Genomic DNA, 72,089 nt, shown 5'->3' with positions numbered 1-72,089 from the left:
ACCCAAGGCCATGGAAAAAGTTTTAGAGCTCTTCCTCCCTTCCCTCAATGGATGCATGCAAAAATATGTAAGTGGTGTTACAGGCAGGCTAACAGACCAAGATTTTTTAAAAAAGGAAATAAAAAAGGGGGGGGAAAGAAAAGAAAAGGATGAGAACTCATTTATCTGCATTAATATATAGTAACAGAAAAATCAAGCCACCAAAAAGTCAAAGAACACAATATATAATGTCAAAGTCAATCACTTCCCAACTGCTCTTTACTTCATTACCCAGATCTCAGCAGTTCACACAACACCCTGAACTTACCACTTAAAAGGGATAAAATAAAAAGATATATCACATGATCTCTTTACAAAACAGTTCTGATCCATGACAGGTTGGCTGATGGGACAGAGGATGTAATTCCTCAGAGGATATGTGCTGTTGACAGTGGTGCTACCACCTCATGCTTACCCCTTGTGAAATGTATGGAGTGATGTGTGTTTGTTCCAGCTGCTGAATCCCTTGCACAGCTGGCCCTGACTGGATCAGCAGAGCATGTGGAACAGCACAGCTGGGAGAAATGGATCTTTTGCCACCACACATGCCAGGCAAGAGCCTTGGCAGTGTGGCAAAGCTCCAGCTGTTTCCCCCCATGCTACTCCTGCTCCAGGTATCAGCGTAAGACCAGACCTTCACAACCCATCCGTCTGCTGTGGCACTTGAGTGCTGAAAGCTAAACACATTAAAATCCAAAAGCTAAAAGAAATCCTACATGTGAGCCTTGGATATATTCAGGAGTATCAATACTTTATCTGCTGAGCTGGGAAATACTGACAAGCAAAGCCAGATTAAACATTTCCCCACTTCAAGTCTTCAGCCAGCTGAGGAAGCAGGAAATAAAGGGAGCTGAGACACACTCTCCTGGTAGCAGCTCAGCCTCAGTTCCTCTGGATTTCATGGCAGTTTCCTCTCTCTAGATATTTAACAGGCATGCTTGATAAAATCCAGTCATTTCAGGTACACTGCACACACCACTGCCTGCTCTATAACCCTGCCACCACACTGAACCCGCTGCAGCAGCAGCAAACACAGGAGTTTAGAAAGAGCTGTATAAAAAGAAGAGCACGTACCAGATACCAAAGCCTTGAAGCTGCGAGTCCATCCTGTTGCTTTTGTAGGACAGCACATTTCTCTGAGCTCCCTTTTATGTTCCTGTGGCTCACCACGATGCTGATAAATGTGTCCTTGTTACCTGTCTGCGTAATGCATTGCAAAAATTTATGGCTTCTTGCCATCTGTTTCAATTAAGAAACATATATGGATCTAGGTGCCTTGCCCAGTAAAATACTTCTGGAAAGAGAATTTTATAGTCTGATAATGGGCCAGATCTCCAGCTGGCATTCATCCATGTGCTTCCAGTAGCACCACTTGATTTACAGCAGCCAAGCAGTCAGGTAGGTAACACCACAACAATAAATTCAAAATGTTGTTCATCTCAGCAAACCCTTTTAATTGTGACACTACTGACTGATGCTTGCAGCAGATTACAAAATAATCTTCAACTCCTGTTCATGTTGAAACTAATTATTTTAGTGAGACATTTTTGCAGCTCAAGCATATATGTTTGGCTCTACTCACTCAACACAGACTGCAGATGATGGCTCAAATATATCAAATATACCTTTGCATTTTGCATGGATATAAGAGATGTGTCAATCACAGCTTTCTGAGAAGGGCTTTTTGAGGTCATTCCAGTGGCAATAGAGTATTTGTGAAGTTAAAACAAATAAAACTAGAACTATTTAACACGTGGCAGCCCTACAGATAATTGCAAACTCTTCTACCTCAATCAAAAACTACCACTTCAGCCAAAAGGGGATAAATACTGCATAATTTAACATCAGCTACTCCACTAGTGCCACCTACAGCATCCAGCTCAGAGAAACCACCCAGATTATCAACTGGCTCAGGTATGCATACATTTCTAGACCACTTTTATTTAGTGTTCAAGCAGTCAAGAAGATATTTTCATAGTGAAAATAGGCATTTGTGCAGCACAAGCACTAAACTACTTATTTGCAACATGCAATTCAGACACATAGCTCAAAAAAAAAAAAAAAAAATAGATGCTTCTGGCAAACACCAATGGCACATTAGGAAACCGTGTACATCCAGTCCTGACAGATGAATATCATAAAAAAGATGACCCCAAGTCAAGGAAGAAATTATGTCTGGCTCCAGGTCAGAAGGATAGCTTCATTAAAACTATACTATATTACATTAATATACTATTTAAGGAAATACTATCCTATTCTACATACATACTTCTTACTTACCTATCAACTACTTTTAACTAATAAACTCCTGACTCTCTGCTGAGCACCCGAGCCATATCTGGATCCAATTGGTCACTGAACCCAAACAACCTTCACCAGAATCCAATCCAGCAATCACTTCAGGTAAACAATCCGCACACCACATTCCACACGGAGAAAACAAAGGAGCAGAGATAAAGATTGTTTTCTCTTCTCTTCTCTCTGTGTTTCTCCTGAGAGATAGAATTATGTCTCTCTGTCCAGCAAATGTGAATGCCACAGATGAACATGTACATCCAGTCCTGACAGATGGACAGCTTTTATTTGTTGCATCTATTTTGTTTTGTTTGTGATGGAAGTGCTGGTCACCATGGGACAAGCATTTTTAAATGGTGTAATTTTTCCTTCTCCTGCTTCTTGAGCTATGGAGCAGCTCTTCCATCGGTTATCTACAGCTCCATGAGGTGCTTTCAGCTTCAGCACAGCTCAGGACACTGCATACCTGTAATTCAGAAGTGCCACACTGATAGTGAGCCTTTGGCACATAAGCTCATGGAAAACACTTTTATTCCAGGCTGGTTAATAATGTGCCACCGGGACCAGTTCCCACAGCTCTGTGAGCACTAACCTTCAATGAGGCTTGTCATTTCCAAGATTATTCCCTGGCTTGGCTGATACATTTTCTGCAGGGCTCACAATGCAATCTGCAAACATTGCTGTCTTTTCCATGTCATTTTTACAAGGATCCCAGGGGAAATATCCTGTCACCTCCTCTGGGTTTTGTGCTGCATCGTTTCCTGGTCACTGCACACCTGCTGAAGGCTTTGATGTCTGTTCCCCTAAAAGGCTGACTGCAGTTATCAATCCTGGTGAGGTGAAGAGAACCTGACTCGTCTGTACAGCTCTGAGTCTTGGCAAACAATGATTATCAAAACCAGAAACTCTTCTCACCTTAAAACACACATTGAATGAGAGCTTGTAGACAAGATCATATTAGGTGATCAATAAATTAATTCATTTCTTTTAATAAAGAATACTTCTGTGCCTTACATGTAACTACTTTCTTTTATAAATAACCACCTGTTGTTTACCTTTCCCTGACTGTTTCTCTTATTTTTTAACACATCACAGGAAGAGCCTCAAAATACATGAAAAAACAACTTGTTTCCACCCATACTCTTTAAATAGACAACACTGCTGAGGCTCGGGCTCAGGAAACCAATATGTCTATCCTTGTATGATTGGAAGCAGAGAAGCAAAGAAAACCTTTGGCAGGACTGTGTCCTCAAGAGCTGTGTCCCTGCTTTTCCACCCTTGCTTGAGGAGCATCTAAGCCCTGAGGTGCTCTGACTGCAGCCAGGGCCATCCTCCAAACCTGGCTCTCCCTGAGAGAGGATTATTGATGCAGACAAAGCCTGGAGGTCTGCATGTCCTGCACCAGAGCAGCACAGGAGACTGGCAATTCATTTGAATGCAGAAGTACAGGTGGCTGAGCACAGGATGTTCATCCCCTGACAGGTCTGTTCTCCTGCCTGGCTCAGGGTCTGTGACAGTGAATTACAAGCAGAAGCTTCTCTGGCTCTGCACAGCTCCGTGGTACCCAAGAGCAGCTCTGTGGCACACCACCACCCCTGTGAGCACTCCCAGCCACCATGAACTAGCTTCACCTCTGGCATAAATCCTGCTCTCTCTCTTTTTAACAGGGACCATCAGCCTTGTGCCCTTCTCTCCTCACTCCCTTTGTGGCCCCTCCACTTCAGGCTGACATGCTTCCTGAGCTCATATCATGGCTGGCAGCTTCAAATAAAGAACTGCTTCAGCTGGATGGACTTAGACAAAGATTTTTTTCCTGCTGCTTCCACAGCCAGAGTGATGCACAAGCTCATGGCCCAGCCCACCTCCTGGGAAAGCCCATTGCTAGTGGCACAACAGCATCTCTGCAACAAATACCAAGTGGCACTGCAGCTTGCTCCCAATTTGAGATCAGACTGGCTTAACCCATGCCTCAGTTCTGCACTTATCTAGAAGCAGAATATCAAAAGCAGAAGTCAGACTTGGCTGCAATTAGATACTGGTTTGTGATTCAAAACCAAATGAATGGAAAATTGAGAGAGATGGGTAACTGGTGTGTTCTTGTCATCTGGGTTTAGGCATTGGCAGGAGATCTACCTGGAGCTGCACCACCTCCAGAAGGTCCCTCTGAGAGCCCTGCTCTCAGCTGGGCTGGCTGAGCCACTCTGCTGGAGCCTCCTGTCTCGAGGGCTGGCTGTCTCGGTTTAGAGAGTATGAACAGAATCATGGGAGGCACAGGGACAGTTAAAACAGGGCTCCTGGCTGTTGCTAAAGTATCAAATTAAAACTGAACACTACAGCTGATCTGTGTATAATGATCCCACAGCAGCCAGAAGACACAAAGCTGATGGGTCCTGTCTGTAAGGGAGTGGTAAAACTGAGTGTGAAGCCACAGAGGAGCTTAATTATAATCCTTTCATGCAAATATGGATTCTAAATGATCAGTGGGCATGTGAGGGTTCAAAAGCATCACTCAGTGTGAGGTAGCACTTGGAGAGGGAAATGGAAAGAATGGTAAATCTGACATGCTCTGACTTTGCACCCGAGACCAATTTCCCCTGTTCTTCTGTCCCCTTAGTAATTAAAACAATTCTTAGTGATAGACTGATGACTGACTGTCTTCCCTGATGCCTTCCTCTGCCTCTCTTGCCTGTTGAGAAGGTTTAAAACACCTTGGGCTGCTCCTTTGTTTATCACAGACTCAAATGTTGGTTTTCATTAATGTGGGTGGGAGCCAGAGTGATTGCTCCTCTTCCGAGCTGCCTCCCCGCTCCACCATTTGCTAGGAAAACTCCTGTCCCCCGAGTATGGTTTCACCACTCGGCTGCTCCCAGAAGTTTTTGTGCTCCAAATGACTTTGTAAGTTGTACTGATTAGTTCAAATCCCACCATGGCCCGTTAATGGTGACTCTAATGGATGTTGGCAGATTCAGTGAGAAATCCAAACATATTCAGATTAAGAGCAGAGGGTGCTTAGGCTCCGTGGGAAGTGTTTTGTTGCCTTGCAGTTTCAGAAGGTTTGTGTGGTGAAAAAGGGCAAGTTCATGGCAGAGCAGAGCTAATGCAGTCCAAGTGACAGCTCATGACATTGATTTTAATTTCTTAATTGCTATGATTATTTAAAAAAAAAAAAAACAAAAACGACCAGCTCCCTTCAGCCTTATTTCAGTCTTCAGAGGCTTCCTGTTTTTATTTGGAGCTGCTGGCATTCCCCAGGAGTTAAGTACACCCTGGGGTACAGGGCTCAGGAGAATCAGACAGAGTGTGAATCTCCATTTGATTTGGAATCTCAAAGCATTTTGCAGTCCACATAGCTCAGAGCAGAAATCCATAATGAGCAACAGAGCCTGTGCACATCACTGCAGAAAACAAGCCATTCAGGAGTGCAGAAAATATTTTGAGAGAATGAGAAGATCCACAGAGGACTGGGAATGTCTCTAGAGACTATGCATAGCCCAGGGGATAAGTGACAACACTTTAGACCAAGGAGCCACATGTGCCAGAATCCTCCCTTCCACTGTCAGCCACAGCTCTGTTTTGGGTTACACTGCTCTTCATTTTAGTGATCTGAATATGAAACAGATTCAAGGAAATAAATAGCACTAATAAAAAGACAAGAGTGACCTTTTAAAATGAGTAACTATATTTAATTTTAAATGTTTGCATCTCAGCTGGCTGGGATTAAGAACATTCATTTCCACTGGAACTGCATGCAACAGAATTATGAGAATAGGTGCACTGTTTGAGTAAATGTATTGAGAAATTCTGACCAGGGAAGAACAATTCCATATCCCCCTTGGAGACATCAAAAATACAACATCAATAAACTGCATATGAAACACCTTCCCAGCTATGTTTAAAAAAAGTGTAAAAAGCTTTTGTGATATTTATTTTTAACACTGTGAAATTATACATGATCATGAGGGATTGTTATCAAACACATATGAAATAATCCTTTAACAAACATGCAGAATAATTACAGCCCTTTTCCCTCTCTCCTCATCATATATGACTAGTTAAAAGGTGAGGTCTCACAGATTATTATCATGTCCCCAAGGGCAAAATAACACATTGCAAAATTTTACATCAGTGATTTTTAGGTCTCCTCCTAGAATATGCAGGAGCATAAAGCCAAGGAGCTTGGCTGTTTTCACAGAGCATTTTTTGCACACCACTCTGTCAGTGATACAAAGCTTAACACAGGGCTCCATAGGGTTCCCCATAGGGCTCTGCTATCTTTAAATGGACACGACATTCTACCAGTCTCAGCAACTTCAAACAGATAAATCTTAGCTGAAACAGCATTTTCAATGTAGCCCAAATCCTATGCCATTCCTATGTACTGAGGCTCTTTTTTTATATTGCTGGAACTATTTTCCTGCTGAAGTAGGGAATATTTATGGTTCTTCCTCCAACTGTAAAAGCTATAAATAGCTGCTTGTCCCAACATATGTGGAAGGAGGGTTCATAGTTGCTGTTCCAAATCATCTCTAAACCCCCAAGCAGTAAATGTAAATTAGAAATATTAACATTGAGAAATAAAAGGGCTTTCTTGACACAAGCAGAAATCCTTCTTCATCTTCTGTGTTTCAGATTCATAGATTTTTGAGGCCAGGAGGGAGGATGAGGCGAACTGGTTGAAAAATGCTGCTATTTTTCCTGGAAAAAAAAAAGTGTGTAAAAATCAGGTGCTGAGTCAGCAGGACTTGGGCATCATTAGAAAACTTTTTCTGCAGAGGTAAAGTAAGAGCAGCTGCAGGTCATCCTGACTATGTCTAGTGCTGGTCTAGTTGCCAACTAAACCCAGGACATGGAAAAGAAACACGGTAGTTCAGCATCCCAGGACTTGCAAATCATACATAAATCACATAGTCTGCCACCCCCAAAAAAAATGCAGTGGGGCCGCCAAATTATTTTTTTTTTAAACCCAAAGACTGCAGTATTCTCAAAGCAACCCAAACACACACCTCAAAACCATGAGGCTCTACAGTTGGTATTTTCCCTACAGCATAATAAATGGGGATTGCTTTTTCTGCACACAAGGGAGGTTTCAACAACAGGAATGAAGTGCACCTTGACTGCAAGCTGAAGAGCCAGCTGTATCCTGAGTTCCCTGCTCCCAGGCTGGAGCTCTCACCACTGCTCTGATACCTGGGGGCACACACTGATGGTAGCTCTCATAACCTGGGTAGGACTGCAGAACTCTTATCTTCTGGCATGATTTCTACTACTTAAAATACTGGGGAAAACCTAGGTAGTCTGGAAACAAATAAGCTGTGCAAGACTGAAAAGGTTGAATTCACCATCCTGAATTATGGATGGATAATCAGCCACAAAAAAGCATTGTCTACAGCTGCACTGGAATTATGTCTGAACACTCCCTCTCTTCCAAAATATAAAACTCAGATTCTGTTCAGATTAGAGGGATCATTATAAGTACTGAATGTTTTTCTATTATCCTGCATTAGAAGATGGTTGGGTTTTTTCCCCTCTGTGATTGGTTATATTATAAAATTCATTTTCCTGTTCTAGCATCATACAGCTCCTTTGCACCAACACTGAGGGACAACAGCAAGACTGAGACCAGGGAATCCCTTAGTCCCCTTTTATGCTGATACATAGTTTTGGGCAGGCTCAAAGATATTTCTGTATTTGTCTCACTGTGTCCCCACATTCTTGCAACACCCAGCTCTGCTCTGCACATGTGCTGTAGAGTGGTTATTTGCACAGGGATTTGTAGTGCTTAACATCCCCTCCCTGATTAGAGCTGAGGGATCCTTGGCCCCTGATGGCAGCACTGACCAGACCCAGGTTCCCCTGCTGGTAGCTGGTGAGATGTTTTAGGGGATAGAAGAAGAAGCAGGAGCATGTACAGCAATACTTCCATGAAAGCAGAGGCTCTGTGGCTCCTGACCACAGCTGTGTGTGAGCATCACTGCTGTTAACAGATCCTGGCCGATCTCTCTTGCCTGAATTTCTCCTGGAAGCCATTTGAGTGATAGGCCCCAAGTGGCTGGTGGCAATGAGTTCTACAACTGAGTTATGAACCACATGAAGTAATACTTCATTATTTTAATTTTAAACCTGCCACCCAACAGCTTTGTGGGGTGTCTCATACACTGATCTATGAGGGTCAGCAAATGCACCTTCCTCATCTTACTGACTCTACTGATGCTGAGAAGCCATAGCCTGTTTAATTACTCCTGGCTGGGATGCCATTCATTAGGCAACTCTTCTCCAAACCTCTCTAGTTTTACTTCATTTGTAGTGGAAACTGGAAAACCATGCAGCCCTTGGGAAACAACCCTTCCCCTTGAAATGACATTTAAAACCTGGTAACAGCATCTGGGGTTAAGCGCCTTCTGCTTCTAATAAGCTGTGCTAAATAAAAAAATGCTTGAAAATGAATGGGTTGTGACAAAGGAGGCACAGTATCAGTGTCAGCTGGGTCTGATGTTTTGTGCTTGGCTGCCCACGCTGCCTTCACACTGGCAAAGGCAGGAGCTATGAGCTACAATTCCTGCAGGCTCTCTCTCCACTCAAAATCCTGGTGTGAAAACACATGTGTTCACCAAATCTCTCTCCCTTTAGTCCAGCAGTGATTGCATACAGATGGGTTTTAACAGAGCCTGGAAAACAAACACACTAACTGGGACTGCAGCTAGCATTGGGCAGATTTCTACCCAAAATGGGATTGCTTTCTTCCCCCTTCCCTCAGTGGCACTGCTCCACCCAGCACAGGCTGAGGTACAGCCAAGCTGGTTTGAGGTCCCACACCTCACTCCAGCTTTTTTCTCTTTGCAGCAATGAGGCAAGGGCTGTGGTGCAATAAACAGGAATCAGTTGCAATCCCTATGGAGAAGACTAGTACCAGATAAAACTCTTGATCTCTCTCTCTTCTTCTCAAAGTCTTCAGCAAAAATCACAAGACTTTAGGGAGTTTTGAGGTGTTCAGTGCTTGAAGAACAATGAGGTTGTTATTCCTGCTATGGCACCAGCAGTGCCACAGCTGAGGCTGCTCCTGGTACAACAGCAGGACAAGACCATGCTGTGGTGTGGCTGCAGAGCAGGTTTTTTCTGCCTAAAATGACAGATCAATTTTACATATCAGTGCAAAGAAAATTGATGCTGTCACTTCAAAATATATCCCTCTTCTCATATCAGATCTCTGGGAATGGCAAAGTTGGAGATAGAAGATAGACACTGGTGGTCAAAGTGAAAATAAAAAGTTGAACCTAATGCATGAGAGTATGGTAAGGACACTCTGTGTGCTACCAAGTGTTTTGAAACCTGTGAGGCTTGGTGATACACCCATCATAAAGAAGAACTGGCCACTGGGTGTTTTGGGTTAAGCAGCTGCTCTTGTGCTGCACAGTGAGTATGAGAGATGGAGACAGAAACTAAAACTGAGGCTTCCTCTGCTCTTAGTTCTGCTGTCCCAATGCCAGCTCATTACCTGGTGCTCAACATCGATTCACACACCAAGGAAAGGCATTTCTAACATTTTTTTCCAGTTTGTGCAAAGTAGGGAGCTGGGTGGTAACTCATAAAAGGCTGGCTACCTGACCATCCAAACTTTACACTAATTAAACATTTTAACAAAGGCATCAGCATCCACTGATTACAAATTACATATTTTTTTTTTATTAATCAGTACTCAACCCCCTATTTACTAGTTCCTATCTCTCATTTCTCATGCTAATTAATCTGCCTGCACAGTTCTTCCCTCCATTTGAGTCTGGGGTCCATTTTTAGGAGGTGGTCAATGGGTTGGTGGTGGTGGTCTCCCATTGCCAGAATTACCTTTCCTCCAGTTACTGCTCAGATCTGCTGACTTCACTCCTGGTGGCTCTGGTCCAGACAGCCCATTCATCTTGGGATTGTCTTCCCTTTCCCTTAAAACAAAAGATTAGCCAAGAGCACAGGGTTCACAATGCAATTGCTTAATCATAACTGTCCAGCTATTGCTACTAATTAATAACTAAAAAAAAAATTGTCAAGTTTGGTTCAGATCCTGAGGGGCTCAAATCTTGAGGGGCTCCATATCAGTGATGCATGACAGATTTGACTGTAGGCAAAGGAAATAGTTATTTAATTATTTTTATTCACCCTTCGTAACTGGAACTGTGCTTAACTCTTCTATCTCATTATCACCACCGTAGGGACTCACTTGATGGAAGAGTGAGGACTGCAGAGACAGCAACACTCCTGTGCTTTTCAGCAGTTGTTAGATGGTTAGACTTTAGATGGGTCCTCCACACTCCTCTGTGAATATGCATAAACAGACAGAGCCCCAAGGAACTTTAATTAAAAAAAAACAAAAAACAAAAACCAAAACAAAACAACAAAAAAAAACCCACAAACACACAAACCCAAGCAAAGCCAGCAACATGAACTTCACTGGCCCACTGCCAGCACCTCACATTCTCCTTACTAACCCTTCCACCCAAGGACTAGGAGTAAATATGATGTTTTAATGCCCAATTAGACAAGAACAAATGCACCTCCATTAAGAAGTGCTGACTGCTGCTTGATAAAGCAGAGTACATTAGCACACACCAAGACAGGTCACTAGATTAAAATGGGTCCATTTCTCCACTAGAAAAAGCTTTGCTATACTTTGCTTAATCTTTGGCCAGATGTCACAGAAGAACCAAAGTTTAAAAAGCCTACTAGAAAAGATCCACAGGCTGTGCAATACCATGTTTAATTAGTGTTTGTAAAGCACTTTCTGGAGATAAAAATTGCCAACTACAATCAATATTATCAACTGGGGTTTTCTTTCATCAAGTCCTTGCAAATAATCCTCTCAGTTTTGTTTTCAGGGTTAAATTAAGCACTTTTGTAGTGCTGTTGAGGACAGCCAAGCAATTATTGCTTTTCAGCTCAGTCCTTCCAGGTTTGATTTTATTTTATCTGGGCTTTGTTTTATAGCTGGCTCCATTCTGTATTAAAAGAGCAGTTGAAGCTGATGACCTTTCCCAGGCTTATACATATTTAAGATAGTGGGAAGAAGTGACTGAGAAAGGCATTTCATTAATACGACTTTATGGAGGATTGAGAACAAAGCTGGAATGCAAGAGTAAGTGCAAAACCAGACTCAAAAGAAAGATGAAGTATAGAATAAAATGGCTAAAGATAAATATGATGTTTTTTCTAGAGAAGAGATTGATTTTTTTTTTTCAAAACCATGATGCACAACACCTCATTTTTGTGTGTTTGATGAAGAACTCTATGAAGAAATATTAGCATGAGATAGGGGACCCACTTAAAAAGCAAATGATAAAACATTCAGGTAAAGAGAACCTTTTGGGATGAAGAAACAAACTGCTGACATTTATTATGGCTCAAGCTTAGAAGTATTTATTTCATATTTTGTTTTTATGCAACACTGTCTCTCCAAAAAGAATAATTAAAAAAAAGAGCTGGTAGGAAAGAGCTTGCTTTGCTTGCTGACAGGAGTTGCTGACAAGAATGGGACTATGCTACAGGAGGAAACAGATAATTTGGAGAAATACAGTAAAAGAAATTAGTTTAATTGTACAAGGCAACACAAAGAGGAAGATAATACACTTAGGAACTGCTAACAAAATTTTCTGATTTAATTAAGGTTATCATCAGTGGGAACTCATGAGAAAGGGAAAGACATGAACATTAGGGAAGTACCAATGAGCAAGTGTAAGAAACCTTTGCGAAGTTTCTTTAAAGTACATTTCTAATCTTCAAATTGCTTAGAGGGTGTGAAAATGCAACTCTCCAGTGCTTATAAATCAGAATAACTTCTTGTTAATATCTTATTATCTTTCTGGTGCTTCATTCATGTGTCATAGCCTTTATATGTTGCTTGTGTAGTGAATATAGCCTTCTCTTTGTTAACTTCAGTTTGGAAATTCACATCAATTTACTGGTAAGTAATTTAAGGGAGGGAATTAAGAAGCATGGGGAAAGCTTGAAAGAAATAAAAAGAAGTAAAGATAGCACCTAGCAGGTCAGGTCTGCATTTTCACTCAGCCTGTGTGAATCACATAAGAATGATTCAAAAGAGTGAATTACTCAAAAAAGTGCAGGTGGCCACACATATTGTCTTCTTGTGAGTTCTGGAGGTTAAATTACTCCTCTGAGTTTTGAATTTTGCTTACAGAAGGGATATAAGTGTATTTTTTTACATTCCTCAGCAATACAGGTATGTATTTTTTTCATACCCCCTTCTGAGCGTTGTAAAAGAGCAGAACCTCCTGTTCTAGTAAACAAAATGCTCTAGAATTTAATTTTAAATTTTCCCCCACAGCCAATCAAGGGTTGTCCAAGTCATAATAAATATAAAGTAATAGAATTGAAGTGCCTGGCAGTCATGGTTTAACCCCAGATGGCAACTAGGTACCAGGCCTGCTCACTCCATCCCACCCAGCCTGGTGTGGTGGAGAGGAGAATCAGAAAAAGGTAAAACCTGTGGATTGAGATTAAAACAGTTTAATAATTGAAATAAAGTAAATTATTATAACAATAACATTAAGAATGATGATGGAAAGGGAGATAACAAAAAGAAAGAGAGGAATAAGCCCCGAATAAACCACGTGATGCACAATAAAATTGCTCACCACCTGCTGACCAGTGCCCAGCTGGTCCCTGAGCAGCTCAAGCAACAATTAAAACATCAGCGTGTTATCAACATTACTCTCATCCTAAATCCAAAACAGCAGTGTACCAGCTGCTAAGAATAATTAACTCTGTCCCAGCTGAAGCCAGGACACTGGTATTCCTCTGTTAGGTCAAATGTCCAGCTTGACAAGGGTCCTCCACCTGTTTTTGCTGGGTTTGATGTTTGTGTGAAAGGCAGGCTGGATGCTGCTGGCTGGCTGGGGTCAGTGCTGCTGGAGTAGCACAGCCACAAGAGGTGGCAGCAGCACTTTCCCCATGGCTGATGGATGATTATCGACCTGTGTGACTCAGGAGAGCAGGGGTGAGAGGCAGGAGAGGCACTTTTTGGGGCAGCATCTCCTGGCTCTGGGCTGAGGAAGCCAGAGCCAGCACAGGCACATCAAACACAGCCCTGCTCCGTGAGAAGCTGAGGTCAGCCTGCCAGCTCCTGCAAGTCACCAGGTATTCACCCTGCACTAACACAGGGTGCTGCAGAAGCAAATAAAAGCAGCCAGAAATCGATAACAAAAAATTTTATCTGCATTTGTTTTGAGAATTATTTGGGCTCCCACAAAGCAGAGGTTTCTGTGCACCTCTGACAGACAGTGATCAAACTGTCTGTGCACAGTCAACACCATCACAGGAGGGAACATACACAATTTAAGAGCCCTTTCTATTTGGTTCATAACTTTATTTTTGGAACAAAATTAGAACTTTGTCAGCCTGAAAACAGCACAATAAAACCAAGATCATTACTCTTTCCCTGCTTGGTTGAAAGCTTTATGGCTCACACAGCATGTCTAATCCTTTATGTCCTGTCACTATGATACATCTAATGAATAATCTCCCTTTCTCCTCTGTAATTCACTTGACAGCCAAATAATGCATTTTAAAAATCACACAATTTCTTAAGCAGTGTTTTGTCTCCGTTATGCCCACCATACATTTGCAGTTAAAATCTCTTCTCTGTTTCAATACCTTCTTTCCCCACCCAAATACTCCCCTGCCTCCACAACACTGCCAATCAGCCACTTGTCTACCTCCAAAAAGCACTTTTGCTGGCAGCCTTGCTGCTTGCTCCAGCTTTTTCTCCTGGGGCAGGACATGCCATCTCCAGAAACTCTGTCTGCAGACTGACACCTGCAGCCCAAAGGCACTGAGGAAAAAAAAATATTAATTATCTTTCTTGTATAGCCCTGGTGTTCAGCAGAACTGAATACCTGCAGGGTACAGTAACCAGCAGTGAAGAGTAGTGCTAAAATTTTAAAATAAGAATATTCACGTCTTCTCAGGGAACCAACAGCTTTCTTCTACTACAAGTGCTGGAGTAACTAAGAAAAGAGGGATTGGTTTGGGATTTTTATGGGCCAGTTGCAGAGAGAACAATTCCTGTGAAGATTGCTTTTAATCAGTCCCTTGGCAAAGTGTTCCAGGGATGAGCAAGATTTATTGCCTTCACCTTGAGGCTGATATATAAATGGTCTTAGTTACCTACAGCACACAGATTTATAACAGTGGGATTTAAAGGGTTCTGTGTCCCACCTCCCATCATCTCCACCAGCAACATTAAGTTTGGCAGGACAATTCCAAAAATTAGCAAAGACTGAAATATACTGGTGAGGTAGGGGTGTCCTAAATTCATTGAAACAGAGAGTTGTAAATTATAGAAAGCCAAGTTTTTTACTAAAACCTGCTTTGAGTATAGGGGAGAAGCAACCCTGCCCACAAATTATCCTTACAAAACCACACACACATCAGCTGGGCAAGTTAATAGCAGTGTTAAGAGTCTACATGGTAACTATTCAAATAATTCCAAATAGTCTTAGATGTCAGTTTTAAACATGCACTATTATCCGGGGTAGCTTTGGGTGAGAAAGGAGAGAAGGTAAAAACCAAAGAGAAACTGACCAAATTTAGGAAGGAAATTTTTGACTATTGAGAAGATTTCTTGATACTGAAGTACCCAGGTCTGAGACTTTAGCCAGGTTCATATATATTGAAATGAGCAGATCTAGAACATCCAACACACTTGCAGGTGGAGCAATGCATCGACTGGGAACGGAGCTGCAGAGGGTCGCATCTCTGGCACTCCAGAGGGGGGCTCACAGCTGACCCCTGCTCTGTGTATGCACACCTTTAGTTGCACAAAATGCTACATTTTTACTGTCTTAAATTAACGTTTTGAATGTTGATTTCTTCTCCAGGTGGAGAGACAGTCTCTCACTACAAAAAATTAAAACAATAACTTTCATCCAGCCCCCTGAGAGCGCCGAGTCTTTTCTCAAGCTCAGGAGGCTCTCGAGGCAAGCACAAGCTCAGCTCTCCACAGGTCCTTGGCAGGAGCTCAGTAACCCATCTTCAGCACCACAGTGCTGCCTTGAAGGAAAACACACCTGAGAGACCAGTCCCTCATCCCCTTTAAATGTGATTCAGCAGCTCCACCTCAAAAATATGTTAGAATGGAGATGAGGGGAAAGAAGAGAAAGAAAGGAAAATGTATTGGAAATTTACTGTAACACATCTACATTAATATCACTTGTACACATGAAAGTGTAGCATCCATTTTCATGCTCAGGGACATTTAATAAAGCTCTAGAAATTTTGTTTTAGAGTGGAAGCTCAAAGAGAAAAATAAATTTATACCCTGCTCTCTACAATCCTGGTGTGCCACTGGGAACCTGGGAAGCTTTTCCTCTCTTAGTACAACTTCTGACAAACAATTCTGTTGGGTGTGTGTTTTGGGCTCCAAAACACACACCTGACACTCCCAGCACATTTTAATCAAAGCTCTGTCTATCTTAGCCATAGCCTTGTTGAGCAGGAACAAGATTTTTCACCTGTGCTGAAGGAAATTATGTAAGTAGGTTTTCACCACCAATTAATGGCAGGGCAGCCACTTTGCCCTACTGTGTCACCTTTCCCTCTTTCTGTCATTCATTGGTGATAGAGGAGAGGCTTGCAATCAGTAACTTGAGGTGTCAAGAGCACTTCAACAAATCCTGGAGTTACACAGTGGCACTGCAAAGCCATGAGAGCCTGTGTCCTGCCATGGCCATTAGATGCAGGTGTGTGCTGGCAGGACAAGAATTCTTCTGGCAGCAGAGTTACTAAAGGCTCCTTAGTCCTGAAGGGCACATTAATTAAACAAAGATATTTGTGCTTCCTTTTTCTTACACTATACCTGGAATCCAAATCATACAGTTTTATCACAAATGTACTAAGAAAAATGTACTGATATTCCTAAGGCTCTATTTAATTTTCAAAGTAAATTTCATTTTATTTTTAATATTTCCCAAAAACATCCATAAATTCTCATCCTACAGTGCTCAGCAAAAGAAGGCAGATAAAGGAAATCTTTTTTATTCCTTTTAATGAATCTGGGGGGGGGGGGGGGCTGACATACATTTCATGAATGCTTGAAGATGACAATGATTAATGAGAAAGGGAGGACAAATAAATCATAAGTCTTGTATTTTATAAATAAATTATAAAGTTTTGAAGAACTTTTCTATCCTTCATTTCAGCAACAAGATTAATTTCCATCTCCTTCTGGAGGACAGTCCCCCTTGAGTTGTGATTCTTTTTCTTCAGGGAAGATGGAACAGAAGGAAGAAGAGAAAGAAAGGAGAAAGAAGGAGAGAGTGTAATCGATTTCAGGTTTAATTCCCAAAAATTTTTTGTTAACCTTGACAAAAAAGGATTGAGAAGGTGCTATCAGTGAATTTCTGTTTTGCTCCCCTTATTGAGACATTTCCCTGAATGATTAAAGCCCTGTGGACACAATAAATCTGACAAAGAAGCCAAAGCAGCTTGTCCCAACAGTAATTTGGATTTATGGACAAGGGACATGCCCCACACCAGGGACTGCACTGCAGAGGTGTCCCCAGAGCCATGACCCAACCTGCTTCATCCCCCTGCAAAGTGGCACAGGGAGAGGCCTGAGGGCCTGTAGCCACCCTGACCCCAAAAAAAATGGCACACAAGGGGAGCCTGTCCAGCTGGGACATGGACACCTGACCCAAAAAATGGCACACAAGGGGAGCCTGTCCAGCTGGGACATGGACACCTGGCCCAAAAATGGCACACAAGGGGAGCCTGTCCAGCTGGGACATGGACACCTGGCCCAAAAAATGGCACACAAGGGGAGCCTGTCCAGCTGGGACATGGACACCTGGCCTAAAAAATGGCACACAGCGGGAGCCTGTCCAGTTGGGACGTGGACACCTGGCCCAAAAATGGCACACAAGGGGAGCCTGTCCAGCTGGGACATGGACACCTGGCCTAAAAAATGGCACACAGCAGGAGCCTGTCCAGTTGGGACGTGGACACCCCAGAGCTGCCCCTGTGCTGCCACACTGAGCCCACCACCATCACCTTGGGCTGCCACTGCAGGCACAGAGCTGGGTATGAGGCTAGAGCACCTAAAGAAACCAGCCAGAGCAGCCTTACACCCCTCTATTGTCACAGCACTCCACTATTTCTAAGAATAAAAGACTGAGAAAACCACTTTGTTTGTGTTTCTAAATTTCAGAGGTTTTCTTGTGAACAGCTCTCCTTTCTCCCGCTCCAGGGCTGAACAGGAGAAATATGGAAGCAGGGCACAGGGTGGCACTGGTGAGAAAAGGCTCCTGCTGTCATCTTGGTGGAAACCAGACAGGTTTAGATGGGTTATTAGCACCTAAAATACTCCAACTAAAAGCCAACATGTGTTTCATCTGGAGGTCCCTTCAAGGTTCGTGCAGCCACCTTGGAGCTGCAATCAGGCATTCTGCTCAAACAGAGCCACAGCTGACCTTGACAGAGGAAGTCTCCAAGTGCACAGAGCTCTTGCTGGCCTGTGGCCATGGTCACAGGTGCAACTGGAAGAAGGTCACTCACAATCCCCTCCAGGAAACTGCTGCAAGGACAGCTCCACAGCCACCTTTGCTGCTGCACCTCCCAGCAGGTGCTGTAAATTCAACAACAATTTTATTTTCCATTTCTGAATGGCTCCAGTCACCCTGAGACCAGTTTGCCAGTCTGTGTCTTCAGTCTTCTGTCTCTTGGCTTTCTCCCTCATTTCTCAGTGTCTTTTATTCTTTCTTGCAGTTTAAGTGTCCTATATGTAGCAATTTATATATTGGTCAGCAAAGCATCGAACAGTTTCCCCTTTTCTCCACTGTTTCCTTATTTATACAATGGCCTTTCCATGGTTGCAATGTGATTTGTATATATCTTTTTTTAAATTTCCAATATTGTTTAAACAAGATGCAAAATTACTGGCAAACAGATGCTGCAATACTGACTTTCATAGAATCACAGAACATTCTGAGTTGGAAGGGATCCACAGGGAATCATAAAAGTCCAACTCTTGGAACTGCACAGAACAGCCCAAGGGTCACATCAAGTGCCTGAGATTGTCCAAATGCTTCTTGAGCTCTGTCAGGCTCGGTGCTGTGACCACTGCCCTGGGGAGCTGTTCCAGTGCCCAGCCATCCTCTGGGTGAAAGCCATCTCCTAATATCCAACTAAAACCTTCCCTGACATAGGTTCATGCCATTCCCTCAGGTAATTCATCCTTTACTCTCTTTCTTGAAGAGGAAATAGCAAGAAAAATACAGGAATAATTTTGCACCTGGAAAACAGGGTTGCCCATGGGATTTTCTAAAGATTTTCCATGCCTTCCTTGCAATTCCTGGTGGCTCCTCTGCTTCTTCCCAAAAATCCTGCTGTAGTTCATGGTGTGAAGCCATGTCTGTGACCCAGCCTTACCATGGATACCCTGGCAAGTGTTTGGATATGACATTAGCTAGAACCAAGGATTTTGTGTTTCTGACATCTCTCCCTGTGATTCCTATTTCCTCTCTTTATTTTGCCTTGTTTTCTCTATTTCTTAGACACAGGTCTAGACTGAAATTGGGAAGAGCTCCACACTACAAAAGAACCACCACAATATGGAGGAGTCCAGCGCGAGATTTAGATTTAGGAAGCTCTAAATAGTCAAATATTTATTTAAATATTTTAATGAATTTGAATATATTATCCAAATAGTCAAATATTCTAGGAAGCTCTGTCATATTAAAAAATAAAACAAAAAAGTGTCTGTACTATAAAAACTTTCAGAAAGAACAAATAGTAAGCACTAAACAAGAACTTGACCAGTAAGGATGAAACAAGAGCTAATATCTGGAAACTAGAGCCAGGCAAATCTGAATTGGAAACTATATGTACATTTTTTAAACTTCAAGTGTGATTAATCACTGCAACTTACTGAAGTCTTTCCAAAAGACATGCTTGAGTTAGACTCAATGTCTTGGGCTCCCCAGAAAAATAATTGGATTAAATTCTACTTTCACCTGATGATCAGAATATCCCCTCTGGTCCTAAGTGACAATGTCTGCATCAGTTGAGTCAGAACAGAGCTTTCACCAAGACAACTTCAACATTTTGTTGTTCTATTAAACCATTGGGGTGTCTGCCTGCCTTTTCTGCCAGCTGCACATTGACTTTTTTAAGATCTAGGTTCTTATGGCAGGCAGTTTATCTTCTTTCACAAAGCTGCCCAAATTGTGTAGCTGTCCTTAGGGCTATGAATACTGCTCTAAGTCAGAGGAAAAAAGTTTTGATTAAGACTCTGAACTTCCAGCCCTACAGCATGAAGGAAAACCATATGACTTTTATATTGCACATTGGTCATTAGGAAAAGTGTTTCCAGTTCATTCTGCAAGCAATCTCCAGCAAAATTGTGTAGCTGTTCAAAATAATTTTGCAAAAATCACTGACACAGACATTTCTTGATATTTCATGACATTTTATTGGTCCTGTTACACTGGGACTTACTTCTCTCTACAGTGTCCAGGAGGCAATTTTCAGTCAGTAATGGCCATTTTCTTGGTCCTTCCAACCACTACATCAAATACAATTCCAGTTTTATTTCCCATGTTCTGTACAAGCAGGACAGTTTACAACACAGCTGAAGCAAATCTAGTTGCTTTGCTCCACTTTCAATGTTTAGCAAGAAAATCTTTTCCCTAAAGCAGTCCTTATCTATTATGGACATGTTTAATCTGTCAACATATGTCTTTTTTGGAGAGGTCAACACATGTCTTTTGTCCTTAAAATAGTCCCCGAAGGAAGGGGGATTCTTAGATGAACAGATATCCCCCAGTGGATAAAAAGCTCTGCTACTATTTCTGAAAAAACAAAAAAAAAAGAAAAAAAAAAGCAATGTAAGACTCCATGCATGTTGTGTTCTCAGATAGTGAGATACTTTGGGTTTTCCATTTAGCTTAAAAACCTGACCATGTTTTAAGGTTTGATGCAGGAGGCATTCACTCAGCAGTCATTAGTCTTCTGCTAATTACCAGATTGTGAAGGAATTCAGATGTGCTCAGTAAAGATGGAGGAGAAATCTCTGATCCCTCCTACTGTCACATCATTTTCCTGATTTTGGTGAAGCTGCTTTTAATTAATTAAGTGAAAGGAGCCTCTTTAAGGTTCCCACCATAAAATCTCACTTGATTCCTCATAAATAATGTCTCTAGAGCTCATTCATAGTAATAAAAATATATAGCATGCTGATTAAAACTGTTGTAATTTATATACATTAAAACCTCAATTTAAAGACTTATTAAGGGGCAAAATTCTTTGACCATGACACTCTATTTTGCATTTCATTACAAACTAAAAATTCAGGAGCTGAGATTGCCACATACTGGCAAAGAACAAAAAAACTCAATGACACGATTTTCCTATCCTTCTATGTGTGGAGCAAAACTTTCCCTGAAAAAAAAAAAAAAAAGAAAAAGGAAAAAAAAGGCAGTAACACTATTTTTCATAGATTTGCAAAGAGGTTGTCAAGGCAAGGTCCAGGAGAGCAAATAATCCACCCCAGTGTCCTTCATGATGACGATGGAGGTGGTCACCAGTCATTTTTAAAACAAAGGCTCACTTTTCTGGTTCATGTCAAGAGTCTGAAAGAGAAGGAAATTGCAAACTCCACAACCAGCCCCATGCCTGGTCCTTCACCCCATCAAGTTTTTCCTGTCCTTCTAATGATAATGAGCACAGGGATGCCCAACTCTTTGTAAGAGGGAACCTGATGTCTTAGAACAACCACCCTTTTGCAATGTCTCTTTCAAAGCAATACCTTTGCTTAGTTTGAAGGAGCATTTCACAGGTTTTTGCCTGTTCTGGCAGTTCATGAGCAGCCCACAGCATGCAGGAGTAAAACCCCTGCATTAAAAATACCAGAGCCAAAAGTGGTATTTCACATATCCAGGGCTGAGTTGGCCAAATGTCTGAATAGCAAAAGCAGCACAAAATTCCATGCAAGGTTACATGCCTGCTTCTCCCCTGGCATAGTTCAGTTTATTATATCATTTTATTAAACTGACAGACCTTGAACTGTGCCTTTCATGCTTTCCATGCACTCAGTTTAAGGATGTTTTTTCAGTCAGAATGACCCTGGGTTGGAACAAGCAATGCTGAGAAAGAACAGAAGTAGGATTTCAGAGCAAGAATTTTGACAAACACAGGACTCCCATGCTGCTGCCTGTAGCAGAGCAAAATTACATTTTTTCTGTACAAAAGTAGAACCCTCAAAAACACAAAGCTGACAAGGACAGGAAACCATTTTTAATGCGTTCAGCAGCTGTAAACAGTATTTTTCTGCTAAGTTTAATGATTAACTACTTCTTTCCCATTTGTTCAAAGGAAGACAAATGCAGAAACAGGAAGTGCAGCCAGACTGTTCCATCAGAGTGCACCTGATGCAGCCAGTGCTGTAAATGCACTCCACATTAGCTGAGAGCTCATCTCGGGGAGGCCACTAAAAGCAGCAGTCAGCTCTCATAAAACAAAACACAACAAAGATTTTACCTTATTACAGAACATTCTTGGTGAGGCACACTCTGAGCTCCTGAACATTAGGGCTTTTGCGGCACAAGGCAATTTCCACCCCAGAGCCCCTTATTGTAATCCTACAGCCAGGGGACACCTTGTGCACAGCACCACGTTCACTGGACTGAAATAAAGCCATCCTCCTACCCAACACCATCAGTCACTTCTTCATTTCCTGTGAGCAAGGTGGTTTCACCTTGAGCTGCCTTCAAGCATCTGAGTCAGAGCCCCCTTCCTGCTTTGAAGGCTTGGATGAGTGTGCTTGGTGTGAGTTTCACTACCCACAAAGTTATTGGCTTCATGTTTTATAGTGAGATGGAAATAAAACTTTTTTCCATGCCAGTAACAGCTCCTGTCAGCACAAGGCCATACTGTCCATTTCTCTCCTGTGCACCTGCCCTTGTAAACTCTCTACAGAGCAGTTCATGCCAATGATATACCAGACTTTATTCCCAAACAAGCACAGAACTGAAAGAAATCATTGCATGGTCAATGTAGTGGAGAGGGGATGTTTGTAAAATCCAATTATAATTACAGAGAGGAACATTTCTGTTGAAGATTTTTACTCCTGATGTCAGTCAAGAGTGATGAGATTTGAATAGGGCTCCATCAGATTAAAATCACTCAATGCAATGATGTCTGCGCCAGGTTTTAGGTTGCAGCAGAAGATCCTCCCTCACCAGCACCCATGTACATCCCTGAGCAATGCTGTGCCATTCATCCTCTGCACCACTGGGCAGAGGTGCAGGGGAACTGAAACCCCTGAAACCACCCCTGAAACCAAACAGAAATCTCCTAAGTCTGCAGAAACCTGATATTGTGCTTGGCCTGAGCATGTTCCCAGTCCAAGATAAACTTCCAGTCTTTGGGATGAAGTGGAATATGAATTTTAAGGCATGAAGACAGGGCTCCTGTCCTTCCCAAATGTCCCCTCTCCCCTGCCCCACTCAGCTCTGTGGAACACAAATCACCAACTCCTTAGGTACCTTTTCCTGGTGAACATTTTCCTGCAGTGCTGGTGCTCTGAACATACAACCAAAATCCTCAGATCCAGGGGATGGGTGTGCTTAACCTAAGGTCTTGAAGTTGACTTCCTCTGCAGATGTCACTGGGAACTATTCATGTGTTTTGGAATCAAGCCTGTGATGAAAGGCTGTGCTGGATAAGGGACTGAGATCCTGGTGTTTTCAGGATGAATCCTGAAATTTGCCAGATTTTTACTGTTGCAAATAAACGTCAACAGCAAGAGGGAGTTTTCAAACTATTTTACTGGGAATTGACTTAAAATAGATTTATTTAGCAGGACTGAGAAAGCACTGCATCACTTGCCATTTGGGACAATACTGCTTCACAAACACATATGGGATGATATTGAAATTCCAGTTATTCAAGCCTGAAATTTCAGTCCAAAAAGCCAGTACCATTTTGGGCTCAGTTAGAATTTTCTTTATTAGTTTTTAATTTCAAAGTTAACTGTCATCATAAAGCAGGAACACAGTTGCTGTAGATTTCCCTGGGGATCCTTGCCTTTAGCCTGCTATGCTCAAAAAGAAGAGGGTACAGGACTTTTCACTGCATGTGTGGGAACAGGCAGGAAGTAGAATTACAAATCACACCTGGGCAGTCTTTAGCCCCAGGTCTCCCAAATGATGCATCAAAAACTGCTGTGAAAGCAACCCACTTGCCTTTGAGAAATCGCTGAGCTGTTGGTGCTGTGAGCTGCTCATGTTAGTGCTGTTAGTGCAGATGAAAGCAGGCAAAATTTCTTATGACCTATGGCCCCATTTATATCCCTTTTTCTTTCGATAGTGTCTTTATTTATTTTTTGCAGTTATCTGCTTTCTTTGAGGGTGAAGGGACAACAGTCATTATTTGCTGTCTTTTACATTTGAGATGTTTTCATGGATCCAGGATAATTGCTTCCTTTCAGAGTGCTAAGGTGAAAACTGTGTAATAATTAATGTAAAAGGTGAGGTTTGATTGAGTTTCCAGTGTCACAATATAGTTCTCAATAATATTGACAATGCTGAAGGCCATAATTCATTAATACCAGGGAATTTAATATCAGAGTCAAGGAGCTAGCTTATAGCTATCACACCTCTGCTGGGAAATGATACTGAAAGGAGCTTTATTGCAGAAGATTTGACACTTACAGAGGCAGTGGAAAAGGTAAATGGAGCTTCTAGGAAAGCTTTGCTGCTGCATAGAAGACAATTTTGTGCATAAGCACCAGATAGGAGCCATGGGGACATGGATGTAGTTTCATGTTACCAGGCAGGAAGCATGGCAGTAAACAATAAATCTCTTTTCCATTTCTCCATCTTCTAGCAGCAGCAATTGATAAAGACTCAAGTTTCTTCCTAGTAGAAATTAATCTTCTAATTTTTCTGAGTTGTCTTCTCATCAAGAAAATACTGATTAAAGATGTTGGGAAAAGAGCAAAAAGAGGAGATCAATTGCATTGATAAGAAACTAAAGGTCAATATGACAAAGTATGCCTCTCCTAAAAATGACAATATGATCGTTCAGCCAACATCATTCCCCCATTTCTGGGCTCTCCATGGTGCTTCACTGAGCTAGCACAGGGCCCATGGACTGAATTTGACAGCTCCCCTACTCAAGAACATTTGCACCTACCTTCCAGGCTTCTAAGCACAGAGGTGCCTATTTTTCAAAATTTTTTTTGCCTAGAGTGTGGCATTTAACAAAACCCTATTTAGTAGCTTTTTTTTTTCTCCTCTGTGTTATTTTTATGCTTCTTAATCAAGCAAGGAAAAAAAAAAACAACATACTTCTAGTGGATCCAAAACACAAATCATTATTTTAAATTTACAGAGTAAGGTCTGCCATGAAATGAACATCCAAGGCAATTCCTGTATTTTTAAAGCTCCTCAAGTTGCAGGCTTAAAATGAAGCAGTTCTCAGCAGAATGGCTTTTACTGCCTTTTCAAATAACAGCGTAACCATAAGTATAGATCTTCTGGATAGTCTCAGTGTAAAAGATCAATTGCAGAACAGCAGCTTGATGTTTGCAATCTGTCTTTTAGTAAACATTTCTATTTCTCCTCCTCAGTTGGAAAATTCCTGCTGGGTTCTGAACAGCAGAGACCTTGAGGAGCTTTCATATTGGTAAATTATAACAGACATAACTTTTCCCTTATTTTTTTCTTTTCCCACTGATAAGGATGTTTTGGCAAAATCACCCCTAGCCTTTCTTCCTAAATGCATTCCTCAGCCATCTTACAAAAGTTACTTGAGTTCCAAAAGTCAATACTGCTATAAAAAGAGCATAGAAATGTAACACTCCTTTTAGTGGTGATTGGAAAGAAATACCGTGTGTGACTGAGGTCTGTAGGTTATCCAGCTTAAAATACCTGATGATGTTTTGGAGCACTTTAGCCATTAAATTCAGTTTACTGGTATTGCAGACATCACTTTATATAAAACACTTCAGACTCCACTTTACAGGCAGTCCAGCTTTTCGCCCTCATTCTTCCCACTGGAAGATTGCTTAGAAATTTGATTCTTTTAAATAGCTAGGAACATTCTAAAATATTCTCTCAGTGCATTCATAGGCAATACATACTCATTTGCTTTCGGGCCAATGTTATTCTTTAGCTTAAATGTATTTTTTCTTTCCCTGACCTTCATCCCTCTGATTCACGTATTCCTCAGTCCTGTGAAATCCAGTGTTATTTAAATATGATGTAGTCTGGAAGAAGAATTCTAAGGTCAGGCAGTCCCTGGGATTCATAACTCCTACAACTGCCAGAAAAAGAACTTTTGGGCTGCATCTATATCAGCTATACACTTCCTTTGTGTGTGTGTGTGTGTGAGAGAGAGACCTGGGTACACACACTGCGAGCTCATCATTATTCAACACTCAGCTGATAATATGCAGGCACTCATCTCCTCAATCACTTCTAGCTGATTTATAGATTTATTTTGTTGTTAGGCTGAATCCCGTGATACAGGTTACCACAGGCTGCAGTTAAGGCGATGATTTATACTCTCTTGTATTGCAACAGCCCCTTTAAACTTAAGCACTTAATCAGAAATGGAGAGAATTTGCTCCATGGGATCAACACCCAACAGTACCACCGACCATGTAGTGCACAATCTTTTTCAGAACCAGAATTGCACTGCTCCAGAGACACTCCATACTTGCCAGATGTACTCACTCAGTCCAGAGCAAAAGGAATGTTCTGCAATCCCAAACCAGAGCAAATTGTGACTGGGTCATCATGAGTGCAATCCTTCTGAAGTGTCATCAGAATAACCAGAATGAATAATAGTTAAATCAGGAAAGCCCAATTTCAGGAAGACAAAATGTAATGTTTCCTTACTCGAGGGTAAGCGTGATACAGGTGCGGTCCCACAGGTACACCCTGCAAAGTCCAGCCAGCTGCTCCAACCACAGCACAGATCCTGCTGTGGCAAGAGTTCTCAAACAGAGAACATCTCTGTTGAGATGTTCTGTTGAGACCAGCTCAAACAGAACATCTCAATATGTCCATGACCCACCAAAAGTCCTCAGGTGATGCTGAGAGGTCTTTCCTTCTGCTGGAAAATACTAAAAAAAAATCTAGGATCCTCCCTAGATTGTTCCATTCTCCTGGATGAACAAGTGTTGAAGATGTGACAATTGTCTTTTAGTACAGAGAGATAAGTTTAGTGGTTGGGATGAAAGTCAGAAACATGGTTTGTAAGGAGAAAGTAAAAATAAAATTAACATATTTTTCTTGGAAAACATGTCATTTTTACTGACTATTTAAATTCCCAACAGTATTTGAAAAATTTTTACTCATGAGGAATGAAGCAGACCCAGGAAATTTCCCCTAGAAAAGTAAACATTCCTTTTCTAATAATATTTCATAGTGGAGAAGGATCAACCTTACTTAGTGCCTACCAGCTCTCTAAAGCAACAAAACTCTGAAAGCAGCACACTGAAATCACATAAAATAAATAATAACCTGTGATTTCTTGCCTGAGATTGTTCTGCTGCTTTCCCCAGTCTAGCCCACAAAGAAGCAGCTATTTGATTTCTGTGTTATACACTGCCTGCTGTTTGTCAGCAGGAAAAATTCAGAGTATTAAAAATGCTTACTGCTTTGAGAGCAATAATAAAATGTGTGCTTGCTACCACTGTTTTTTCCTGCAGAGGATGAGAGAAATATAGAGGTGAAATTCTATGTTGTTATATATAAAATAGTCTTTGAAGAAGTGCCTGGGGAGTTATATTGTATGGATATTAATTTGTCTTATGCAGCAAAATCCCTTTTCACTACTTATAAAACATAAAATATATGAAACCTAGAATCTTGATCATAAAACACAAATTAAATCAACACAGCCAACTTCAGAGAGCACAAATATATTTCACTTCATTAGAAAATAGTAAGCCACACTGGCATTTGGACAGAAATGAAGCCCGCTTGCTAGAACACTTTTTTTTCGCAGCATTTCCCCCTTATATCATTATCAGCATGACAAGGTCTCCCCAGTACCACGGTTCTCACACCAGCAGGATTCTCTTTTATTTCCTTCAGGGATGGTGGGAAGCTGGCCATGATTTCTCTGCATCTCCAATGGAGCTTTGATAATGCATCAAAATAAAAGCTGTTCTATTCTGGAATATTTCTCAACCTAGGGAGAGAAACAGGACCAAGGTCTGAATGGTAGGTAAGACAACTGGAAGATAAATTGTTGGATCAAGGTGATGCAATGTTTCAGCTTTTAACTGGTGAGAAATCCATGTTTTCCAAGCCTGACTCAGATGGCCTGGCTGTTAGACCAGGAGTCAGGAGCTATGGGTGGACCTGACACAGAGTCACTGTACAATGGGAATGGCTCCATCCTGAGACACAGCCAGGAGTCCCAGGGAAGCCAGCAGCCCCTGAGTGCCGGTGGGACATGACACTGGGCCACCCTGAGGCAACTCATTCCCATGTGGGACAAACCCCCTATTTCCCAAACCTCTGTCAGCCCACTGAACTTCTGGTTAAGAAAATTAAAATACACTTTGGCAAGTGCTGCTTGAAAACTTTCTGCACTACACCATGCTCAACTCCAAGTCAACACAGCTGAAGGGCCAGCAGGAAATCCTCTGAAAGGACTCTAAGCTGACTTTCCAGAAAGCTTCTGAAGTCTGTGCTCCTATTCTCCACCCCTGCCTCCTGACTTTCTCCCAGGTGCAGAGCTACAGAGGTGATCTCTCAGGCACAGAGTGCCCCCAGAGTTACCACTATTTACTCCACTTCTGAAGTGTCCACTCTCAGGCACTGACATGCCACTGTTCCTTTGGGTCCACCTCATTTCTTACCTAAGCAATTGCTGGCCTGAAGCATGCTGTGCAGTTTGGTTTCAGCATCATATTTTCTTCACTATGCACTTTTATTTTTTATGCTCCCACCGATGCATTTTCACTAGATAAGTGCTTGTTAAATGGTAAATCAATACCCCAGTGCTCTCAAACCAAAGTGAGAGCACTGGCCACACTACACCTACAATGCATTAAAGCCACTGTAACAAGTTTAATCACTTGGCATCACTTTAACTGCTCCTTTGTGAAATGACTGCAAAACCTTACCAAACAGCTTCATTTCATTTTCCCCTAGTGCCCAGGTGAATATGGGCAGTGGCCATCTCTAAAAATAGGAACATGGGAGGCTGAAGTTCAGTTCCGGGCTAAGAAGACCAGATATGAAAATTACTCTGGTCCTGAATGTTTTCCCTGGCACATTCTTGCATGCTCAGTGGCACAGCAGTTGTCTTTCTTTCATAAGATGCAAAATAATGTTTTGGTATTACATATGAAACACTTTAGATATGTTTATGTAGCCATAAATAACAGGAAATCTTAATCTGAAAGGGTCTTTTAAAACCCTCTACATAGCAAACCAGAATTTTACCTTCTTTTGTTTTTCTTTTTTAAAGCTTGATGCATTTCCCCATTTGCTTACTGCACCTGAAGCAAGAATGGACAGCTGTAAAAGGGAGCCCTTCTCACCATGACATTCTCCTCACCTTCTGCTTCCTAGCAGGAGCTTAGAATTTGTTCTAAAGATGCCATGTTGCTTTCCTTGTATGTGCCTGATGCCTGCACAGGAACCAAAGCAAAGTCTTCAGCCACACACTTCACACATCCTCAAGAACAAACCAAGTTGTGAGAAGTTGCTTAGTCACAAGTTGAAGCTATTTATAAAAAGCTAACTAGGGTAAATGACCTTAGAGGAACATCAGCCAGCACCTAGCTGAAAGAAAGAAGGACAGGTCCAGGGCAGGAGGGACATTTGAACCCATTTGGTGGTAACTGACAGGTGTAATCAGCACACAATTGCTCTCTGAAACTTCTCACCCTAGGAAGTAAATCTAACAGGCCACAGGGGTTGCCAATATTTTCTCTGGCGATGTGATCAAATGCTGCCTGTTTTGAAGTTCTGTAAAACCCCAGCCTGATGGACTGAGTGTCAGCTTAGCTGATTTCATTTTGGGGCCACTGGCTGGAGAGATTTGCAGGAGCTGCAGCCACAGGCTCTGTCAAATACATCAAGTGGCATGAAGAAGGTGTTTGCCATTTCACAGCTTTGATTAATAAATTCCTCATGCTGTCCTTGGCTTTTATGTCAACAGGATAAAGAAGGCTTTCCTCTCTTGAAACTCTGCCTGCCCAGGGCTCCCATTCCCAGCCCCACACTCCTGTGCTTTCCTTTGAGTGTGGAGGGAAGTGGGCAGAGTGACCTCTGCCATGTTCACCAGCCTAGCTGGGTTAAACACTCACCTGTCCAGTGCAGGCAGGGATGTGAAATGCAAAGAGATCTCATCCCCAGGGATTGTTTCCTCAGTGGCATCACGAGATTCAGGGCTGCCAGCTCCCAGACAGACATTCCTCCTCCACTTTTCACCACGCTCTGCTGCAGCAAGGCAAGTGCTTCTGGGAACAGGCTGGAGACTGGATCCCAGCTGAAAGTAGCCCTTCAAAAATAGCAATTTTTAAACTGAATCATTTTCCAAATCACACTCTAAAATTACTTCCCTTCCTGGCAAGCTCCCTGCAGCTCATTGGTACACAGGCAAGCATGGACTTGGAGGATGCATATTTCTCAGGAGCTGCACCAATCCCCTTCTGCAGGTTTCTGCATCCATCCATCTATCCATGCATGTGTCTGTCCTTCTCTCCCCCTGCACTGTGAAGCTCAGCCACAAAATACAGGGGCCACATCTCTAACTTTAACAGAGATTTACAAAGAGCTCTTCCTCTTTCCTCCAAATTCTTGTCAAGAGAAATGGCAGGTGACAGAACTGCCTAACTGGCCTTTCAGTCCTTTCAAATACTGAGCTGTTCACTTGAAGGGCTGAAGGATGCTGATCTCTCCTGAAAGGCCAGGTCCTGGTTAGGCTGAACAAGGTGAGATCCAAGGAAAATCTGGTAACTATTTTGTTATGTATGTTATGAATTCAACACTGGGCTGTGCATTCAGAAAATACCCTTTGCAGAGTCTCAGAAATATTACAGAGCTGCATCTTCCTGAGCAGTAGAATAGTAGCTTTCCATTATTAAAATGTATTAAAAATCCCTTGCATGCCAAACCACTGACTGAGATTTCCCTGCACAAAACAATAACAGAAAACAAATAACCAAAACTAATGCAGGAAGAGCACAAGCCACCAGAGTAGAAGGTTTTCCCATTAAATGGGAGATTTCATGCCAAAAATTGTGAGGGAAGTAAGTCATATGAACACAGAGCTACCTTCACAAGATGCAGGGTACCTGTGTCTTCCATTGGCAGCACAGGCACGTGAGAACAAATTAATTAATTAATTAATGAGCTCAGGATGCTCAGAGCACTAGACAGAATTAGGCCTTCTGAAACTGGCTATTCATCGTATTTAAACTGAATGTAATTGGCAGCACTAATTAGATAATTCTCAGTGAGAGCAGTGAAAGTGAGAAAGTAGTAGTTAGATCATTAAGCCTCAGGAAAAATCAAAACAAAAGGCCATTGCATATTCATAAATTAGCAGGAAGAATGAAGGAATCTTTGATTTAGACAGAAATTGCTGCCCGTTTCTCTTAGATCTGTGGAAATATTCTCCCAGTAAAACCGTGTCTTTGGTTAACAACTGTGTTTCCCTACAGCTTAGTATCCCCTAGCAGCTCGACCTAGCAAACCAAAACCTGCACTGGCTGACTCCTACATCTCACCCTGACTTGATTTTGAGTTTGGGAGGACAAGAAATGGTTCCTAAAGGATCCTCAAGTTTATCTCATCAGCTTTTTTTGCTCTTCTCCCATGAAAGCCAGAGTGCCACTGGCAGAGCAGTGGGGGCTTACAGAGCCCACCAACCTGGAAACAGGTTCGTGCCAAGACTCCACAAAGACCACCTGCTAATCAACACATAAAAAGTCTTGGTTTTCAACCAAATTGTCTGCAACAGGCAACTCATGGCTTCAAGATCAGTAATAAGCCTGCTTGTTTTCTCTCTCCCCTCCACAAAAGTTCATCCTGACACAGAGAGAAGACATGAGAACACAATAGGCTATTTGGGTCATGGGACTGGTCTTCTGCTTCAAAACCTAAAAGTGCCTCGGGAGGGTGAGGAGACCCTATTAACATCTGAGGTTGCATGGAAACACACACTCAGCCCCAGATACTTTGTACTTAGTATACTTTTCACTGTCTCAATCTGTCATCACACTAAGTCAGGTACTGGGAAGAGCCCTCTATCCTAAAGTATCCAGATTTCTAACTTAAAAATTGGGCATATTCATTTCTGTTATGCATTGTGACTAAAACCCTTGCTCACAATGCTACCAAGGCTCTGATTGCATAAACTACCAATTGCCTCATCCATTTTTTTTTAATTACAAGCAACTGTTACCTGATAGGAGGTAAAAGTGAAGAAGAGCACTGCGCATCTTGTCAAGCACGCAGGCTCATCATAAAATTACTCACTGAAAAATAATTTCCTTGGTACATGTTACAGACAAAAACTAATTTATACAGCCCATACTGGGCTGCATGGAGAGCAACACAAAACCATCTGCACATTAACTCCAGCTGCAGGAGTAGTTACAAATTTATTTGCGTTTGGTCACCGTCTAGGTAGAAAATATGTCCAGCTACTGCAAACAAGCTGCACATTTCAGGTCAGGGACTGTTATGGCATGTTTACCCTCAGATTGTATTAGACACTTCCAAATAACCACTTGAGACATTTCCATGTCAATAAAGTGGTAAAAAGCTCCTGAATGATGTACTTGGTATTTTTCTTTGGCAAATATTTGCTACAAAGTCAGTGGGGACATGTATGAGTGAAGTTTGTACTGAAACTGAGAACACAAATGTGGAAGTCTTGGTATCCCTGAAGTTGAAATAAGTAGTCTTGCTAATTTGCTTGTGAGTCACACAGTCAAACCATGGTTGAGAATTTAGAGGACTTTACCCAATTAAAAAAAAAGAAAACCCACCAAAAAAATCAACAAAAAAAACAAACAAACAAAAAAAACACCAACCAACCAAAACCCAAAAAGTATTCCCTTGAAAGGAATAACAGTAGCTGGTCTTTTTCAGGTTTAGAATACCATTTTAAACTTTATTATTTGATAAGAGGATGTGATGGTTAGCACAACAATAGTACAACCTATTTGCAGAGAATGGTTTAATTACACATTAAATGAGCCCATCTCGTTTCTTTGCACGAGCTTAACTGCACACAGTCAAGATAATAAAGCAAACACCACATTTTGGTTATTAAAATAATTGCTTTCACAAACACTGACCTCCTGACAAACCAAATGGCTGGTGCCATGCATACAATACTCCCACAGATCAGGGATCTAATTTTAGCGTAAGTCCAAATTTACAGTTGACCATCAGCTTTTAAAAAAATTCTAGGCAAACAGTTTTAAGACAGTGATGTTTTCACCAAATTCCCCAAGATTTCATTCAAATATTCAAAAAAATTTAGAAAAACATCCTTCATTTAACCATATAACAGCCTTTAAGTGTTACCTAAGCAGGGGCGCAGCAGCAGCTTCAAGATGTTTCCTCAAACTCTCATATCTGGATCAGAGCAACCAAATCCATGACCTTCCTTTAAGCCACAGCTCTGGAAGATTTTTTTTATCTAGCTAATGGAGTTTTTCCAGGAACCAGTTACTTTGCAAAGGACCAAACATTTTCAGTGGGACTTTAATGAAAAAAAACATTTCCCCCCTAGCTTTATAACCAAAAGGACTTTAAGTATTTCTGCAAAATGGTGACAAATTTTCAAGACTCCAAGTAAAAAAATTTTAGTGAAATGAGTTGTCAAAACATTTTGAAAATCTGTCAACAGCTCGAATTCTTAGAAACCATGATTGGGTGATGCTTGAAATACAATCTTGTCCATGCTGAAGCAGCTAAACCATGTCCCTTGCTGCTTCAGCTGAGCTTTTTTCTTCATGGAAAGTTACTGGTAGGCTTTCATACCTATGAGGTGATTCCTCAAGCTAATCAGCATCCCACCAGCATCATCCTTTCCCAGGCAGGACATCTCCAGAGAGGCTGACATAGACTCCAGAGCCAGTCAGCTTCTACTGCTTGGAACCTGTCCTGTCACCCAAGGAAATGGCCAACTTTTCATGCTCCATCTAGGAGAAACCATCCCCTGTGAGGGGACAATGCATGGCATGGTGAGGTATGAGTTACACAGACTTTGCTAACTGGCTTCTTACTAAAAACATCAGGGGCCTCTCACGGTAGGTGAAATTGCTGAGGACTCCAGAGAACAGAACCCTCATTTTATAATGTTCCCAAAAGGAAAGCGAAAAACAGCAACAAAAACAATCAAACAAACAAAACAAAACCAAAAGAAAATCCAAAAACAAAATAAAAAATCAAACCAAACCAAACAAACAAAAAAAAAAAAAAACAACAAAACAAAATTTCCCCTGCAAACACAACAGCACCAGGAATCTAGTGAGATCCATCTGCAGCAACAAAATCCCTGCAAATTCAGGTAAATAAGCTTAGTTTTACATCATCTGACACAGTGGATTGCATGTAATCATTCCTGGACTACCACAGTGGAAATTATTTCCAACTGTAGTCATTGGCACTAAATGGCTCATTTCTGACCTATTAAGCCCTTGACCATCCATGGGAGACTTTCCATTCATTTCAATGGTCTTTTGATTAGGTCTGATACACTTTCCCAGTGTTTTTCTGCCTCTTGTGTCCTTGAGATCTGCTATTGCTTTCCCCAGCTATTGGGTTTGTGATTTATTGGTTTAATTTTTTTTCATTTTATTCAGTTTTAGTATTTATAATGGGATACAAGTGACACTTGGAAATAGGAGCCACTCTTTTTCTTAAGGGTTGCATGTGGTATTGGTCACCTTGAGCACAACAGGAGATAGGAAATCTTCTTTGATACTTCTAAACACTTTCACCTCTACAGAGCAAAATGCTTTAGCACAAAAGCAATAATGGCAAAACCCCAAAATTTAGACATGTCAGTTGCTGTCAAAAGATGATATTTTGATTAGAGTACTCTGTTCCTAGGAAGCATAGGTGTAAACCCAAGCCATTTTCTTCACCTGACAAGTATGAACAGTCTGTTAGAAAGGGAGGAAGTTCTCCTTGCTATGGATGTGGCCAAGAGATAACTGCCAATAATGTGAAATCTCATGGCTAAGCAAAATCTCTCAGATCCAAAATAAGAAATAGATGTGTAAAGCTATGGAGAGGTTCTAGTGATGGCAAATAGCCCTTTGCTAAAAGACATCATGCAGCTAGCCATGGGCAGGAAATACTTTCCTGTAGACAAAAAAAAAAAAAAAAAAAAAAAAAAAAAAAAAAAAAAGGGAAAACACCAGAAAAAGTAGAACCAATAGAACCTAGGATAAATATATATATATATATATATATATATATAAACCAGGGCACAAGGCACAAGCTCCCTCCCATCCCACTGAGACTAACGCGGGCAACTGTAAATTGTGGAGAGCATTTCCTCCTCCAAGCTCAGATCTTTCCTACATGTGTTATCAACCCCTACACATATGTTTGCAGAACTGGCATCACTCCCATTCTCTCTGCAATACATTTATCAGTGAAAATTCTCATTTTATTTTAAAAATACAAACGTAATTATTTACTTCAAATCTCCCAGAAAAGGACTGCAGCTCTTACTGCAGCATAACAGATAGGAAAGGCTACAGTGTTTGTTCCAAGGCAAACAGCAAAGACAGAATCCAACATCTTAGGGGGGAAAAAAATCACTTTTCAGACACTAGCTAAGATTAAATGGGCATTTGGCATCCAACCCAAAATATATAATTTTCTTAGGTCTACCTCTGTGGAGTCAGATCAGAAACAACAAATCGCTCATCTAGAAATGGCTAAATTTAAGTAATTGCTGCTCCACCAGCCACCACCAACTCCTTCAAAAACACCCTCTTGGCAGCGGGCGTAGAGGAAAGCTTTAGAAGCCAAACCAGCCCCGCAGCGGTCAAGGCGCATCCCACACACGGCGAGGGACCAGCGCGTTCTGCCCGTCCCCCGCGCCCGGCCGGTGCCACGGTGGGAGCGGAGAAGTGAAGTGGGGAGAAGTGGGGAGCGGCGCGCAGGGCAGGGCTGGGCAGGGCAGGGCAGGGCAGGGCTGGGCAGGGCAGGGCAGGGCTGGGCTGGGCAGGGCTGGGCTGGGCAGGGCAGGGCAGGGCAGGGCAGGGCTGGGCAGGGCAGGGCAGGGCAGGGCAGGGCAGGGCTGGGCAGGGCAGGGCAGGGCAGGGCAGGGCAGGGCTGGGCTGGGCAGGGCAGGGCAGGGCTGGGCTGGGCAGGGCAGGGCAGGGCGGCTCCGTCCCGCCCCATCCCTCCCCCGGCCGGGCGCGGCAGCCCCCCGGGGGCGCGGCAGCGGCGGCTCCAGCGGCCCGGCCGGGGCGGGCGGCGGCAGCGGGGCTGCGGGAGCCTCCCCGCCGGGGATGCGGCTCCCCGGGGGACGCGCCGCACGCTCCCTCCCTCCGCCCGCCGTCGACCGGGCGCTGCGCGGAGCCTCCGCCTCCGCCTCCCCGCGGCGTCTCCCCCGCGGCGGGGCCGCCGCCGCCGCCGCCCCGCATGGCCAGAGCGAGCCGGCCGGTGCGCGCCGCCCAGCCCGCGCCGCAGCTGCCCGCGGCCCCGGGGCCCAGGGCGGGCGGGCGAGGCCAACGGCCCCGGGGCGCCGCCGTCGCCAGGCGGGCGGGCAGCCCCGCCGGGGGATGACTCAGAGCCGCGGCCCCTGCAGCGAAGCCGCCGCCGCCGCCGCCGCGCCGGGCTCCGCGCGGCGCCGCCCCATGCCCGCGCCCCCCGCCGGGGGCCGCCCGCCGCCCGCCGCGCCCGCCGCGCCGCGCACCGGATGATGCCCCCGCGGGGGGCGGTGGGCTCCTGCCGCCGGCGGCGCCTGGCGCCCCTCAACGAGGACAACGGGCGGTTCCTGCTGCTGGCCGCCCTCATCGCGGCGTACCTGAGCGCCGGCGCCACCGTCTTCTCGGCCCTCGAGAGCCCGTCGGAGGCGGCGGCGCAGCTGCGCTGGAACCGGACCCTCCACAACTTCAGCCGCATCTTCAACATCAGCCTGCCGGAGCTGCGCGCCTTCCTGCGGAGCTACGAGGCGGCCATGGCCGCGGGCATCCGGGTCGACGCCCTGCGGCCCCGCTGGGACTTCCCCGGCGCCTTCTACTTCGTGGGCACCGTCGTCTCCACCATAGGTGAGCGCCGCCCCGACGGCCCCGCGGAGCGGACCCGCCCGTCCGGGGGATGCCGCGGCCGCAGCCCCGTCGTTATAGCGACCAAAGTTTGGGGAGAGGCGCCGCCGCGTTGCTGTGGCAACCGGGGCTTCGCAGCGCGTCCGGGTCGCTCTGTCCCCGCTGCCCTCCCGTCCCGGGAGTCGCGGTCCCACCGCTGCTCCAACCCCCCGCTCTCGCTGCACGGAGCCGGGCACCGGCGCTGCTCCCGCCCCGCAGCGCTCCGGCTCCCGCGGGTTCGCAGGAGCGCCGGCCGTCGCGGCTGCGGGAGCCCCGTCCCTCTCCAGCAAACTTCTGCTGCCGGCGGCTTCTTCACTCTGCCGGCCCGGAGGAGCGAACGGGGCTGGCGACTGCCCGTGTAAACGCTGCCTGCGCCGGGATGCGCCCGCCGGGCGAATGGCTCGGTACCGGGAAAGGCGGCGCGGGGGCCGGCAGTAGCGGGCTGATGGAGATGCAGAACGAGAGCCAGGCTTTCGCCGCGCCTGGCCGCTCAACTTGGTAGCGGCTTTAACTGCTGGCAAAGTTAGGATGTGTATGTGTGAAAGCAGCAAGGCACACGAAGTCGCGCGTCTTCCAGAGGTAGCACGATACAGTGTTCTCAGTGTATTGCTGCAGCCAGCTGCAGTTTTTCCTATCCCATAGATGTTTAGGAAGAGCAGCACTTTGTAAAGCAAATTATGAGTTTTGGTGGGAGGATTTTTTTTTTTTTTTACTCTGTGGCTATCTGCTGCTCTTGGACATGCTTGAAAAACCTTGCCCCTGAATACAACATCTAAGCGGTCTTAACTTTGCCAGTTTTTAAGTTCTCTAAGAAGCCAGGTGTGTTCTGAGCAGAAATGTCGTTTTTTCTCTTTATTGTAGAGGAAGAAGCTCACAGCTCATTATTGCATTTAGATTCATTAGGTATGGAAAATGTTTTATCAATAATGACTAATCCGTATAATGGAGTCGTGATGGTGAGTACGGCAGTGTTGTCAGGTATTGTTACTTTTTGCATTGAAGAATCCAGTTAACTTTTGCTTTGCAATTACATTTAGTAGCCCGGTCATTAAAACACAGTTTTAATTAAGCATTAAGCTTTCTTCATCACAGGAACGTATATTTTAAAGAGACAATTTTGACTGATCAGAATGAGTGAACAAAAGAAGTCAATGTTTTAACAAACCCACTCTTTCATTACACCTGCTGTGAGAAACAGAAATCTTAAGGTGATGTGTAAACACATTGCTTCTCTGCCAACTCTGGCTTCTCCTCTCTGAGGTTATTGAAATGTAAAATGTTTCCTCTTACTTTGCATTTGTTTCCATCTCCACTTCACTGCCCCAACTGCAGTCATTTGTACTGAGCAGAGGGACTGAGCAACACAGCAGCGGATTTTGCTGGGTCCTGAGAGGTCTAAATGGCAGAACCAGGAGTTGTGTTTCTCATATTCCTGTAGCACAACCAAGGGCAGTGCTTTCTCCTCACAGTCAGTAATGTCACATCTCAGTGCAAGTTGGGGGCTGAAGACTAGGGGTTTTTTTTTTGTGATGTGCAACAAAGGCTGGATTCTGACAAGTGTTCCCCACGTTCTCTTCTCTTGGAATGCTACTTGGCAGTGCTTACTCCTGGATTGCTTGGAGTACTTGGTGTGAGTTCAGAGAGCTGTAGAGTAAGGCTGTGCTCTGAGTGAGGAGATGCAGGCCGAGTTGTGCCTGTGGGCACAGCAAAAGCCGTGGCAGAGCTGCTGTGCTGGGGGTGCCAAAATGCCCAGCCTGGCAGGAGCAGTGTCTGCCAGAGTCCCAGCATCCCGAGGCTGCTGTGCTCCATCCGGGCATGGCTTTTACCAGCTACGTGTACAGCTCCTGCAGATGAAGAGGAACTGCTGCCCCCCACCTCAGTGCTTCTCTTCCTGTGCCTCTTCAAGCTGCTGCAGCTCGTTGAGGCAAAACCCACAAAGAGCTCAGCTGCAGTGGGTTTCTTCCACTATACAGTGGTATTTGGTTATTTTTGGCAGTTCCGCCCAGCAAAAGCAAAAAACCCCAATGAATTAAAAGTAGTTGTTCCACTAAAACACAATGCTGTGCTCTTAGTCAAATGTGCACAAAGCTGTCTGCCTCATGGTCCCAACATGGGAGAAACCAAATGGCAGGGCAGCAAGGTGTTGCCTGGGTGAGCAGTTCCAAAGCCATTCTTTTCAAGGTCCAATTTTTTCCCTCCCAGCCAGCTCATTTAGGTACCTGCCCACCTGGACTACCTTTGATTCCACTGTCAGCTCACACACCACGTTATCCTGGCTCTGAGCAATTTGATTTGCTTTCATGTCATGCTTAATTGACAAAAATGCTGTTTTTACCCAGCCTTGCCAAGAACTGCCAGACATGCAGAGTCAAAACAGCTTTCCTTCCTCAACAGCTTCATCAGTTACGTGTGTCAAAGCAACTTTATTACTCCAGCTAAACACACCACTATCCTAGCGAGGTGGTGGAAAGCTTCCTTACTCACTGCTTAACAGCTACTCAGTGTCTCTCAAGGGTAAATCACCCACAGGTTACTCAGCTTCTCATCTCTAGAGGATTCCAACTCACAGGAATCACGCTATGTCTCTTCAAGCCCCTGCTCTGTTCTCAACAGTTTTAATAAAACTACTAAATCACATGTAAGCATTGAAATACAGTCATCCAGGGACAGGGCAGCAAGTCCTCCTGGAGTTTGTGTGAGCTGAGCTGGGAAAGGCTCCAGTTCTTCATCTTTCTGTGGACACAAGGGTTTGGAGTAGCCATGCTGGGAGAGAACTGTTCTATCCATGCTCCTTGAGCAGGCTCTTTGCAGAGCCAAGCAGCTCCTCTCTCTTGGGTGTCTCCTTGGCTGCAGTTCTGCACTTCCCCAAATCCTCAGGGAAACAATCAAACAGTCTGGGTGAGAAACATGTTAATGAGGTCTTTAAGAAGTGAGAGTTGAAATTCTAATTTTAAAGCATTTTCCTGAAGAGTTCACTGTGTGGCTTACAGTCCATAAAACACCCTCTTGATAGCACTCTGGGCATTCAGTTTTTATTACTGTATTGTTTGTGCTTAAATAATGAAATTTTGAGTCCGTTTTCATTAGACACTTCAGGATTTTCAGAGCTATGTAAGAAAATCCTTCAGTCTGATTTCTGATTGCTTACTATCAGACTACACCATCTATTATTCAGTCTTTATTTTGCACTCCAAAAGGTACTGGGTTTCTAGGCAATTATTATTCTGATTTCTTTAAGGAGCAGCTAGGTGAAATTTATTCTTGATTCTTTGGTCTAGCTGACTGTAAACTTTGGTTTTCACTTGAGCTTTTTCCTTCCCTCCCCAAATGCAAACCACCTATAGTAGCCAGCACTTTGTTAAAGACTGAAAGCAAAAGTATAACTCAGACCAGATTTCTACTTGGTAAAATGTTACAGATGCAGGCATAATCACTCCTAGCTTTCCCCATATTCTGGTAGCAGAGATTTATTCTGCCTAGCACACCAGGCAACTCTGGAATGCCTGAAGATCTGGATTTCTGACTCAGTACATGAGTCTAGACTTTGTACCCAGATTTTTTTCCTCTCTTGAGGGTTAGAATAAATCTTAGGTGCCTGTATAATAAAACATTTTGAAACATAGACCCATTTAAATAGGTTTCTAAGCTTCTTATGTGTAAGTACATGTTTCAAAAAATCAAGTGATAGAATTGATTTATAGAAATCCATTCCAGGCATTAAAAAATGTGGTCAAGTGAAGTACTCTGATATACAAAAGTGATTTTTTCTATATAATATATTTTATAACACCTTTACTGTGGGCAGATGATTCTGGGATGGAACATGTCTGGGTTATGTGCACTTGAGAAGTGCCACTGGGAAGAAAAGAAGCAGGGATCTTCTCTCTGTACAGCTCTGTACAGAGGGGTTACAGTTGGGGACACAGTGTGTAGGAGTGAGCAGGACTATTCACACTTGCCTTATCCCTGAGGTATCCTGTTAAATGACTCAATATTCCTGTGGACTGACAACTCCACCCAAATGTATGGGGGCATCCTCTGCTCTTAAGTAAGAGACAAACAGTGAGTGTTTTCTGCCAGCTCACTGGATCTGGCAGCTGTTTTCTCCTTGCTTACGGTGTCAGCTGGGTTAGACCTTCTTCTCTCTGGCTCCTCTGTAGGGACCAGGATACCCAGCACAGCATTTCTGCTTGTGCTCCACAACCTAAGCACCATAGCCACTCACTTCTAAAATACCCTCTGGCTCTCTATCATAGTCTTGTGAGAACATCTGTCGTCCAGATGTTCTGGAGGCGATCATTTAGTGGAAGTGATGTGCAAAGCACATTTGGACTGCTCAGTAAGCACAGGTGAGATGTTGGACTGCGCTGCCAGGAGCCAGGGGGTGAGCCTGTGAGAGCAGGCACTGCAGAGAATAATTTGGCAAGAAATCCCACAAATACGGGATGGTCTGGAGGTTTAAGGGGCAAGTATATTTGTCCCATCTTCATTGTTGTATTCCAGGATGCGAATTCGAGCTGCAGCCACAGGAGGTTCTGGCTCTCTGCTCTTCCTGAATGTAGCCTCGCTGTCTATGGGGCCAACCCACCCAAAAGGCCACAGCCAAACCAGGGTATGCAGCTGATAAGCAGCAGTGTCACCTCCTCGGGGCTCTGCAGTTCTCCAGGGCTTGTACAGGCAGTTTTTCAGAGGTTTCAGATTTGAGGGGGGGGGCATAGCCTCCAGATTTGACCTTTTTAAAGTTAAGAAATAATCAAACAAAGCTGCATGAGAAAGCAGCTGGAACAGCCAGCAGTGTTATTAAGCTGCAGTGTCAGGTTATTTGTCTTTGCCATCCTATACACAAGCTGCAGGCAGAACGAGAGGGTGTTTCAGGCAGATCTGATTGATCAATGTGCCAGTGGACTTCTGAGAGTTATTTTCTCACTCAGGTAATCTCGATAAAGAGCAGAGAGCAGGAGGCTCAGAGGGCAGCAGGTCAATGGTCAGCATATTTCTGTGGAGAGTTCTGATCCTACACTGATTTTCCTCAGATGAAGTACTGTCACCATAGCAATGTTTTCTGCTTGCCATAGCTGCATGGGAGTATTAACTTCTTTGGGTACCACTGATAGGAATTTCCCAAGTGTGTGGGCATAGGTTGGGTGCTCCAAGCAGAAAAGTAATCTAAATCACAGCTTGCTTTCTTGTAGTTGATAGCAACAACATAAAGCTTTACTTGGAATACATCCATGTAATTACACAGGTGACTTGAAGAGTCCCCACTGAAGGGTCATGATTAAATAATTTTGGTCCTAAATTTGTTGAGATTTTATTCCAGAAGGCAGGAACCCAAATACATGAAATAAAACCCTTTCTAAAATGAAAAAAAAGAAAAAAATTCACTTCAGTGCTTTTTAGGGTTTGCCTGCCCCTGTAGGGTTATGCCAGCCACAGAAGATTAAGCTTTCACTATGCTTTGGTCATCTAAACTGAGCATTTGATGCACTACAGCATTTCAGTTCAGATTAGTTAATCTAAATGTTTCAGATGTTTCTTTAATATTAACCCCTAGATAAATGTTTCAAAACATTAACATCAGTAACTGATGGAGAAGGCGAGGACAAACAAATTGCACTTGTTTTTGCTATGGCTGTGGAGTCTGAGATGCTCAGCTGGAGCACTAAAATGTGGGGTCTCCAGATTAAATGTCAAGCACCACAGCTTCGTAGAGCAGTCATCCAAAAGCCAAATTTTGTCCATCGTTACATGAGTTATGGTTCAGCATCTCAGAAGTTAGGGGAGATTTTATGAGGTGCTGGTTCAGGTTCAAAGCAAAGATCAGCTGGAGTTTGTAATCATGGATTCTCCCTTTTTGCAGCCTTCAGGGTCCCTCTGGCTTGGTCATTGAGGGAGCAATGTCTGCTTAGTGAGCATGTACCTCCTGCTTAGCAGAGCATTCCTTTTGGTCTTGGGTGATAGTCCTGCAGATACCTCTATTTTAGCTCCCTGTGCATTCACAAGAGCCTGTAGATGTGGTTGCAGAGCAGACACTGGTGTGCCAAAGCAGCCCTCTGACAGCTCCCCATCCACGTGTGGCTCCAGCCAGTCCGTCTCCATTGCCAGTCAGCCTCGCTGTGAACCAGTGATGGTGCCTGTGATAGCTGCAGGGATCATAATTGCTGGGCTTATCAGCTGCTCTGTTTGCTGCAGGCTCGTGAAGCCAAAGCCTGCTTGAAACTCTATGGCCTGTGTTCCCCTGGAGCCCTGGCAGTCCCTGGAGTCTTCCCCCATTTTGTTCTCCAGGGGATATTCCCCCTTTTCTTCTCATAGTGCTTATCTCCCGCTGCCTGTTCACCTGCCTTTCCCAGCCTGAACTTCTCCAGCTTCTCCTGCCTTCCTCCACTTAGTATGCCCTTCTCTACTGGTGATTTGTTTGCTTGATTAACTTTCAAATATTTGTTTGCTGTCTTTACAGCCTTTCATGTTAAGGACTACCAAAGAAGTCAGGAGTAAAGCTTTACAGTTTCTCTCTGTTCCTCGTCACCCACATCCCCTTTCCCTAGTGTTAATCCTGCTATTGACCCTCATTTCTTTTTCAGTTTGTTTCCTCCTTCTCTGATTGTCTTCAGTTTGACACATCATAATTTTTTCTCACTTGTACCACAGGGTCGTATTTGCCAGCCTACCGTCTTGTTTTTATGCAGGCTTTAATTGCTCTTCATTGTAGAGAGAAGAAGAAAAAAATTACAGGATGGTTCTGTTGACAGTTCTCATGTAACTTTACCTACTGCTGGTGGTGTGCTGGAAAATACAATGTAATTTCTTTATTTTAATGAATGCAGGATTACCTGATCTTTGAAGCTGTTAAGTCAAAGAGAATTTTGCCTCTTGCCATAGTAACATCAGGGTTAGAACAACAGAAAACAGATCAGAAATTTCATATGCAATTTTTAGACTCAAACAGCTTGATATTATTGAAAACATAGCCTTTGGCCGTGATCTGAATAAGCCTTGCTTACCTATATCAAAAGAGACAGTTTTTGTAGTGTGTCAGCACCAAGTGCATATCTCAGGGTACTTTGGGAAAAGATGTTTAAGGACAAAAATTAGGGTTCATGCTGGTGAACATTTGAAATGTGAAAGCACAATAAATGTTTGAAGTGACAATAAAAACCTTTTGTGAACAGAAACACTCTAGTAACAAACAGAATTATAATCTAAGGGGCAATTGCATAGCAATCCAGACAAATAAAATACCTCCTCAATAGCCTATTTCTGAAGTCAATAGCAGACCTGTCTGCAGAGCTTTAGGAAATCCTACCTTAGGGACTTTATTGGCACACCAGGTTTATAAAACAAATGCACATGTTATTAATGTGTAAAATACATCCCCCTGAGCTCAGTCGGTCTGTTGATGGCACTGGCTGATACACCTAGACATGGGAAGGTTTCAGTGCAATCTTTCTTGAATCAAATGAGAAGTAGGATGAAAATTAAATCTAATTGCATTAGGCAAGACAAAGCATTAGCAGCCTTTACAAGTAATTAAAGCTTTGGAGTGGAATAAGATAAGAAATTGGATGGTTTGATGTTAACATATGGGATTACTTATTGTGAGTGAGGAACTGCTATTCTCATGTTTAAAATTCCATAATAAGTGCACGAAAGAAGCAGTAATACCTTGAAAACAGTTATAGCCCCACAGCAAGTCCACACTGGATTTTAACCTTTCTGAGCTTGTCCCACTGCAGCTTCTTGCCCTTTCGAAATTATTGGCCAAATGTTTCCCAATAATTCTCAAGTCTCACACAGGCAAATTCAATCTTGGCAGAAGATTCAGCTAGAAGAAATTTGTCCATGCAAGAGCTGAGTGAGAAGCTAAATTAGTAAATTTCAGTTAAAGCCAGAAAAAAATGTCTTTGGTTATTCATCATTATATATTCTGTTATCTTGTTGCTCAGCCTGAGAGTTGTGGAAGCAATGTATCTCTCTCCTGAGGTCAAACAAAAAACACAGTGTCACTCATGCTCAATGTGCATGCAGTCAGGTCTGCCTTAAGCCCAATGGGAATAGGAGGGAGTGATGGCAGTGTAAAGATCTTAAACCCAAGTTGTGATTTTCATGAGAGAGGCAGAAACAAGCTGTTTGATATGGTGATTTGTTAGTTTACAAAAGCTGCTACTGGCAGAGCTGTGAAGACCAGAAAGACCTCAGATAAAATCAAAATCTCAAAATTGTCTTAGTAGCGTGGCAGAGTTGTTAAGTATCATTAAATTTAAAAATACTCAAGGGAAATGCATACCAAGGAAGGAAGAGTTAAATGAAGAAGTAGAAAATGGGAAATAACTGGTTAGTCAGCAGTCCTGTCACCCTCTATTTCTGTTACAGTAACTTAAAATCGGGTATTTGTGCCTTCATAAATAGATTGGAAGAGCTGCCTGAGCAAAAAGATGCTTGAGAATTTGCTTCTTTGCTTTCAGATGAAACTTTTTAAAATAAGAGACCCATGAAGGTATACTTAAACCATTAAGAAGCCCAGGTAGGTTTTTCAGGGTTTTTTTCCATTAAATTCTAACTGTAGAAGTTTGTACAGAGATTTGGGGAAAAAAAAAAAAAAAAAAAGCTTGGGAAAAGGCCTAACAGTGGAAAGGATGTTTTCATGTATAGGGCCTTTTTATCCCCTTGGGTACATCTTTATAGCCAAACTCTTTGTAAAGCAGAATAGCTGAGACGACAATGAAGAAACAGATGTTCTCTGAACACCTACCTACACAAACACCAGCGGCAGAAGAAAAATATGCTTTTGTTTAATCCAGTCAAAAGATAAGCCAACAATATAACCACTGAACAGCCTTTGCCATCTGTAAGGCTCAGAAAGCCCACGAGTGACATCTTCTATCAGACTTCTTATGCAGGGAAATATGACATAGACCCAAGATCACTTTTGAAATCTAGATAATGCTGTTTCTTAGCCTGAAAGGAGAAGTATTGTGAGATGTATTGGCACTGAAGTGACAGTACATGTGCAAGTATTCTTTAGAAACCAATAACATCTCAAGGATATAACAAAATTTGGATGCTTTTTCACTTGGAGTTCAAAGGAAAAAAAATAGGCTCAACCTTGGGTGTACATAAAGATCTGAAATGCAACTGCAAGTTTCAATAAATGGCAAAAGCATGTGTGAATGTTAATGTTTGAAATGACAGGGCATAAGCTTTCTTCTGTTAGGGTGTTGCTTGGATACACGATCATCCACACAAAAAACATTCTCAAAAACACATAGGGAAATAAGAATGGAAGCAGTTTTAGAGGATGAAAAATTATGATTGCAACAGAAATCTACTTTTGGAACAATATTCACCTAGAATCATCAGCTGCATGAAGACTGCAAGAAGGTCAGAGGGGGTGGCAGAGTATGACTTCAGATATTGGACACATCTTAAGAGCAAGGAGGAACTGGTGATTCTTGGGGTCCATGAGCTCCACTGTCGTGTATATCCATGGTTACGGAGCCACGCTTCATGTATTTCCTGGTTACCCTGCTTTTGTTTTCTGGGTGTTTTTTAAAGCAGTTACTCTAAATGCAGGGGTGTTTCCTGTGTCTGGTGGTGTTTCAGCATCCCGTGTTTAGGTGATTCTGGGCAGTGCAGTAAGCCAAGGCAGATGGTTCTTCACACAGCCTGGATTATGAGCAGGGGTTTGATACACCCCTGAAAGCTGTTAATGAGAGACCCTAAGCCTAGTGCAAAGGGGAGGGTTTTTTCACAGTGATAGAACTCTGTCAAACAACTGTGGAGCATGTGGGATATATTTTTCCATTATTAACACAATTTCAGAGAAAATTATAGCAAGATGGTTTTCCCCAGCTGTTAGGATAAGAAAAGAAAACAAGCCAGAGACAGGACCCTGCAATCATCAGGTGTGGAGGCAGCCACAGGAAGCAGCTCTGGGCTAGTTTAGATCAATGTACAAGGAGACAGGCTGCCACCAAAGGAAGGAACATCCTGCTCACATCTCCTTTTTCTGGAAGTCCTCCTTTGTGAGGTGGTTTAGGACTGATTTAGGCAACACTAGCCTATATTCTTCCTGTTTTAACAATCCATTAGAGTGCTTTGGCCGTGCCAAGGGGGCAGGATAACTGATAAAACAGGAGGACATTTGGTAACATCTTGCTGAAGATTTGTCCAAGAAAGGCAACATAAAATGAAGAAAGCAATTTCAGTCTTGATTTTTATGACTGTAAATCATAGACTGTTCCCAAGAGTTTAGCAGACAAGAAGATTATATTATTTATAAGAACAATAAAACCTTAAGTATTGAAAGAAAGTTTATGAACATCATGTTAATAATGGGAGAGAAGGGAGACTGTTACACCACAGGACACATCCATCCCTTTACAATCAATTCAGCAAGAATACTGCCAGTTTGTAGGTCTTGACTTTCTTTTTCTCTGTGTAGTTTGATTCCTGCTCCTGATTTCATCTTTCTCTGAGCTTTATTCTCCATCATCTTCTTTTAGGAGAGGCTCCCTCTCCCTCATTCAAAACCATGTTCTGTTGCAGTAGGATTAGCCAGAAAACTGAACATAAGCCTGCCAAAGATTTTGAGCCTCAAGCTTGTGACTCTCCCCATGTTTTCCCTCTTCAGGGGTGCCTGCTTAGCAAGACCTTGGGCCAGAGCTGCTGCTCAGCTGGCAGCACTGGTGGCTTGGCACAAGTCAGTCCCCATTTGCTTGTACAAGGTGTATGAAGAGCAGCTGGCCCCAGCCAGGGGACCATAAAACTGCTTTAGAGACACTTCTGCTTCTTCCTTGGCTTGGTTCTGTGCCAAAGCAACATCAGCAGACCTCCTTCTGTATTTATTGGGTTTTTTCTTCAGGATAATGGCATGTAGTAGTGAGCAAGGGTGGACTTGTTTGGTTGCTCTTTGATGAGAGCTTCCTCTGCAGGCTGTACACAGAAAGGGAAGCTTGCAGTACAGCTGAGAAAAACAGCTTGCCTGCTTCTGCTGAGTGAAAAGGACAGAAGTACTGCTGCTGGTGGTGAAGCTGAAGCTCCAGTGTTTATTATTTTAAGGGCCATGTATCACTCAAACATACAAAAGTTAGGCCACTTGAGCTGACAAATGTGCCTGCTGAGTACCCACTAGAGACTGAAGATCTTTCTTGGAAAGCTCAGCTAGAAGGTGTCAGCTTAGAAAAACACACTTAGGAAACCTGCTGTGAGGAGAAGTTAAACATTGAAGAGCAACGAGGTTTTGAGGAGGTTATTCCTCTCTCCTTCCCTGAGGTTTCCTTGGGATCCCCAGTGGCTTAGACCCCGTCAAGGTGGTAACAGTTGAGGTTTCTGAGATGAAACCTCACCCTTATTCCAGCATATCCTTCACCCTAAATACATTGCTCTAGCTGTTTCACACATTGTAACTTCTCCTTAGGTTGTGGGGTCCCCTCCTCACCCCTCTTACAATTCTGTTAACTCTTTTTAAAACCAACATACATCAAAGAGGAATGAATATGTAGCCATGACACTTTAGCCTGTGTTTTAAAGTAGAGAAATGCCAAGGGTATTCTGGTGTTCACTGATCACTAAGGCATCACAGCACTTTGGAAAACCAATAACCTGATCACCATTGTTTATAAAGAGAATAAAACTGGTCCTGTAGAAAGCCTGTAATAGTCACCTGCAGCTCTTTGAAAGTCCTTGAAGTCCAATGAATCATCTGGCTCTGTTCTGCCAGCGTGGCTCCTTTTGAGTAGCAGTTGCCTCAAACACCTGACTGATGTTTCACAGGTGGAAATGAAAGAAGGAGCATTAGCAGAGGCATGGGTGGTTTTTAACTACATTCATTAGGCTTATCATGGTGCTCATTCCTGGATGAATGGATAGAGAGAATGATTATGGTAGTCAGTCCTTATTTGCAGGGTCACTCAGTGTTTTCTCTGTGGAATATCTGCCCCAGTACATGAGTCACCAAGGACTTGAAGCTTGTCTATGATACATATTAGTCCAGCCCTAAAAACTGCAGTTGTATCTCATTTATTCAGAAATGGTCCAGCTTAAGGGCTCTTAATTCACATAGTGCTGGACAGACCGCTGCTGTTCAGGAGGTGTTTGCAGATAGTAATCTAAATAAGATCAAATGGGATTTTACAGCAACTTTTAAATTAAAGGCTTTGCGGTAGAAAAGCTCTAAAATAATTTACTGTTTGAGCCCAGAGTGGGGTATTTTAGTGAAGCAGGTTGAGAAAGATGTTAAAGGGAAAGTAAGTCTTTCATTTGTAGTCTGGAAAAGCAGAGCCAGTTGGAAGAACTCACTTGTCATATTCCCACTCCTTGGGTAAAAGCTCTGGGTGCAGCAGTTTTGTCAGCTCCGAGCTGTGACCCTGTATCCAAGGCAACTGTTCCTGGATGTTAGGTGGTGAGGAGCTAGAGAATAAATGAGAGGCAGTTGTAAAATATACAGGTATGATTCTCATGGGAAATAATGATGAAATGCTAACAGGTGGGAGAGGGTGGAAGGAAGCACCAGAACCCAAACATGGGATTCAGACTAGGATGTTTGGTTCCTATATAAGTGTATAGTATGGTTTATGTGTCAGTCAATACCAGCCAGGACTGTTGGAGAGCTATGAAGTAAAGCAAATGCAAAAAAGACAGGAAGCAGGAAAATATGGGAAGCAGGAAAACATGGAATTTGGTAGCTCGTTTTTTCTCTCTGTGTGTTATGTAACCCCCATCTCTTAGACTTTATGTTGCAAGAACTTCTTTCCCTCTGGAAGCAGCATTCTGGTTAGAGTTGTCTCTGTTGTTGTTGATCTCTAGGGAACCATTTGTTTAAAAAGTTACTTTCAACCATTTTAGTTTCTTTTGATTTCCTTAAATATAACTACATGATGGTTATATAGTGGTATAGAGGTGATGCTACTCTGATGATCTAAGTAGGTTTTTCACTCTGGGATTTCAAATGATGCTCCAGTGTGCTGACCTGCTGTGTGAGTGAAGTCCTATGGCTTACAAGAACTGGTGTGGCTAAAAGAGGTGGGGACAAATTATGCCCTTTCTTGTGTTGTTTTCTGTGACTTCCTTGTGTTCAGTTTTTGAACTGACCAAAAATTCATTGCATCTCTGAGTAAATACTTCTTTTACAGCAAAACTGTCACCCTTGTTAATCTCAAAATGTAGTAAGACAAGGTAACTGCCAAAGTAATTTGACTGAGAGAAGAGCTCACAAGTACTAAAGCTGCTATTCCTTTCTGTCTTCTGGCATCAACCATCTCTTACTCATAAGAAAGTGGGTAAAAGAAAAGAAAGCAAGAGCAACAGGAAGCATATGTCACAAGTTTGTCCATCTGTTCTACCTCTTGAATCCATCCCTAGCTTAAGTAATTTAAAGTTCCAGATGAGCAGAATTGTAACCACAAACCTGTTATGCAAGTCAGGATGAGGGTCTCATTAAATGCCAGCACTTAACCGTGAGAGGCTGCTGAAGAGAGTTTTTATCAGTTCATCTCTGCTAATTCTCTTTGTGGAAGAGAAATATCAACCAGCTGAAATGAATGCTGCCCTAGAGCTTGTATCTGAAGTGGAGGGGCAGAATTGGCATGAGGGAGGTTCAGATATTGCATCTGAGCCACACAAAGTCAACCCCAAGGCACCTGTAAAATATGTCTCAGGGCCATGAAAAGCAAAAAGCCCTGTTGTGGTTTTCTCCTGTACTGTGTTGGAAGCATAGGCAGTTCTGGATGAGTTTGCTTCATCCAGGCATCACAGTGTTCTTACCCTTGGGTGGGGGCTGAGCTCAGAGATGAGGTACAGAACATACCAGGAGCAACTCCTCATGCTTGGGGTGACACAAAGGGACAAACACAGCTGGCAGAGAAAGACCCTGCACAGAGAGCCCGTGACTGCTTCCCTCAGCCAGCTGGTGACCTAAGGGATGTGTTTTAGTGGTGGCTTGGCAGTGCTGGGCTAGCAGTTGGACTCAATGGTCTTAAAGGTCTTTTCCAACCTAAATGATTCAGTGTTTGCCTAGCCTCATTTTTAGCCTGTTTGATGTATTCCTTAGCATTCTCATTGCTATGATGGGCCCTTTCAGCTTGCCTAGCTACATACTGAATTTTGGAAGCATTTTGCACCAGAAAATCTTGAAGAAACAAACAGTATCAAAAATACAAAACTTCATCACCTCTCTTGAATGATCACCAGAAAATAGTAAAAGGCTTCAGCACATTTACAGCTTGATCCAAACTGTTGCTATCCCTTTTTTTTCCCCTAATTAATAAATGTGTCTAGCCGTATGTGTGACAATAAACCCATTTATTTTGATGGTGATGTTCACATGCTTGCTGTGAAGCACATGTTTAAGTGCTTTGCTGACAAGGCACAGGCAAACAGATGCCTTCTCCATAACAAGTTGGCTGTGTATCCCTAGCTGGCAACCACAACAGGCTCCCCAGCTCCTTCTGAGGACCAGGCACTTTTGAATATGCATCATTAAATGAGAGGACTCCTGCTACCAGCCAGCCCAATCCAGAGAACAGGTCCACCCCACAGAGAAGGAACTGAGAACTTCCCAGAAGTGGTAGGCTTTTTAGAGGTCTGCTCAAAGGTGGTCTTGTTAACTCTGCAAATTGGAGAGAAGACAGTGGATCCAGAAAGCAAAATGTAATGACCTCTGTCGTAATATTTTCTGACAATACTGTGCAAGTTTTTCACTGACTTTTACACAAAATACTCTTTTTACAATGATGCTTTTGATCCTAAAATCAGAGAATGGTTTGGGTTAGAAGGGACGTGAAATGTCATCTATTCACATGGGTAGGGACACCTTTCACTAGACCAGGTTACTCAGATTATGAGGTGTAGGCTGACTCGCTGGCACACAGCTGTTTCTGAACATGTCAAATCTGTTGTGAAAGTAGGATCACCTCTTCCCTCATTCAGCTTTATGTCACTGAAATGATACATGCGAGTTTACTTGTCATGATCATTTACATTCTTCTGTCAACCAATGGGAAATTCTCTATCAAGAAAGTAGGAAGGGAGCACAGATAAACTTGCCAGAAAAATTCAGCCATTGCAAAAGTAGATCAACGGATTTCAAGCAGCAATCTCAACTCATTGTATATAGGCAATATTATCCTGCTGCAGTTTATAAAGGTGTGTCAAGGTAATAAACTGAATTGAATTATTTCATTATGCTCTGTAATGATTTCATTATGCTCTATGCTTTTCCTTCACAAACTAATGTTTATATAGTCTGGTGTTGATATTTACCTCCTTGAATACATTACTTGCTCAGTATTTTGGTGGAACAATACAGCAATGAAATTTTGGAATGTGGATTTTTCACAAAACTTTAATTTAGATTAGATGTGGTTATTTCTTCATAGGACATAAGCAATCACCTCAATCCTATCAATATGTTTTCTGCCTGAGCCACCAAGTGTTTTTACAGGGAAGAATAGCAGAAAAAAAGCCAATACCTGCAGAACTGAGTTTCAGAAGAATCTTCTTGAGATAGGATGTGAAATGTATGTAATCTTTTTCATAAGATAACTGGTATTAGCAAATAACATGGAGTAAAATTACTGTATTTATTTGCATGCTAATTTAAGTTCACTTTGCTGTTATTTAACCATCTGTTAGCTACATTACTGTTTATGTATAAAACTTTGTGTGTGAGTAATGTCATAATAATAAATAATATTACAATAAGTAATTCATATGAAGAAGAGTTGAATTAATATTGTTGCTGGATCTTCACAGAGTTTGTATACTCTGATTTTTCTGCTCAACTGTGCAGCAATGTTTTTCCCTGCTGTAATTATCCATCTGCAAGTTCCCAGTGCTCCCAGTCTGCTAGGCAGCTCGGTGGCATGATGGCTTTTCCTGCCCTCTGTGATGATCCCAGGTGGGCTAGTCACAGCTGGGATTTGGAAGAGACTTAAAAGTGCTGTTATTTTTAAAACAGTATTCAATATTTGGAAGGTGGTTTGGTTTTTTTCTCCTGTTATACAACATGAAAACTTCCATCTTCTCAGTGGGAATGTTACAATCAGACCCCTGTAAGAAAAAATGTTACACTGGGATTCAGCTTGTGAACAGAAAACTTAAACTTTCCATCAGGTCGTGATGGCTGGCACATGTGGGAGCAGGGAAATGGCCTCTTCACCTCATCCCACCTTGGAAAGGTTTGGGCTCAGTGAGTCTTCCACCAGCATTTTGAGTTGTGTTGCTCTCTAAATACACATAATAATCCTTTCATCTTGCAAGGATTTTTTTTTCTCACTTTAGAGTTTTAGTCATCTCATTGAACTTTTTGTTCCTTCTTCCTTCTTTACAAACTCGGTTTTGTGTTGCCCTAAGCTGACTTAGAGATATCACTCCTTTTGTCCAGCGAGATGGGAGCCTTGTTAAGGTACATAGAGCTTACTCTCGAAAACCTGTGTTAGTAACGTTGCCCATTTATCTCCACACCGTAGGTTTTGGAATGACCACACCAGCAACCGTGGCTGGAAAAGTGTTTCTCATCGTTTATGGCCTTTTCGGGTGCGCTGGGACTATCCTCTTCTTCAACCTCTTCTTGGAGCGCATCATCTCTCTCCTGGCATTTATCATGAAGGCGTGCTATGAGAGACAGCTGAGAAGAAGTGGTCTCCTACCTCCCAACTTCCGAAGGGGGCCAGCTGTGTCCGGGGTGGGCAGCCTTGTAGGCTGGAAGCCGTCCGTTTACCACGTGATGCTGATCCTGGGAATTTTTGCTATTGCCCTTTCCTGCTGCGCCTCCGCCATGTACACGGCAGTGGAAGGATGGAACTACATTGACTCCTTGTATTACTGCTTTGTCACCTTCAGCACCATCGGCTTTGGAGATTTGGTAAGCAACCAAAACGCTGTGTACCAGCATCAGGGATTATACAGATTCGGGAACTTCATGTTTATATTAATGGGAGTATGTTGCATATACTCCCTTTTTAATGTCATCTCAATCGTAATCAAACAGATTTTGAACTGGGTGTTGAAAAAATTCGAATGCAGATGTTGCCCAAAGTGCCGTAAATCCAGTACCCGCCTCAGCCGTCGCAACGCCATCACCCCAGGAGCCCGCCTGCGCCGCCACAACGTCGCCATGGACGCTGACGGACAGTATGACAGTGACACCGAGGGCAGGAGGCTCTCTGGAGAGATGATCTCCATGAGGGAGCTCACAGCATCCAGTAAAGTCTCGCTGGCCATTTTGCAGAAGCAGTTGTCCGAGACAGCAAATGGCTACCCGAGGAATGTCTGTATCAATACGAGACAGAACGGTTTCTCTGCGGGGGTGGGGTCTCTGGCCATCATGAACAACCGCTTGGCAGAAACAAGTGATTCTAGGTAGAGTTTTTGGAATTCCATTTGTTTCTTAAATAAAAATAGAATGGTGGTTAGGGTGGAATTACCACTGTAAGCTACTGGAAAGTTTTACATTTCAGAGACAGCCTTGGTATTCATTGGGTGTTCAGCATTTTACTTTCTGGGGGTTTTATAAGTTTTCTCTAATATGCAGTGAGATCTTTACCATTATGTTACAATTTTCCCGTAAGAGGGTTTTAAATGAGACTTGGATGTCTTTGATGTAGAATCTGGTGCAGTTACAGAGGGATGGTGTGCATGGCTTGGATGGTGTCAAAACCAACACGTTCTTCTTCAGAACAGCGCCTGAACCCAAACTCTATGTTAAAGGCAGAAAGCAAGTTGCGCTCCAGATTCGCACATGGGGTTGGTAAGTTTTAGCTAACCAGTGTCTCCCAGTTTGCTGAAGTGGGTCTGCTCCTGAGCCTTGTACTTGATGCTCTTCAGCGACTCCTTGTATGAGGAGTCAGACAGGCCTCTGTCTGACATACACGTTGTCACACCAGCTTTAGGGTGACTGCTTCACTTCACTAATCCCACTGACTTCAGTGGCAGAGGATGGAATGGGCTGAACTCCCCTCCTACAAACATTAGGGTTTAGCCGGGCTTGTCTGAAAGACCACCTGCCACGTAACTCTTAAAAGTCAGGGGATTATCAAGGACCATGATAAATTGTGCAGAACTGTTCCTACCTACTGAGTAACAGAAAACAAGCAATTGTCATCTTCAGATCTGACTACATTTAATGCCAGAGAAGCCAGTATGCACCTCTGGTGTCAAATGTTTGCATCACCAGAAAAATGCTTACTTCCTTACTTTCTCATTGAAATAAGTCACTAAAATGAATGTAGGCTCTCTGTTGTCTTAAATTTGCATCTTTTACTTCTGCAGTATTGTTGCAGAGATTCATGCAAATCATTTCCTTGCAATTCTTTGAGGGCCCCAACCCTGTACTTGTTTCCCACAAATCTGACTGTGCAGGTTGTACAGAAGAGTACAGAAGAGCATTGCTTTGGAGTTCCCCAGAAGCTGGCTTCCACCAAAATGTTGATACCAAGTCATAAATTGGCCTTTGGCTGTTGCTGCTACCATCTTAAGCCATATTTAACCTGTGCTAGCCCAAACCACTGAAGACCCAAAAGCAAACCTGGTCAAGACTGTAGTTTAGCAGGATAAGTGGATGCAGAGGATTTGCTGCAAACCTCTTTCAAAAATACATGCACAGCTCTGGATCTGTTCTCTAAATTCTCTCTACTACACTGTGAGGATAATAAAAAGGCTTCTGCTGATTCCAAGAAAGAAACAAAACTTAAGCTTATATTCTGAGAAGCCTTCTCTTGGAAAATTACTGGAAAATTGTAGGTGAGACCATGAGTAGTAGGTTGGTCACTGAATAAATTGAACAAGCTGATGAAGAAAAACTAGGAATATTAGAAATGTTTGAAAACATTTCCATGAAGTTTTATATAGATATTTTGCTCTATTTACTTTGCTTTGCATGGGTTTGGAGTAGCCATAATTTTTGCTTTATTTTAAATTTGTAGCAGTGTAAAATGTTTTGGAATTTACCCTTGGAAAACCAACTTTAAATCTGAGGTTTTGCACACCTGAGCCTGCCAGCTGAATTAAGGCAGTGATTATATCTTTTTTCCTAACAAAAAGGAATCAGAGCTGCAGATAAACCATCATACATGGGTCTGTATCACACTGTAAATGTCACAGCTTTTATCAAGATGTGTTTGGCCAGAAACAAGCAGTGATGATTGTAATGTGTTTCCTGCTGGCACAGACACACTTCAGATTCTGTGGTATGGTAGGGATGCATTCAAGAGGCAGGAGCTTTCTTGGTGGTAGAGAGACTCCTCAAGGTCCATCTCAACAAGTGCCTTCCTGTCTGTGCACTCCTCTTTGAGGAGGCAGGAGGAGGTGTTTGGTGCTCCTTTTGAAGGCCACTGAAGGATACATTTAGGCAGAATGTACAGGGACAGGTCACAGTCTGGAAAAAGCTCTGACTGCTGGAAGACCCAGTTCAGGCAGATGCCTTCCAGAGATTCAAGAGAAACAGCACAGGCATGGAACCAAAAGAAAGTTTGTTATTTCCCTTTGGGATTACTCCCACAGGTAAATATCTTACTAGGATGATTTATGTGCTTGTTTAGTAAAAGTGTGAATGGGACCCTGCTCTTTTTTTGCAGCCCAGCCTCTCTTAGGGTTTTATCTTGGTTTATTTGTCATCATGGGGACTGTTACTCATTAGAACTATTACATAAATCAGGGCAGACAGGCTCTGTCCTAAAGGATTTAGGAATTTGAACTGATAGGGCCCCAAGCCACAGCAGAATTGCCTGTATATTATTTTGCTCATAAAAACATGCTCAACTGTATCAACATTTTGTGAGCTCAAGAACTCTTATATTTATGGTAACAAGTTTGCAAATTAAGGGTTTTTTTTTCAGTGAGTTGTTTTAAAGGATAAATATTATAACCATGATTAGGATCCTTTTTAAACTGTAAATTTGTGAATTGTTTTCAAACTACTTATTCCAGCCTGGCAAATACAGTGAAGTAATATGAAATTGTACATACCTACTCTTTTGTACTTGCATTGTACTTTTTCTGAGTCCAGGCAAAGGCAGACACAGTCTGCTGTAACATGATTGAAATGTTTCCAAGTGTTTCTGGTACCATCAGTCACAAGGGTGCCTTTGCAGGACCCTTTGCAGTTCCTATTAACTCCAGAGGAAGCTGGACCAGCTCCTCCTGGAGCTTGGTGTCTCAAGGAATTTGGGCCTTGATTGCTGCTCTGTTCACTTAGATCTGATGTTTACTTACACCCAAGGTCCTTGATAATCTCCGTTCTGCTTGTCTCTAGCCTCAGAGGAAGTGCATGCCCTTATTTCCCAGTGGCTCTGTTTCCTGCAGGTCTCATATCCCCAGGTGCTGACATAAGTCAACCACAGGGACCACCAGGTTGTATCTAGGTCCTGTAAAAATCCCCAAATCCATCTGGCCCAGCAAAGCTCAGTTTATGGGGGTCAGAGCACAGTTACTGACCTATGTTTCACTGGGAAGCATCTGCTGAAAGGTGGCCTTACAGTTCCCTCTTATTCAGTAGCAGAAGCATTTTTCAAGGATGCATGGAAACCAAGCTCCAGATCTCTGCTCTTCAGCCTGCCATCCCTACCTGGGCATCCATCACCCCTGTGCATGAGAACATGAGCCAAGAGGACATAGAAGGTTTGAGATCAGTCTTTCCTAGTCCCTTGTGCCCTTCCTTTAGCTTTTTTTTTTAGTGACAGCTCCTCTTTGAACTTGCCAGGCTCAGGCACCCAACTCTTCTCTCATGCTGTGTGGTCCAGCCAGGATTCCCCAGGGCAGCCTGCTCCATTGGTGAATTAACTCCCAAACGTGCACCAGTTGCACCAAGTACAATTCCTCCTGGTATTTCATTTTCACAGACAAAGCAGATACCAGCAATACCTGGACACAGACTGAAGCACAAGAAATCAGAAGGAAATGGGAGGAACAGAGTGGGAAAGTGAAAGCACACTGCACTAGATTGCACTTTCTTTTCAGGTAACTTGGGAGCTGTATTACATTCTTGAAATCTGGTGATTTTTTTTTTTTTTTCCAAATTTAATTGTGGGTAGCTTTGAAAGATTATAGTTGACTTAGATTTTAAAAGTTTATCTTCCCTGGTACAACCCCCTCTGCACCACCCTGTAGAGCAGCAGTAGTAACTCTTCACTGACACAGACCAAGACATCCCAGATGCCTGCTGAGCCTACAGGCAGCACAGACCTGAGCTCAGACCCTGTCCCCCAGACTGGTCTTCTGCTGCCAGAGCCCAGGGAAGAGCATTCATGAGCAGCACAAGGCTGCAGGAATTAGGACTTCTCTGTGACCTGGCCCCTAGTGAGAACAGCAATGGCACAGGTGTGAGCTGCTTGGACAAAGGAGACACCCCGTTCACCTGGCACCTGCACTAATACCTTGCAGATGAAAATTAAAATTTAGGTGGAAATTGATGAGCAACAATGACCAAATTCAAGTGACATCTTCTCTTAACTCCAGAGGTCAGCACAGAGCAATCAGAAGGAATAATTTCTTGTGAAACCTGTAGCATTTGGCAAGTCACTACACTGACCTCTCAGGGCCTGTCTTCCCTGTGTGTGTCTTGGGGAAAGTTTGGAGTCACACCAAGATGTCATCTGGTTCTCATTGGTTTCTTCCCATCTGCAAACACAGTTCTCATTTTGAAAAAATTCAAATGGCTCTTTATTTCCTTGCAGTGCAGAGGACATCCTTCAGACCATGCAGATGTTCAGAGCAATCTCAGCCTCAGAGGGCAGTGTCTGAGGGACGAGGCTGCGCTTTGCTCCCCTGCAGAAGCAGCATTGCACAGCAATGCATACAAAGGTTCCTTAGGCAGTTACCAGCTCTGATTGCAACCAGAATTACTGGTGGAAGGCAGTAATCCCTCTAGAGCTCTCTGGGAGTGCCCTGTGCCCTGCTCAGGTTACCCAGAAATGCCCTGTTGGTGAAGTGCTGCTGTCCCAGAACGGCTTCAGCGCTGGCCCTCAGTCTTTTCTCCTCCCCAGCTTTCTGTGGGTGAAAATTTGAGAATACTGTGACCATTTACCCATATTTCAGGCATGCCTTGCTGCTGAAAGACTTCAGCAGAAGGGGAGGTCATATAGCCAGGCATAGTGGGCTCAGTATAAACCTGACTGCCTGTGTGGCATGAATTTATGACTATATGGAAATTAGCTGTAGCAATGAGACCATTCTAACATTTTAGTATTTTTCTAGCCTTTAACTTGAAAAATATTCAGTGGCAAATCATCGCAGTGAATGTTCAGAGCTAATATCAACAAAATCATACTTTGCTGATTGCTAGCCTAGCAATTCTGTGGGTATGGCTGCTGCTCTAATTGGATTACTAATGTGCCTTTGCAAACCAACACATGTCTGCAGTGTTACATTTAAATAATACAATAAATGCTGTGTTACATAATAAATACAATTAGGAAAATTTACTACTTGACTCACACAAAACAACTAATGAAGGGTGCATTGCATATTGTACAACCAGTATGCAATTTTTAATTTTTTTGTGTGACTATGTCCATATTTGAGCTCAAATTATGCTTTCATGAATGCTAGGAAAAGAGAAGCACTACATTGTGAAAAATAAAGGAAAGTATGGAGTGTTTCACTGTTTTGACACAGAGGCTATGCGTGTTAGCACATACACAGTAAAGGGTTCATTATATATTGTGTAGCAATGGCACTGAAAGAAAGAAACTAATTTACATGGCCATAGTCTGAATGCAGCTATCAATAAATAAACGTACACTTTTTCTTTTTATCCTTGTTTTCTAAATTGATAACATCCACCCTTTAATTAAATTATCTCTTTAAACCCTCAAAAATGCAATTGCCCTATATTTTGCATAGGCAAAAAGGGGTCTAAGATCAATTCCTAACTTCCAACTCTAAGGATCCAGAGTGGTGTAGTTTAGCTTTGAAGTGGGGCTGCAGATGTGCAGCCTTTCAATTCATTGTGTTTCATCCTTCCCTGGGGAAAAAAAGGGAGTAGTAAATACAGATACAGTTTATTGTAGGTCACCCAAAAAAGTCTGGCAATTTAGCATGAGGGAAAAAAAACCCAGCAAGTGTACTGTTATTGAGGAGTGAAAAGTGTGGGGAAAGGGGGAAGTTCAGAAGTGTTCTCCAGCAAATCCAGCAGAAAACCAAAGACTTGCTTTGCATTCGCTCGTGTTTATTCCTCGTCACACAACACTGTGACACTGTCACCCCCCAAGGAGCTCCTGTGGCATCATGGGCTCAGCTACCTCGTCTGGAATGTGGAGAGAGATATTTCTGACAAAAAATGTGAGGTATTTCTCACAAAATACCTTTTCCTGTGGGGAAAGGGACTGCATGCAGTCACCATCTTCATTCAGCGCTGATTTTAGGAGGTCACTTGGTGGCTTTTACTGGGAAAGCAGCCATGCCGGTCCCTGACAGTGCTGATCAATATTTTGGGTGTATCAGAGGTGCAGATTGCCATGCCTCCAAGTCCTCCTAGTCCCAGGACCATGTCACACCCAGGCGTGTCCCAGCCAGCTCCCAAGCCCAGACTTGGTGTAAGGATGTAGCTGGGTTTGAAAGTGTGTAACATCCCAACATCCTATCATCAACATCCCAAGTGTTGTCAGGATCAGACCTTCAGCAGGTGATTCAAACCTAAGGGACATAAAGAAGTCTCCATATTCCTTTTGTACTTTGCAGACTGTAAGAGTACTTTTTAAAGCCAGTGAGTCAATACAAGATTAATGCTTTTATAATAACATACATAAACAACATGAAAAAATTACTACTATTTCTGACAATGCGCAAATCAAATGCCAGGTTGTCTCAATGGGTATAATTTCCAGGCAAGTAAAATTATGTCCAGGAAATTTTTTTGCTCATAGTATCATCCATGGGCTGCACAGACAGTGCAAGAATTCAGTTCCAGTTTTATTGTAAAACCTCAGTATCTGAAAGCACAATGTCTAAAACATGGTTTGGGGATTGTTTGTGGGGTTTTTTGTGTGTGTGTAAACATTGTTTATTTACAAAAATAAAAATGCTATAATTCTACAGATACAAACCCATTTTTAGCTCACTAGAATACTACTTTGTTGGATACTCTCAGCAAAAATATTCATTCCAAATTTACAGCCAATTTAAATTACTTGAGTTTCGAGATAACCTGTTGAAAAGCATTCTTGTTTATTTTGTTTCTTTTTGAAAGGGCACAGCTTGGTAGATATCTTTAGCTGAGCTGGCATTGTTGTCTCCTACTACAAACCTCAAAATTTTACATCTGGAGCTAATTCGCCTGGTTTTGGTATTTGCTCGTTTCTGCATTGAATTCTAGAAGGAACGATCAGTTCAGTGCTGTTTTCTAGTTGGTATGGCTTTCCTTTTTGCATTGATTGCAAATAACTGAAATATGAACACCAGCAAATATTCCCAGACACATCAAAATTAGTCACTTTTCTGAACGTTTTTCTTTTTTAAATTGTTTTGTAAAATCTAGAATCTGATTGTAAATTGTATCATGGTTGGAATTAGCAAACCAAATATTTTTTCTACCAACAGAATTACTTGACATGAATTCTGTGAAGTATTCTAATTCAGTTGTGTGTAACAATACTTGCCTATTTCATTTGCCCATTCTGTCTAATTTGTTTCAAATTCTTAAAGTCAGAAGTATGTAAGTCCCATTTAGAAAATGCCCTATGCTGTACATTTGCTCCTATGAATAGAGCTTTTAGAGGGATTGAAACCAAGCCTATCTGATTGCTGCAAACAGAATTCCATGTATAAGCCTTCAAAATCTGAATATTTGTACCTGTTTGGCCATTGTAAACCAAGGGCATGTTAATGTGATTCCAGTTCAAGCAAAGAAACATAAATCACAGGGCTCAACTGGCTGCTAACCACTTTTATCAAACAGGCCACATAGCTACAGGGTCAAGAGTGATGGATGGGCTCGTGACACCCAACAATGTTATTTTGGAGGGTGGTTTGGTGGCTGGGAGTTGGCACTGAAGTGGTTAAAGCAGCTTGGCTGGGTGGATCCAGGCAGTTCCCTTTGCTGAGCCTCAGGAGATATTTGCCAGTACTAAAAAACTAAAAATTATAATGGACGTAGCATTGAGCCTCTCCTGAGAAGCACAGCAAAGTGCTGTAGCCTGTGCTAGGCTGTTCCTGGTTTTGGTCACCTTGGAACCCTTGTTTATTCCTGAAACTGGAGTGTTTGGCACACTCCAGTTAGCTCTTTTCAGTGTCTCTGCACTGGCAAAGCACTGATCATGCTGTGATCCTTCTCATAAAATGGATAGAGAGATTTGTTTAGACTTTCCATATGATGACAGCATATATAGATATTACAAGATAAATTAATTACCAAGTCTGGCTATATTTGCTAGGAGATCTTTATCAGTAAAACAAGAAAAATTGTCTTACCAGTACAGAGAATCAACAAAAGTAAGTGATGTTCTGAACAGAAAGTAAGGTGCTAAAATATACAATTGGACCCCAAAGCTCAGGCATGTGTCACAAAATTATCATTCTTTTCCAATGCTCAATGCACCTGCGTCTTTTGGGAAAAAGCCTTGGTTTCTGCCTGCACCAGGGTGTGCAAGGCTTACATTTGCTGTGCCTGTAAGAAAGCAAAATATATCTGAGGACATTCTTTGGTCTGCACAGCGCTCAGGGGTGGGCTTGCCTCCATTCCCAAATTTAAGCATGCCCATGGACCATGAATATTGGTCCAGCCCCCAGCAGAAACTGGACAAAATGTCCCTGCTTTGGGGTGTCTGTGGCTTTTGGAGAGCAGTTGAAGGTCATGGCAAACCACAGCTGCCTCCTCCAGCCAAGCCCCCACCAGGGTGGGATCCATCCCACTGCCAGCCCCTGGTCTGCAGCCAAGGACTGTACTGCCAGGAGAGTGGTGCAAATCATCAGCAGTGTGCTCTTATTCCTGCCTTCTTAATGGGCTAAAAACAGTGGAAAACAGATCATTTTCTATTTTAATGATCAAAAGTGTGTTGCCCATTATTCATAGCCTACACACAAGATGTTATGATTTTCAATTTTCCTGCACTGATTGTTCAGTCCATTTGGCAGCTGAACTTCAAGTGATGCTGTTTTTTTTTTTAAAAAAGGAGGAAAAAAATCCCCAAACAGAAAACCCAAACACCCATTATCAGCATTTCAGACAAGCAAAATAATTGAATGAGGTGTAAGGATCTCACATGAAAAAGCTGTGAGCAGAGTTGCCTCTGTTTGCAGCAGATAGATGTTTACATGGCAGTGGGAGAAGTTTGGGTTCAGGACTGATTGATTGGGTTCAGGCATCAGACTGATTGATTGGGGTTCTGAACATTGCCCTACAAGCAGCTTCAGCACCAAAATGGCACTTTTGGAACAAATTTCTGTATCTGTTTCTACACTGTTAGGGGCATTTCACATTCCTGCTACTGAAATCAGAGGATGGCAGCAAGTGTTACACAAGCAATTTACTGTCACATACTGTGCATGTGGGTATTAGCCAGGGACATTTTTAACAACAGAGACATTTCAGCTGAGTGTTGGTCAGAAAAAAAAGGACATTTTACCATCCAGAAACATCTGCAGCAGGTCCCAGTGCCTGATGTCACTCAACACACTCCCAAAGAGCTGAACCACACAGAGATTACCTAAATAAACCAAAAGAGATGGTAGGTCTAAGAAGCAAGTGTTCCTGTGGCTTGAATATGGAGTAACTTGGTTGAATTGCAGGTAGTAAATAATAAATAGATAAATAGATGTAATGACTTAAATGCCTGCTAGAAGTCAAAAGGAGATGCATGTATTTTTCCATCACAATTTTGATTGTGTTTACCAAGTTAAGAGGTGAAATGAAGAAGCATAAGTTCCTGTAAATTGTTAATTGGAAAACATAGATTTTTACTCTCCTTCAGATAATGCTTCCTTGCAAAACATTAAACTGGAATAAATTTCAAGATTGAAAATCTTTTTAAACAAGTGTCAGTTGTAAAAATGCTTTAATCATGGGTTGACAGGAACTTAGCCTCCAACTCATACCATAATTGTGAGTGCTCTTAACGAGTCAGTCCCACTTTTGATGTCAGCTCAGGATTTTTCCACTGTAAGATCTTTGAATGAAGAGGACTCAAAGCCATATAAGAAGCCAATCAAATACGGATCACGTTTCTGCTGGTTCGATATTTACACTTTGCGAACAAAAATGGGTGTTTTGGGCTTGGCACCCCTTCATTCACAGAAACATGGTTATGGATCCAGGAGGCAGAGGCAGCTGAGGTGCAGCTGCTTTGCAGAGCGGTGCAGAGGCCTTGGCAGAGGATGTGTAGAGCTGGTGGTTAAGGAGACTGTGGAAGAACCAACTGGTGGTGTCCAGGGAACATTCCTGTGTGTTTTTAATGCCGTGAAACATGATCAAGTATGAATTCTCTACGTCTGGGAGGATGTAAAATTCCAGGTGACGTTTGGAATGTTGCAGTTAAGCTACTACAAAGACTTTTCAAATAAACAGGAGAAAAAATGTTGTCTGGGATGTGCATGCGAGTACTCTTGTCTTTTCTTCTGAGCATGGAATGTGGGGGGCGAGGCAGAAACACCTCCAGGGTGAGACACCCCCCCTTGGAAATGTGTAGAGAGCTCAGAACCATATGTGGAGACCCCACAAGTCTCCAGGTGTTGGGTAAACTGTGTATGTTTGAGCAGAGGCAGGTGGGATAACAACTGGTGGGATGTGCTTCAAATGAACCCAATGGTCATCTGCTAAATTCTGCAGCTGAGTGATCCTTTGCTTAGCAATAAAATAGAGAGCAGATGGAAACTGTTTGCTCTGTAAACAGTTACAAGGAACTCCCCATATATCCCCTCTCCATAACTTCCATTCTAATCAATAGAAGCCATCTGTCCAAGGTATTAAGATAAATCTTGGGAATTTTGATACTGACTAGAAAGGCACTTAAAAGATCAATCATGCTGCGACAGAAATGTCACTGCACCAAACATGGAGGCTTGCTAATCTTGCCAGATAACACGGACCCAGAGGGCAAAGCTTTCTGGTTGATAAACCCAGGCAAAGCCCTGTTGCTCTCCCCATCTCCTCAGCTAAATAAATCAAGCCCCAGTAAGAGCTGGTGCCGGGCATAGGCTGTGGATGGCACTTGCTGCTGCAGCCTCCAGCCAGACACAAAACCTGCAAGGGCTGGTGTGACAGCCCCTGCCTGCCAACACACACACAACTTACTCTACCAGCAGAAAGGAAAAGGGTGGAAGAGTTGCAGCCACCAAAAGTTATGCTGGGCCTAGCAGTGAAGGGGAGAGGGAAGTTTTTTTCTCTTTAGCTGTCATTTCACTGATTTTGGGTGTCCACAGAATTGCTGTGCTGGGAGTCTAATTCCCCTGGGATTTATTCAGGGTCTCCCATGCTTCAAATAAGTTAAGATTTTCAGACTCTTTTAAATTCTTCACAGTTCCAGCCATAAATTTCTCCATCATAGAGTGTTGTGGGAAAATCCTACTAATCCAGTAGATATTCATAATTACAGAAAATCAGAAAATCCCTCTTTTGTTTCTAATAATTACTCTTTTTACACTACTATATTTTGATGTTACTGTTCAAGTGCCTTCCTGATTTGAAATATATAGCTGAGGAGTTACCAGTTGGTTCAGCTCATTTCCTAAAGGGAAAAAAAAAATCACTGAGCTCTGCTCTCCAAGAAGGCAACAAAGCAAAAGAGTGGAAGAGCAGCACCAGCAGCTCCCACAGCTGCTGCTGAGGTGAAGGCCTCTGTGAAAGCATCCAGTCTTGCTGCATATCAGGAGGTGGAAGAAGGCAGCAAGTTCAACGGGAGAGGATTTCAAGGGAGATTATTTCCCCTCTTTCTGCTGCTGGTAGGAAGGTCATCCATATTGCCCTCAGGTAAGCCTGGGTTGGCTTGCTCAGATGATTTGTGACCCCTTTAGGAGTGGACACAGGGCTGCCAATTCCCAGCCATTGCATGCATCTCTCTCCAGGCCCCCAAAACCCTCTCCTGAGGCAGCAATGTAAAAATAGCCCATAATCCAATTTATTACAGCAGGATCCAGCCCTCACCTAAGGGCTGCATTTATACTTCCATCACCAGGATGGTGGAGCTGCCTTGAGCTCCCAAATGTGTTGCTGGGATTTTTTCCCATGCTCACACCAGTTATGAGCTCGGTGTCCAGGCTGCCTGCTGGCATGTCACTGCTGTGCCACACTGGGACAGACACCACTGCACAGGGCTGGTGTTTAAGGGATGAGGCAATTAGAGGTGATTCATTGGACCTTGTGCACTGAGATTTGGGGGTTTATCGTGTGTTGGGGTTTTCGGTGGTTCCAGACACCAAGCTGAAAACTTCATTGGCATGATGCAACTGCTGCTGTTTTTTCCTGAGGCGGGGTTTCATTGTCCTTCCATCTCCAGTGGGCACCTGATCATGCCCAGAAACACACTGACACCTTCAAGGTGCTGGAGTGAGTCCAGAGGATGAGGCTGGTGAAGGGTCTAGAGGGTAAATCCCACAAAGAGTGACTGGGGGAGCTGGAGGTGTTTGACCTGGAAAAGAGGAAGATCAGGGGTGATCTTATCACTCTACAACTCCCTGAAAGGAGGTTGTGGCCAGGTGTGGGCTGGGCTCCTCTCCCAGGCAACCAGGAACAGGAGGATACAGCCTCAGGTTGTGCCAGGGGAGGTTCAGCTGGACATCAGGAAGAATTTCTTCCTGGAAGGGGTTATCAGGCATTGGAATGGACTGTCCAGGGAGGTGGTGGAGTCACCATCCCTGGAGGTGTTCAGGAAACAGCTGGACATGGCACTCAGTGCCATGGCCAAGTTGACATGGTGTTATTCGGTCTAAAGTTGGACTGGATGATCTCAGAAGTCTTTACCAACCTGATTCTCCATTCCCCCTACACCATATCCAAAAAGTACATTTTGTGCAACTGTTGCATTTATACAGGAAGATTATATAAAGGTTAAAATCCACCTCACCCTAGTCATGTAACCAGTTATTTTGGTGGAAATGACGCTATTTGAATGAGTACTCCAAAAAAGATTTCACCTGAAATACCCTTGAAATGTGCTGTACAAGTTGTTAAAGCCCTCACCATGCCCACCGTTTTTCTCTTTGCTTTTATCCACTTTAATTGGTCTCTTACCCCATTTATTCCTCTGCCTGCTTCCAAGTCCTCTGTTTCCTTCCCACTGCTTTATTCTCCCATACTAATGCAAAAGCTGTGTGTGACCCTGTGACCTGCTGAAATCGGTGCCAAAACCTCCATGGCTGAGCTGATCACCACACCAGCCCTAAAAATGAATCACACCCTCACATTTGCACCAAATGTCCTTGTTCCCCTTCACGCCCCAAGTGATTCCTTCAAAGGACAAAATTCTGACACTGAGGGTAATTAAAAACAGTTCATATCCTGCTAGGATTACAAGTTTAAAAACCTGACTGCCAGGGAATCAAGGCGTTTGCTGTTTTTGGAGGAAACGAACTCCCACAAGAAACATATAACTTAATTTTGCTGTCAGATGTTCCCACAGACTCCTCTTGAAAGTCAACCAAAGCTGTATATATGTGCCTGAAGTCAGTTTTAAAAAAGAAATTACATTTATATTTAGATTGTCACCCTCCAGTCATTCAAAATGGTTCACGTGGGAAGTTTATAATGCTATGATCAAACCCTTCATTTTGGAATTTATTGATGTTTGAGTGTCATGGGTCTTCTGCATGAGAACTCCTGATTGCCTTTAACACACACATTGTGTTGACACCAAGAGAGATGGTCCTGAGTGACCCAGCCCTGGAGCAGTGCCAAACAACTGGGGACACTTTCCCTTTGGAACTACTGGCAGAATGAGAAGAAGGAGCCCCTTTCCCTCACCCCAACAGCTGCAGGTGGATGCCTGTGGAGCAAAGTTTTATGTCCACATGTCCATCACCACCTAACTGTCAATCAGTTGGCAAAATCCTGCATGTATGGCTCCCTTGGCCAAGGAAACTATTCTGACCTTCTCATGCTCCTGGAGAACCAGAGAAAGGAACCACAAAATACTTGCTGGGGAGAATCCAGTGCAGGCATTACTGGTGTGCCTGGGTTTGCTGTGCTAAGAACAGCCATCTCATGGCACCTCCACTTTCAGAATGGTTTGGTCTCCTGCCATGCATTACACCAAGGGCAGGCCTATGCACATGGATACTGACAGACAAGTTCTGTGCTGTTCCTCTGTCTCCCAAAAGAGATAAATCCTCCATCCTCGCTGAGCTGTGGACCAGTGGCCATCCCTACCCTTTCCTGGGAAAATTATATGGGATAAGTGATTCCAAGTCTCTGTTTCTGTTAGTAGAAAACATGGGAATTTGAGAGTGTCTTTCAAATAAAAGATTTCTGCTAACCTGTGATGTCCAGGGAAGAAAAACTTTTCAATCTAACACACTACTGCAGCTTAATAACATGAAAAAATAAGTGATGAAATCAATGGAGTACCCAAACCAGAAAGACTTCCCTGGAGTAAGATGAAGGGGTACCTTTGCTCTGTCCATGTGCTTCAGGCTCTCCCCAGCTCACTCCTGCTGGTCAGACAGGGTCAGAATTCTTCTCCTGCACTCCTGGCCAGAGCCATGTGCATGCCAGGAGCTGTAAGAGCCCATGTCTCATTACATCAACTGCATTTGCAATGCAAAACCAAACCAATTCATCTGAATTGTGCAGGGAGAGAAACAATCATCCATTAAATCTCTGCAAATCAGGTAAAAACCATCAGCAGTGGGAAAGGAAAAAGCCAATATGGACAAAATTATTCATACCCATATAATCATGTTGATTTGTACCAATATTTATTTTTATCTCTCATCTTCAAAAATGTAGGTATAATTAAGCAACCTCTCATGAGCATCATCTGTGCTAGTAGTGAAGTAGTGAAATATTCCTATGTAGATCTAATAGTTGATGGTAAATGTTAGCATATCCTTGAGATCTGCGAGATCATCGAAGCAGAAATTATCTCATATTAAAAATGGTTATAGGCAGTTACAAGCTGTATCCACAGCCCTCTAGAGAGAAAAAAATCAACCATCAAGGATAATTTTTTAGTCGTTGTTTCCATCTGAAGTGCAATTACCTTTTTTCTAGCCCCTCAGAGCATTTTCAATAATGAGAAGCCTGTAGATGAATCAGATACTCCATCTTGGCTCCCTTCTGTTGCTGGTGATATCCAAGCATCTCGTGACCAGCTGTAAGTTTCTCCACAAGCCTCCGAATGAGACATTTTTGGCACCTTCCTTTCATATGCATTATTTGATGGTCTTGTGAGTCTTTTCCAACCTGAATGATTCTGTGAGTCTATACATAGAAAGATACCAGAGAGTCAAGGACTTGTCCACCACAGCAAGGGAGACCTGTGCAGGACTTAACAGCAAATCCTTGAGCCCCAGACCTGTGTTGTAGGCAGCACAATTTTCTCCTGAAGATGATCAGAGTCTTGACCCTACAAATCTTGAGCACCTTGGCTCCAACAGAAACACAGAGTATACAGCACTTTCTGAATTTTTCACCAAACCAAATCCCTTGTGCACACAAAGCTGGTGAAAGAGGACATCAGGCCACTGAAAGTATTATTATTATTATTATTAAAGGAAATTGAAAGAGCTGAAAGCAGAGGTTGCCACGTAAAAAACTGGTGGCGACAATTCCTCCTATTGTGCAGGTATCAGAATTAGGAAGCAGGAATCAGAAAGCAGCTCAGCTCAGTGGGATTGTAACAAAACATCCATTTATCAAAGTAGTCTAAAAAAAGCATAGCTCTAGGTTTTGAAAATACTAGTGAAAAGACTGCTGCATCTCTCAGCAATTTTTAAAGCTATCCTAAAAATTACTTCATTTTTGCTTTGTACCTAGGCACTGAAAAGTCAATGAGCTAAATTTTAGAAGTTTTTTTATGGTATCACATCCCAGCCTAAGTGCATTTTGATCTACACTGCAATGCTGTAAAAAAATTATATCAAAAGTGCACGTGAAAACAATTGCGAGGGATTGTTCATTCTTTTTGATTGGTTTCACCTACAAAGAGCAGAGACTACAGAGAAACCTGGAGCCACGGACAGGCTGTGCTGGAAAGTCCCCAGAAATATCCCAGCACTTTCTTTGTAGAGCACATCATTTTATTTTCCAAAGCAATTGGAAACATAACCAGTGTAAAATCCTGCCTCATGCCACGGGTGCTCTTGCTTGCTTTTCCACAGAGGTGGTGAAGATGGCTACAGCCAGCACATAGCACCAGAGAGGGCTCGTGCACCCTCTGAGCATCTCCACAGCAGAAAATGCAACTGAACCCAGGCAGAGGCAGCAGCCAGTGCAGGTGGGGATAACTCCCTGTGCACGACCATGAGCAGGGTCAGGTGCCCAAAGCCCTAAGGCTAAATGTGGGGGCATCTGGGTGGCTCTGGGGGAATTTTCACTGCATTTGGGCTCTGTCCAGCATCCATCTCAGCAGACCCTTCTCCCAGGGCAGTTCCTGCACAACTGAGAGAGATGGGAGTCTCAGCACATCAGCAGGGGTGTTTTAATCATGTCTCACCTTCCTGCCTCTCACTTTGGCCAGACCTGCAGGACACCTCGGGATCTAAACCCTGAGCAGGGGAATGGGTGCCACCAGAGTGCCCAGGTCTCCCTGGCAAGGCAGCTCTGGACAGCTGCATCAGCTGCAGTGTCACAGGGCCCAAGGCATGGCAGCTGAGCAGACACTGTGACACAGCTCCCTGCTCAGCCTGGGGCAGCGTCCAGAGCACAGGCAGCATCCATCCCACTTGCAGGCAGATGGTTTGGCACTGATGCCCAAAGAAGTGCTCCTGGATGCCTTTCAAGCAAATAAATATGTAACTCCAGCAGGGGAGATTCAAGAGCTGTTTTTTTAAAGAATATAATTTTATTAAAGGGTTTTAAAGGCATTGTCTTTGCCCAACAGGAGCCTGGGGTTCAGGGTGACACTGCTGCTCACAGGAGGTCTTTCAGAGAATCACAGAATTCCAGAATCATTACAGTGGGGAAAGACCTGTAAGATCACCGAGTCCAACCACTAACCCAGCACTGCTGAGCCTACCACTAAACTGTGTCCCTGAGTGCCACATCTACATCACTTTTAAATACCTCCAGGGATGCAGACTCCACCACTTCCCTGGGCAGCCTGTTCCAATAGTTGACAATCTTTTCCATGAAAAATCATTCCTTAATATCCAATCTAACAATTTCCTCTCATCCTGCTTGTCTGGCACATTTCCTCTCTGCCCATCAGCCCTTTGGCTCAGCAGTGGCACCATTCCTACATCTCCCACTTCTGATGAAAATGTGGTGCTGCCAAGGAGGATCTGCATGCAGAACCTGCCAGAAGAGAAACAACCCCATAAAAAAAAACATTCCAAGACACTGCTGGTACCCACAGATGCCCAGGGCTGAGGGGAAGGTTTCTCAGGGAAAGAGATTATTTTAATATGCTCAAGTCAGCACCAGTAGCACCCCGTACAGTCAGGAGGGGATGCATTCACTGCACCATTCAGCACTGTCAGTCATCTTTGCTCTAAAATCTTTTAAAACTCCAGAAACTGCAGCTGGGTGTTATTAGCATCAGTCCTATACCCTCCAGAATTTTTCTAGTGCCCCATAAGTGTTTAATACAACATGCTGGCAGCTCTGGGAGTCTGGGAGCATCATCCTTCAAAGAGCTTGCTCCTGCTTGGTTCAATGCTTTCTTGTGCAGGCAGGAAATTTGTTGTGGGTGGTATTAAAGCACCTGCAAGGCGGATGTTGAGACCATGAGGAGAGTTCTGAGTAGGCAATATTTGCCTTGGGGGTGGTGTGTTGTTCAGTTCAAACTGCAAAGGTTTTCTCTGCTCTGATTAAATGACATGGGCTGTGGAGACACCCCAGGGAGAGAGAAGGGACAGGTCCTCACGTGGATTTTCTTCGCCCACTGCTGAACAAATTTAGTCATTCAAATCCCAATATATTATCAATGGATATTTCCATCTCAACAGGCCATAGAGTTGCAAGCCACTAAAAATATGTGTTAGAATAAATGCTGCTCTCCCCAAAGAGGGGCTGAGTGGGGAGGTGGGGGTGACACAAAAGTGGTGTTTTATTTAGGGTCCAGCTTCAGGGGGGAAGCAAAGAGCTTGTCTCCTTTCAGGACATCCATGAGGACGCCTGTCCATGTGCTTTTCCACTCTGAACTGGATAAAGGCCAACATTTTTCTATATAGTTTTCCCAGCAAACATTTTTGGCCACTCAGTCCATTTTAAGACAGGAACTGCTGACTTTCAGGGCACACTGAAGCTGAGAACTTATTTCTGTTAGGCTGGTTTCTAGCTGGTCTCCCTGAAACTTCTACAAGCAGAGCCCAGCCAGAGTTTTTCCACAGCTCACACTCTGACATAGTCACATCC

General features: G+C 43.1%; 1 protein-coding gene across 1 annotated transcript; it reads left to right on the top strand.

The window, feature by feature from the left end:
• Window positions 1-36,251: 36,251 nt before the first annotated feature.
• KCNK12 (potassium two pore domain channel subfamily K member 12) lies at window positions 36,252-64,166 on the top strand. Its single transcript, XM_021540178.3, has 2 exons — window positions 36,252-36,616; window positions 53,119-64,166. The coding sequence occupies exons 1-2, from the start codon at window positions 36,265-36,267 to the stop codon at window positions 54,012-54,014; spliced, it is 1,248 nt and encodes a 415-aa protein (XP_021395853.1). The 5' UTR covers window positions 36,252-36,264; the 3' UTR covers window positions 54,015-64,166.
• The last annotated feature ends 7,923 nt before the right edge of the window (window positions 64,167-72,089 follow it).

This window comes from Lonchura striata, chromosome 3 (genome assembly GCF_046129695.1).
Source record: "Lonchura striata isolate bLonStr1 chromosome 3, bLonStr1.mat, whole genome shotgun sequence".
Classification (NCBI taxonomy): domain Eukaryota; kingdom Metazoa; phylum Chordata; class Aves; order Passeriformes; family Estrildidae; genus Lonchura; species Lonchura striata.
Note: the sequence above shows the minus strand (reverse complement) of the source record. Positions and strands in the feature narration are given on the sequence as shown.

Coding starts and splice junctions, on each gene's coding strand:
- KCNK12 (XM_021540178.3), top strand. CDS start 36,265: ATGATGCCCCCGCGGGGGGCGGTGGGCTCCTGCCGCCGGCGGCGCCTG. Junction 36,617..53,118: donor CACCGTCGTCTCCACCATAG/GTGAGCGCCGCC, acceptor TCCACACCGTAG/GTTTTGGAATGACCACACCA.